The 60,948-nt window shown below is 45.3% G+C and overlaps 5 protein-coding genes across 6 annotated transcripts in view; 4 read left to right on the forward strand and 1 right to left on the reverse strand.

Moving 5' to 3' along the window:
* LOC121870363 (DNA-directed RNA polymerase II subunit RPB9-like) overlaps positions 1 to 505 on the reverse strand; it is an 11,818-nt gene extending 11,313 nt beyond the window's left edge. The window contains exon 1 of the mRNA XM_042372156.1: positions 234 to 505. Within this exon, the coding sequence (XP_042228090.1) occupies positions 234 to 332 (99 nt within the window). The 5' untranslated portion in view covers positions 333 to 505. The remainder of the gene's footprint in view (positions 1 to 233) is intronic.
* A 9,794-nt stretch (positions 506 to 10,299) lies between these two features.
* LOC121870364 lies at positions 10,300 to 27,864 on the forward strand. 2 transcript variants are annotated; one of them, XM_042372157.1, is made up of 2 exons: positions 10,300 to 10,399; positions 19,408 to 27,864. In XM_042372157.1, the coding sequence occupies exon 2, from the start codon at positions 19,430 to 19,432 to the stop codon at positions 26,192 to 26,194; it is 6,765 nt and encodes a 2,254-aa protein (XP_042228091.1). In that variant the 5' UTR covers positions 10,300 to 10,399; positions 19,408 to 19,429; the 3' UTR covers positions 26,195 to 27,864. The 2 variants fall into 2 exon arrangements, with proteins under 2 accessions (XP_042228091.1, XP_042228092.1); XM_042372158.1 differs by lacking the exon at positions 10,300 to 10,399 and adding an exon at positions 10,441 to 10,600.
* A 14,446-nt stretch (positions 27,865 to 42,310) lies between these two features.
* LOC121870319 (basic salivary proline-rich protein 3-like) lies at positions 42,311 to 43,592 on the forward strand. Its single transcript, XM_042372102.1, has 2 exons — positions 42,311 to 42,870; positions 43,286 to 43,592. The coding sequence occupies exons 1-2, from the start codon at positions 42,311 to 42,313 to the stop codon at positions 43,590 to 43,592; spliced, it is 867 nt and encodes a 288-aa protein (XP_042228036.1).
* A 3,408-nt stretch (positions 43,593 to 47,000) lies between these two features.
* Positions 47,001 to 48,219, forward strand: LOC121870320 (MAGE-like protein 2). Its single transcript, XM_042372103.1, has 2 exons — positions 47,001 to 47,243; positions 47,899 to 48,219. The coding sequence occupies exons 1-2, from the start codon at positions 47,001 to 47,003 to the stop codon at positions 48,217 to 48,219; spliced, it is 564 nt and encodes a 187-aa protein (XP_042228037.1).
* A 9,900-nt stretch (positions 48,220 to 58,119) lies between these two features.
* LOC121870321 (tetra-peptide repeat homeobox protein 1-like) lies at positions 58,120 to 59,338 on the forward strand. The gene is made up of 2 exons (XM_042372104.1): positions 58,120 to 58,362; positions 59,018 to 59,338. Exons 1-2 carry the CDS (start codon positions 58,120 to 58,122, stop codon positions 59,336 to 59,338), a joined length of 564 nt encoding a protein of 187 aa, XP_042228038.1.
* The last annotated feature ends 1,610 nt before the right edge of the window (positions 59,339 to 60,948 follow it).

Below are 60,948 nucleotides of genomic sequence, written 5' to 3' on the forward strand. Positions count from 1 at the left end.
GGTGGTACAAAACTGAAATAATACCAAATTGGATTCCCAGAGATACAAAACCTTGGGGGATTGGTAAAAACAGCCCGAGAACTTTACGAGTAGAGGATGGTCGCCAACCACCAGTTATGAGGACGGTATTCAGAATAGCATTGGGTCACAATCCCGTATCAATAACCACAACATTAATGCTACTTCTATTATATATAAGAAGTCTCAACAGTTACGAATGACAAAAAACTTACCCTTTGTATAGAAAATAAAATTCGAGCCAAAGAAACGTGAGATCCAACCAGCAACGTTAACACAGTGCCACAGAACAGCTGGGGGTGGAGTGTGTACATCAAGCTGGTACGAGCACATGATGTGACGCCATCCAGTGTAATGTCTTCAAACGAATTTATTTTGGTGAAGTATCAGTATAGCTATCACTTTTGTTTTCCCTTTAAAAAAATCGTATACCAGAACTTCCGGAAGAATGAATCACAAGTTCTATTTAGAGTAGAACTTCTAGAAGACGTCATGTTTATCAACAAACCTGAAGTTCCGCATTGGAAACAGATATTCAATTAAGATAATTTGGGGAGATAGTTTTTATTATAAATATTCAAAAAGTTGATATGCTGATATCGCATTAAATTAATTTTGAGATTAAGGGCGTCAAAAAATTAAAGTACGCATGCGATCAATGAAAAATCTGTAGCCCAAGATACATTCAGATTCAGATTTGCCCCCGAGGGGGCTAGTTTATTGGGCACCCCCTTACATCCTGTGCAAGGTGAAGCGCAGAAGCGTTTACAGCGCCCAACAGGGAAGTCTGAAAAGTTCATACTTGCCTTTATGACTCGTACATTAAGGGCGTAAAAGCCTGAAGGGTCATAGGTTCTGTCAAGTTACATAAAGTGAGAGAATGATGAGTGTGGGGGGGGAAAGTTCCCGGTACATTTTATTTGTTTATGGCAAAGAGTGGCAGGTCCCTAGTGCCAGGCCTGTGACTAGGAGGAGGGATATCTGGTCTGGGAGGGAAGAGGTGTTGGTAACGGCTGGGGACCTATAGGAGGAGGTCATAGGACAAGTGAGGATGTAGTGAGAGAGGGTGTGAGAGTCAGGTTGGCCACAAAGTTTACAAACAGTGCGGTGAGGCTCAGGGTTGCCAATGTACTCCCATAGGCACCTGTACCCTAGGCGCAGTCTCATGTATATAAGCTGTTGAGATCGAGTCAGGGATTGATATTCTTTGTAGTGGCGGTTGTCGTCACCGGTTACAGCGTCATAGTGGCATAGTGTGACGCTACCCCGTTGTTTCAGGTGTGTCCAATTTTCGTTGAATGCCTCTCGTTGTGTGGCGTGTATGCGAGATTTGAGATGATTCCAAGATACATTCACTTATTACCAAAAAAAAAAAAAAAAAAAGGGTTCAACTCAAGCTGGATGTTGTAGTTGTATTTAATTTTCGTACTACCAGCACTGACTAACGTTCAGTAATTCTAAGTTCAAATGCTTGATTGTGTAGTAAATTCACAATTATATAATGCCGAATATTCCTTTCACTTGCTTTATAGTTTCTCCAACCATATATAATATATTATTGGATAATTGATGACTTGTACACATCTTAGATATAAATATTCATTCAGTAAAATCGTAATGCAAGTTTACAATCTGTTCAGCATACACATAGAAAATCAAGGTATACAGTTCAGCATGTATAATGTGTACAGTACAGAGACCGGGTAGGTATACAATCTCCAATGTATCCTATACATTGTAGATATACAAAAATTGGTAACAATAAGGCAATTTGACCAAGGACAGTGAAGAAAGCTATTAGATGTTTATTTACAGTAGGGTCCTTTGCTTAGGCTTGGTTTGGAATTAACTAGAATTAAAATTATTTTTTGGGGGGTTGAATATAACAAGCATTAAATTGTTCTTAGGCTATCCGAGGCTGATGGATCACTTCAACAGTCCAGTATATCATTCTGTGGTTATTAATATAGAAACTCTCTTTTCTTGCTGTTGCCTTCATCGGCTTCGTATGTTTTAGTATTACCTTTGATTTTTTTGATAACATTACTGGCAATGTATAATGTGGTTAGGTAAATCATTCCAAATTCTATTCTAGTTGTAAAGGTGTTTTTTTTTCGTTTAACCGCGGACACCAGGTACCATAAAATTGTATTTACATCCCCTAGTTCCATGCCGGTTCATATGTCTAATCCTTGGAAAAAAAATTATAAGATACTCTTGGTTATGATACAGCCCATCGAAAATCCTAAAAGCGTTTTTCACTCTCAACTGCTTCACTCTACCTGCCACACTTATCATGTCCAATGTTTGCAGGACTTCGTGACACTACGAATACAACATTTCTAAGGAACCAGTACAATAGGTAATATACAGGACTATGACATAAAAGAGTAAGTATGCTTTGAGGGGACAACAGGAGCCCCACCCCACAAATCTGCTGTAAGTCTTGTATATTGAAAGTGTACGAGGATAATGAAGTTACTGTAGAAGTTTATCAAAGGCCGAAGGCGTTCTGGTAGAAAATTAGTATAGTACAGGTGCAGTTTCTTGATGACCGAAGGCGTTCTGTGGTAGGTAGGTAGGTAGTTAGTAAGTTACTTTTTTAGTTGAAGTTACTTCATGTTCCATTTCCCTCACATACGTCTGGGAGGGAAATTAAAATAAAAAACTTTCAAAGTCAGGTCTTTACTTTTACTTTTATCCTCTTCGCACTCTTGGCAAGTACTGGGCATGCACTGGCTCCTGAATGCCTCTGAATCTGCTCCAGTGTTGGTCAAGTCTGGTCTTGAAAGAGCTCACACTCCGGTACCGTCACAACACTCTTTGGCAGATTGTTCCAAGAGTTCACAATTCTTACTCCGAAAAGGTTTGCCTCGCAGTTTTCTGGACTTGTGGCTTCTTCAACTTTGGGCTGTGACCCCTTGTGGGGCGGACGTCCGCCAGCTCCAGGTATTGACATTCGACTGAGTAGTGCCCTTCGAGATGTTTATACACCTCAATTAAATAACCCTTTCCTGTCTGTAGTATAAACTAGGCAGTTGCAGGCGCTCTAATCTGTCTGGATAACTGAGGTCCTGAAGTGCAGGCACAGTCTGGTCTTTACTGTGGAAGTCTGTGTACAGTTGACAGACACACGTCCTCTCGAACCACTCTTTCTGATATAACTGTTTAACTCAAAATGCTCTTCAAAGGTGAGGTGCTTCCCCATATGGAGTACATTCAACCCGTCTGAATCCCTTAGATGTGTTAGAAACTGTCTGCTGAATGAGATACCCAAAAGAGGGCCAGCAGACTGGTGCCTCCACTTCGACACCTCAGATACCCAGAGAGATTAGAACACCTCCAGTTGCCTAGCTTATACTATAGACGGGCAAGAGGCGATTTGTTGAATGTTCTTAGCCAGGATCGAACACCGGGGGAGGGGGGCAAGTGTCCCCCTAGACACATACAAATGTGCCCTTGTGGCCATGAAACGTGGGTCCGTATACAGGAGTCTGGCATTATTGTTTTACAGTTCACATAATTTAAACATCTTGTTAAAAATAAGGATAGAGCGTTATATAGCTGTTGTCGATACTACACAAAATATTTCCGAAGAGGGAGAATCATGGAACTTGGAGTCAATTTCTATAGCAAAATCACTTTTTCTTGCAATTACGCAGTATGAATTTCTGATGTCATTTACTGTGATTCGCAATGCACTTCGTTACATAAAGCCTCTCAGTGTAAGCCTTCAAGGACACGCTCTTACCATCTGCTCAGCTGTGTCAGAGATAAACTCTGTTATCTGTGCTCTCAACTTTTTAGGTAGTAGGCAGCTATCAAACAGGGAGGTACTGCCGCATGGGATGATATTGAAAGCATAATTTGTTGTCTAATGGTAGACCCTGCTGCTATATGGCATCACAAAAATTGTAACCAAGACCCAGGTTGCTGAACAGACTTTCTGCCTCATTTACACAGAGTTGCGGGGTTTCAATCATTTCTCTGTCTTTGACAACACAACATATATGTCTTTTCTCACTCTTGAATTGTTTTTGTCCATGTCTGTATATATTTTTCCTGCGTTTAGTCGACTGAGGAATCTCACACGTTACCTGGGCTCTACAATGAAACAAGAAAGATTAAATGATCTCGCCTTGTTGAATGCTTCTATAAACATCACTAAGATTATTACTAGCTTTGCTCGAGCTCATCCAAGTCGGACGAAATTGACAAATATTTTTGGTTGATAAAACAGCGTCAACCAATGTATTTCTTCATAATAACTATGTAAAGTAATCTTGAATAAAGGTTATTGCATTGCTTTAACTGTTAAATTTGGTAACTAACTTTGATTCATTGCGTTGAATGTTTTGGTAACGTTGATTTACGGTATTAAGTTTCGGCTACTTTGAGTCATTATGTTACCTGTTTGTGGTTTGGAATATTGTATTGTTGGTCGTATAATAGATAGTGGCAATACACCTTTCATTGAAAATAATTACATTAGGTCTTGTATATATTCCTTAATTATTAGTAAAAGGTCGTCACGATATTTTCTGTATTATCAAAGTATTATCCTATCCTATTAAATATTTATTTTTAATTACACCGAATCAAAGTTTATGTATACCCTATGCACACTTGATGGTCCAACTGTAACCCCCCCCCCCTCTTCCCCCACTAGACTACCCTGTTTGGGTCAGCTAGTTCCAGGTATTATCTGGAAGTTTGGAACTAGGAGATGCCCGCCCCACTAGAGGTCACAGCCTCAGGTTGAAGAAGCTGCGAGTTCAGAAGATTGTCAAGGCAAACTTTTTTGGAGTGCGAGTTGTGAACTTTTGGAATAATCTGCCAAGACCGAGTGTGAGCTCATTCGAAACCAGACTTGTCTTGACCAACACTGGCGCAGGTTTAGACACATTCTGGAGCCAATGCCGGTCCCAGTACTTGTCAACAATGCGTAACAGAGATATTATCGACCAAGCGGCTAACAGGTAGATCAGTGGCGAAGATAAAATAAAAGATAATGTAAAACATGCGCATTGCCTTCCCAAATCGATTCTTCAAAATGGCTGTTTACAAATGACCAGTTTGATCCTAGGGCCATAATCGTAAATTTAGTCTCTGAGGGGGCGGCCTGTGTAACCTGTAGGGGTATCGAAGTATTAATGTTGTCTAGCACTCAGGATGGAAGGAAACTCTAATGTGGTTTTCTTGTATAATATATATAAGTTATATGAAGACAGTCTGGTGCTGGAGGTGCAGAATGAGAGTTGGTTGGTGAGGAAGCTCAGAGGAGGACAGCTGGTGGGTCGCCATGCTCGCTGGCGGGATCGAGGACCGCCAGGCAGGCGAGGAGATGCGAGGGCTGCCAGGCAGCGGCGGAGGAGGAGGTGTTGCTTGTTCAAGAAGAATGGTCAGAATGAATTTCAATGGAGAGACAGAGCTTATATACCCAGCAGCCGCTATGAGTCATGTTGGGAAAACCCGAGAAGTCGCCGGCCTTTTGGCTCAGTTGCTAGGATACGGCGGGCATTGGAATGCTGATACTCTTGGTTGCTAGGGAAGACGGTAGCAGGTGGTGTGCAGCTACGCAGTTTATAGGGGAGACGTCCACTACAAACCTAATACAGTACTGACTGTTCCACTTTGTTTCATCCCTCGTTGTTCCAAGATAATGACGTTGTGCGACGAGAGTGAGATCAGTGTGTGTGTGTGTGTTTTAAACTCACTTTCGATGAAGTTGGTAGAAATGCTCCGCCTGGCAAGAGTTCGGAGAGGAGTGAATGCTCTGTGACATTTTATGACGTTTCTATAGTTTCTATAGAGACCAGAACATAGAATAGGTCACTGTTACATCGAGAAGAAAGTATATTTTCACGTTCCGATGCAGTTAATTAATCTTCAATTCGTTATTGTGGTCGAGGCATAATTTTATTTTTTTACTATAGTATTCTTGAATTTATTCAGTTATGTTACTAATGCCGCACAACTACACTTACATTAATTAAAGAGCGCCATCAAAGGAGAAGGATGGAGGCAAGACGTTGGTGGACAAATGTTGAGACAATAAAACCTAACCCGAACTCTTGTGGAGGGTAAAGGGGCCGAGGATAAGGGTAAAACTCATTCTGGAATCTTTACCCGCGTCAAGGTCATTTGAACTAAGATTAAAAAGAAGTAAACCCCTAAAGTTTATCGATTTCCTTGGTTTATATTCAAGTGACTACTCTTCTAATTGCGCTTATAAAAGCATGTTATACCTCTTGCAGTGCTGCCACATGCATTTTCATCCTGCGCTACTTGTTATTTACATGGCGCTAAACAAGGCTGCGGGTGGTAGATTGTGGTTTTTCCCCGGCTGACGTGTTCCTGCAGGGCCCCGCCCATCTGTCACGTGCTTGTGCTCACTTGTCATAACGATACAGCATAGAGAAGGAGCCTCTTTATAAGCTTTGCGTAAAAAGTAACGCCATATATCCTTCATTATTTATTCTACGATATAGATGATGTTTTATTTTGCTCGTGAGGTCCGCTTTTTTTTTAATTAGTAAATATGCTTAAAGCAATTGCTGAGTATGGACGTTAGTTTAGGGATGTAGGCTGCGCAGTTAGGCAAACTCGTGGCTAAGAACACAAAATCGTGTAAAGATTACCAGAGTGGAAGAAAACTTGAGAGGCGGTGAGTGTAGGGGTAGCAATGTCTGATGGTGAAAGTGAGTGAAACTATAACTAGAGGTGAGTGCACTGGCGCTGGTGGTGGCGAAAGTGTGGTGTGGGTATGGGGTGAAACAGGTTGGTGCGTGGAGAGAGACAGTCCGGAACGTTATGTCTACTTAGCACTTTATTGATACTAAAGTCATCATACCCAAAGGTTACCACTTGGGTACGATGACTTGAATACTCAGTATAAGCAAAATACTGTACCATCACGTTAAAAAGGTTGAGATCACAGATGCTACCCACCATGAGCTTGTCGCTCGGTTTTTAACAATAGGTGTTCGTCGTCATCAATATGCAATTGCACATGGTGAGGGACAAGTAAATTCAACTCGGTGTGGAGGAGAATAAAATTTTAATATTGTAAGGCTTTCATTAGGATTACAGATTACAGATTGCCCACGAGGGGGCTAGTTTATTGGGCACCCTCTTACATCCTGTGCAAGGTGAAGCGCAGAAGCCTTTACAGTGCCCAACTGGGAAGCATGCGGAGTTCATGCTTGCCATTAGGGATAGCGCTGAATGGCCTATTGGCTCCGGTGATAGGCTTTGAGCTTAAATTCCATAAATCAATCAATCAATTAACGTTCATTAGGGAGGAATAATAAATTATTAAGGGCTGTTAGGAATAAATGTAGAAATATAGGCATCACGTTACATCAAGTGTAAATTGTGCTTTGTAACACATACTGTACTCAACAGTTAAAGCTGCTGAACTTAAAGTGCACTCTGAAAAATCAACCCTTTCGAGCGATGCTGAAAGTGGTTGGAGATGGGAAAATCCTCCGGTGGCCGTTTTGACTTATTCAATATGTGAAGAAAATATGAATTAATTTATAAACGGCGAGAACTTGTTTGAGCCAAACTGCGCAACGGAAAACTGAACCACACGTGAAAATGAAAGGGTTAATTAAGAGATACTGCTGCTTAAATTCGTGTACATTATTAAGGCCGTATTTTACAGTATATTGAAGGCCGTATTTTACAGTATATTGAAGGCCGTATTTTACAGTATATTGAAGGATATCCTTGTCAACGAGTCTCCTCAGGAACTTATAAAATTGTATCTCCACACATTGATTGCAATGGATTACCCGTGTTATCAGAACTCAAGTGTGGGCAGACATCAGATAAGTTGATTGTTATGATAACCTGAGATGCACAAGAACACATAAATGTTTTAAGTTTTTGAGGGTGATGGTATATGTGCAAGTGTAAAATGCATTAGACTGTACTGTATGTACAAAGAATTTGGGGATAATTAAATAGGGCATAAATTTACACTACACGTTTAAGTTGAAAATGTGGCAGAGTGCAGTAGACAAACACACATAGAAATAATAGTAAACTTAACAATAAATTTATCATTAAAATTACATTTTAACAACAGCGAGGAAACTTGCAAAAATGGCATTAATTTCTAAGGTGCAGTATGTCTAAAACGTCAGCTCATGAACTTTACATGGAAACAAACAATAAGATAAGGGGTAGATTTACAGGCTCTATAAAATAATTAATCAGCAAGAAGTTATCTCACGCTCATGTGTCTCGTTATCTCACGCTCATGTGTCTCGTTATCTCACGCTCATGTGTCTCGTTATCTTTCAAGAACTTTCGACTAGGCTCGCAGGCGATTGCCTCACGGGCAGATGGTAGGATGTCCGTCAGCTCTCAGTAGATAAAACTCAATCTTGTGACACAAGTGAACTACTCAAGTGCAGTAAAGTACTCATAAAACGAAGGGTTAACATTAGCGACTTTAAATGATTTTGTTCACAGAGATTGTGTTCAGTTTCACCAACTACGTTTAAAAGAGGAACGACGCAAATGGTTAAGTGTATGAGCACTGTTCCTGTAGTCAGATATACCTATATTCATCATTATACCTAGGTTATGGAACAATATCATTTAATGAGAACTTTTTTTGTTTGTTATGACTATAGACAATAATAGAACGAAAGTTACGGAAAGAATTTCACTGCGAGTGCAAAGGTTAAGAAACTAAAATAGATGTAAAGTGTATGTAGAAACTTATGAATGGAAAAAGTAGCTACATCTGTAGTGGTATGCATGACCAACATTCCAGCAACAATAATGTGTAGGTAATGTACCTACGTATACATGCACTGTACGTCAACATTCACAGCCTGCTTATGACAAAATGCATTAAAAAAATGTGTTGAATTGTGATCAATACGTTTTTCTTTTTTCCTTACTAATATCACTCTTTAAATCTCCAAATCTTTTACAATATTTGAACCTTAGTGTCTTTACTGTGGATTATCTGTGATATAAATTATTTTTACCTATGTTAATATATATATATATATATATATATATATATATATATATATATATATATATATATATATAACATATATATATATATATATATATATATACATATATATATATATATATATATATATATATATATATATATATATATATATATATATATATTTCATTATTTCATCAGCCCAATAAAGCACGCGGACTTCTACATATAATTAACACCTCACCCTGCTAGGATTCGTGGGTTCGAGTCTTGGGGGTGAGGTGTTGAGTATATATATATATATATATATATATATATATATATATATATATATATATATATATATATATATATATATATATATATATACAGGGTAACTGTGAATACCTAAGAGAGAACACGCCATAGGTCGGCGTTTACTGTAAGAGGGGAATTGTGGTGTTTAGTCAAACACTTTGTGTATATTTACTGTATATCCTACATGTGGTGGTTTCATAGAGGGCAATCGACTCCTTGCGTTAGCATAGTTTGATTTAATTGTCAGTGGAGGACATGTTGGGCAAACAGGTACAATATTAACACTTACACTGTCTGTGGACAGTTCATAACGATCTATGAGAAATTATTAGATATTTATGTGCCAAACATGTAGCGTAGATTATTTGTTGATCATTACTTTATCTGTTAAGATAGTCAGAATGACAAAAATAAAGATGAATTAAGGTATGATAATTAAAACCACTTACTTGTTCACGAGCTATCACTTAATTAATATTTTTGTTGCATTGGATGCAAATTTTCATAACTCACAATTGCGCCATTACAAGACTGACTTCATATTCCTGAATACGTCATTTGTTTGAGAAATCATACAAGATCACACACTGCAAAGGATGTAATTTTGGTGAAAGTATTTCGATAATTCAGACTTTCCTGAAACTGAACAGATTTTGTAAAAGCACAAGTAGCTGGAACAAATATCAAATCATCTATGGTACTAGATTATACGAAATTAAATTTGCAAAGCCAAGCTATATTTACATTCTTGCAGCACATTGGCACTAAATAGGTAACTTCATCTGTCCCAAACACACCATTCAAAATTCCCGCTGCTCTTTTGCGATTGATAAACACGATATAACCTATCTGTTAGGGAAAATGGTTTTAAAATACTTTTATTTGTAATTTTATAATACGCTGTATACCTATTTTTTATTTGATGGGTAAAAGGATAATTCTGATAATTCGATTTATTATTTGGCCTGTAATTAATCGCTAACTCTTACCATAACAAAAGCCAGGGACGCGCCGAGTGAACGCGCAGAAGGATTGTCTACGTTTTCTTAAGTGACCTACTTCCTAATTAGTACCTTTCAGAAACTTGGATGTAATACCAAAGTAAGGGCGTAATTTAAGTATTGATTACCATATTGATACTATAAGATAGAGCCATACTAGGGCCAGAAGGGGAGGGATGTGTAGGTGGCGCTGGTTCAGTGTTCACAACACGGAGTTGCTTGAGGCCAGTTTGGGAATGCCAAGGTTATATTGGTTAGTTGCGTGAGCGGTTGTGGCACGAGTACCATCACACGTCTTAAGGTGATAATTCATGCTTTGTTTACTATAAACAGTGTGAATAAGTAACCTCGTCGACTCTGTGAAGTGAATTTCTCAGCAGCCAAGTGAAGGAGGCTGAACCAAAATGACATCAACAGGAAAATTTAATCTCATCTGATGTGTGCTGGCCAGAACCCGAGTAACAGTGCAAATACAACTCACTACAGCTGCTTTCATTGAAGAATGAAATATGAACATCTGATGTTGAAAGAAATGTCTTCATGGAAAAATTGGCAGTTAGCCAGAATTAAGTTAAATGAAGGAAATTTGTTGAAAGTGAATTTTTCCATTATAATAGTGATTTTATTGTAAAAATACAACACAATTGTTAGTGTGGCACATTGTGCAAGTCAGTCATTAAAGTTATAAGGTCAATATTTGTGGATATTGGATTAGAAACATATACCCAGAGTTGTGAACTAGTGAAGAATTTTTGGTGCTGAATAATCATAATACAAAGTTTTCTTTTAGAGAACTCTTGCTGTTTGTATATGTGATCAAGCATAATTATTTATATTGTTTAAAGCATATGCAAGGTCATGAACATTATATTATGGAATTAATATGAGTTCAGGCTTAGTGTATTGACATTTGATAATGTGATGTTCTTTTGGAAATTATAATTTCAATGCTGTGCCAGCTCAGGTGTGCTAATTTAATTCATGTTGTGATTTTTCATATAAAAAAAATAAATAATATATATATATATATATATATATATATATATATATATATATATATATAATGGAGGGAAGTAAAAAAACAGAGATGATTTTTTTTTACATAAGGAGGATTTTGTGGTTTGATAACTGACACTTTCTTAACAAAGCTGATGATGATAATCAATATTCTAAATTAACTAATGGACAAATTACTGGGTTAAATTTTGCAGATGATACCCTATGTTGATATGTGTTGGGATATTAGTTCTAGTTTGTCTCTGTGATTTAAAGTTATTTACCAAGAGCTCAAAGAGGATTGAGGGAGGTCATCTTGTGAGACCTAACTCCCAATTTACTACAGTATTGATCCTTAGTACTGTTTTTCTTTTCTTTTTTTTAGTTTCTATTTTCACTAAGTTTTTTAAGCTCATAGCTAACCCCTGTGAAAATTGAGGGCTGACTGTATTGACAGATTTGGTTGCCAAGTAGCTCCTGGATATTAAAACTGGTACAGTATATATATATGTGTTCTTATATTTGCCATAGCTACATGAAATTTTATAATTGAGATAAATATTGTAACCTATTATGAGGGAAAAAATTAAGTTGAGTGGATTAATATTTTATGCACAGTACAGGATCAAGCTTATATTAGATTTGTTTAAGTTTGATTTGCTTATTTTTATAAGTAATTTTTCTTTACGGTGATAATAAATAGGCAGGGGTTATTTGACCGGTATCCAGCCAAATAACTGAGTAGAATCTTAATTAAAACTAAGTACTCCTGGCCACAGAAAATTCTACATACAATTTTATTGATAATTTCAAACTTCGAAAAAAATTGATCAAATGGAAATAATACTGCACATTCAAAATTAAGGATACAAATACCCGGCAAGATAAAATCAGATTAAATTCAAAATCAATTTGTTAAGAAAACCAACACCTCAATATTTATTATTAATGATTCTGTAATGTTTAGGTATCAGGTATTGACCTCCAAAAATGTTGACTTGACCTAACCTAAGCTGCATTATACAACATATGTCCATGAGAGACGTGGTGTATCATGGAGTATCAAAAGATGATACAAGAAGATAGTGCTGTAACATTCAACATTTAAATAATAGCGTAATGACTAGTGTAATGCCCACAGCCAACCTAAGCAGAATCCCACTAAAATCATAGTAAAATTATACACAATTCCTGCGGGTCCCTTTCAGATAGCCGATGGTTATTTGTCCAGGTATACTGGTCAAACAATCACTTCGTAATGAATATTATGTGCACAGCATATAGACATAATATACATTATTCTACCATGACTTCTTAGTTACGGCAGTGAGTACCATAAATGTTAACATCAGTGCTTAATGTGTGTAGGAATGCACTGGAAAGGAGTTCCACCACTTTTATTTTGCATGAGTAAATTATAAATGTAATCACATCAATAAATACTGCCATCACTACTGTGTACTGTACTATATATAATATCTTCACAATGTGCCCCTATAGGCCTTGGCAATAGTATAACTAAGTGCCTTGCCTGTTCTGTAGGCTCAGTTGGCTCGCAACATGTTTCTGTCTCACTAGAGTTCCACCACTTCTTATTTTTCAAATTAGGCACCAGTAAACATTATTATTTGAGAGTACCAGTAGGCTTCCATCTTGGAGGCTGTGGTATCAAACATGGTTTCTTAAAATAGACAAAGTGAACCAACCTTACATTACTTAACTTTATTAAAAATATATTTTGGTTTGTTTTATCAGCTTACTGTACAAATTTTTAATGAGCGAAAAATTAAAATAGTTCCATTGCTGAGCATGCCAAATATGGATCCATAAACTACAAGTACTGTACATAAGAGAAACATATCTTAGAAATTAAATAAAAACAATTAAAAATAAAAGACAATACAGTGGTTACCCTGTTCTTAAAATTACAGTATGTTACCAATTTGTTGAAGTCTTACATTTTAATAATTCATTAATTGCCAAGCATTTTACATTTTTTTTTTTTTTTTACACGGGGATTAGCCCACCCGGGCACAGGTCACTGACCCACATCAGGGCCTGGTAGGCGAAAATGTAATAATAATAATAATTCATATTAAATAAAATTTATAATAAAAATACAAAAATAAAAATTAAACAATAATTTATAGTAAATAAAATTTATAATACAAAATACAAAATTAAAAATAAAATAATAATGATAACAATAATAATAATAACAACACTAATAATAATAATAATAATGATAAAGAACCATAAAGAAATTAAAAAATGAAAAAATCAATAGTGAGAAACAATATATGTACAGTATGTTGTGTCGTCAAAGTAAGAGAAACAATTGAGACCCTGCAATTGTGTGTAAAGGAGGCAGAAAGACAGATCAGCAACCTGGCACTTGGTCACAATTTTCGTGATGCCATATGGCAGCAGGGTCTACCATTAGACAATACATTATGCTTCCAATATCTTCCCAGGCAGTAGTACCTCTCTAGTCCGGCACCGGACCAGTGCCAGACCATGGAAAGTCACCCTCGAAACACCCTACATAAAGCATAAAAACATAAGATAATAAATAAATAAGAAAAAGTAATACGGTTAAAATACTATTTCATTTACCTTTAATGCTACCATAATTCTGCTTCCAAAGTGAAGTGATGGTAGTGTAACTCAAATTACATTTGAGTTACATCAGGGATGTTGGCTATTGGGCAAACTAAAATCGTTCCGGACCACGGAATGCCGGACTAGAGAGGCACAACCTGTAATAGAATACTCATATAGTACACTTATGTCAGAGGAATTATATAGGTATACAATACCTGTATATGGTATAGAGCAGTGACTTCCAAACACAGTCGCAACTCCAAATGGGGGTTAGAAGGTGCATCATAAGGGTCGCATAGGGCTTAGGGTTGCTGAGCTCCGATAAACCTCATGGGGTCACTGGAGTCACCTGGATCTTGTAGCTGTCACATGTGTTTTTTTTTGTTTTTTTTAAGTCCAGGTGTCAAGGACTGAAGGGCATGGCTGACAGTTGCTGTATCTTTAAGTCGGGATCATAAATTATGGTCAAGGGATTAATATAGTTACTCTACTTGTGTCAAGTCAGTTCAGTCTTGACATGATGACACATTTCATAACAGAAGTTCCATACTCCTTCGGTACCTTTGAACTGTTTTTAGCTCAGTTCACTTTATTTCCATGGATGCAAACAAAATTTTGATGAAGATTCCCTGAGTTGTCTACTGAGTCTTTTGATTTTGTTCAGTTTCCATTCAAGACTGATGTAAAATAGTGTTTCTCTTTTATGCTCAAAATCTCAGAATTACAGTCTGACAACAAGGCAAGGGTGAATTTTTATGTACGTATTTAGTAGTTAAAAATCGAACTTTCAAGATTCTGATACAATTTGGAGTCACCTATGTCTGATTTAAAAAAAAAAAAGATTACAGTAATCGTATTTCAATTTCAACTTAGAAAATTTTATGCTATGTTGTTAACCTCATATTCACCCTAGGTATAGAAAATTAATCAAATGATGACGTATACATGTCAGATATGAAACATGACACAGCTGTAGCATACGACATATAACGGAGTTGTAACTTACAAAATTGTGTGTTATGTTGTTTAATCACATAATTATACCCCCAGTTAACAGAAAATTTATTTAATAATAATTCACATATGTCTCATATGAATTATAACTGATGTAACTTGTATTGCAAATTTTCGGATAATTCAATGATGATGCACACATCACATTCGAAATATGACAATGTTGTAACTAAGAAAATTTTATGTTTTGTTGCTTAACCACTTAATTATATTCCCAGTAATAGAGCATTAAATGACGATATAAACATGTCACATTAAATATGACAGAGTTGTAGTCTGTTTCTGCCAGTGTTTGCTTTTAGACTCCTCGGTTATGTAATACAGTAAACCCCCAATATAACGAAGATCGTCTATAACGGACCTCAGCTTCAACAGACACTGACCTGTTCAAACTAGGTTCATATACAGTATTGTGGATTCAGGTTTGTTAAATTAAAAAAAATACGGATTCGGGAGGGAGTAGCTCCACTCTCAAAGTACTAGTTGAGGTTGGGAAGCGATCACTGGTCAGTTCAGCATCTACCTCCCAGTGGACTATTGGAACGAGTTCAGTGAAGATGAATGCGAGGTACAATCTGCCACCCAGTATGTGTGTTGGTTCCCCAGCATTAAGGAATGTGATTTCTGAAACATCTGTCAGCAGTTCCACTAGGTGTTGACCATCCTGGTTCGTTCTTGAAGTCAAATTGAACGTTGGATGGTGAGTATTGAAGACCCTAGCAAGGAGCACAAGTTCTTGTGTTGCTAGAAACAGTAGTTCACCGGCTTCTATTTGTTTGTCCTGTGGTTTATAGTTACTATATACTGTACTACAAGATTGTTGTTGCCAGATGTAGCCGAACAGTTTGCGCCTCTAATCCATCTCCACAATGAACAGGTTCTGCTCTGAACTGGGGATGGTCACTCTGATGAGAATCATGTTGTCCACAGGAAATTGTGTGCTGTTTGGCAGCTGTTCCTAGGGGGGACCAGCAGGGGATCCCTGCTTTTTCGTTTTTTCTACTCTTTTTCAGGGTGTTGTTGCTCTTGTCTGTGCTCATGAGTTTGCTGACGGACTGTGCTTGCTGTTCTGTTCCTCGTAATCTGTTGCAAGGAGGAGGCTTTACTGTTGTGGGTGTTCTCTTGCATGGCGAGTTCTCCTTCCTGTCTGGCATCTAACTCAGGGGGGGTTGTCTGTTCCAGCTTTAGTTGTGGTGTTCCTCCATCTTTCCTGTGAACTGTCTCATATCTGCATTTAGTATGTTTTCGGTGCTGGTATCGTTTTCCTTCGAAATAGTAAAAATGGTCACTCATATTGGTGATCATCTTTCTTATTTGTTCTTCTGTGGATGCAGCTTGTAGGTTTATAGGCTAGGGTGTTTTTGGTCGGGTGGTAGCCTAAGGGGGTTTAGCGACCTGTGGTGTAATGGTCAGCATGCTCGCCTCGCAAGCGAGCGGACCCGGGTTTGATCCCTGGCAGGCTGAAACTATGGGGAAGTTTATTTATGTCATTTGCCTCTTGTCTGCCCAGCAGTAATTGGGAACCTGGATGTTAATGGATTTGCGGATCGTATTCCGGGGTAATGGTTAGCCAGTGCAGTTGGCGAGCTGTCCGGTCTTCTTGGACTTTGTTATCTTTTTGTTGTTTGGCTCTGGTGCAGCGGTTGTGTAGTCCACCGAGTTATCATAATCTCCTGCAGAGACTTTTTTTTTTCCCGATGAATTCAGAGTTGTCCTGTAGCCTGGTGGGAGGACTGCAAGGAATGTGTTCTGAGGTGCATCTGTTGTATTTTGGGGGTAAATTTTTGCCAGTGGATCCTTCAGCCTCTCTCCTCTCTGGGCATGATATGCTCCAAGCTTGATGTTTCATTTGACAGTTTGTACCCTTCGCTTTCGTGTCCGGCTTCCTTGTGTTTTTGCATACAGGGTACACATTTCCATCTTGTGGCCTAGGCTGCAAATACCACATCTCTCAGGCATAGTGGGAGCAGCACCTGAATAGATCTTGACCCTACGTGGTCAGAGATGTAGTGTGTGTAATGATAATAATAATAATAATAATAATAATAATAATAATAAACGGTTTATTAATAGAGTTGCAGCCGGCGGCTGAAAATATACAGACTTACATTTGATTTAGACATAATGATATAATATGCATTGAATACATTTACAGGGCTGTACAGTACATAAATCAGGAGTTGTTTATTATTTTAACAATAGATGGGATGGTGCTGTTCTTATATCTATTGGTGCGGGCTCTTATGGGCTGAATTTTGTTGTAGTGGCGGACTGCGTGAGGTGGGTGGGGGGCTGCCGGTGGCAGGAGGTGGCGATATCGAGGGTGGTGCATTATTTGGCTGCCAAACCTTTCCAGTGCTTGGTGGTGGAGGTGTACGTGCACGTGTGTGCGTGTGCAAAAGACATACAAATAAATAATAATGGGAAAATCCTCTCACAAATAATCAGAAACAGACAACAAATTTTAGAATAAATGTGAGTCTACCCTCAAGTCAACTCCGTGCTTTGTTATTAAAGTTAACTTGAGGATAGACTCACATTTATTCTAAATTTCGTTGTGTTGTTTCTGATTATTTGTGAGAAGATTTTCCGATTATTATTCATTTGTGTGTCTACACACGCGCGCACATTTACAAGACAGGTAAAAGAATTTTCTATCTCTATAATGAATGGCTCCTTGTCCCAGCCACGAAAATGGCAGCAACTTTAAACTACCTTAGACATTCTTGGGTACATCCAGGGTGTCATCCGCGAATACTCGAGGTCCGCAAATTAAAAATCCATGAATTGTCAGGGCATGCTGTACATTCATCGCCAAAATTTTTAATTAAAACCCCCCTTTTTTTATTACAATATTTTTCATTATTCTATATTGTTTAGCATCACTTAATTTTTGTTATAGTATTTACTGTACATTATTTGTTATGTATGGGATAGTAATGTTGTTTAGTATTTGCAGGGTTATGTTGTAACTTAATCTAAACTAAGGAATTAACACTTTTCTAATTTACGAACAAATCGACTTATGATCGGGGTCTAGGAACAATCCCTGTCATAAGTCATGGACTGCCTGTACTACTGTAGTTTGAAATTTTTACTTGTGAAATATGTACAGTACAGTGTGAACCCACAAGATGCTAATTTTTGTGATTACCATGTACTACATACAATATAGCCTCCTTAGCATTCTCATCCAGGATCTCAGTCCCCATCTTGCCTCATATCTCAACCCCACCACAATACAAAGTACAGTTGGGTCTCACATTACGTGGTTAATGTAACCCGGAGGGTACCGCGGAAAGTGAGGAACGCGTAAAGTGAACAACATAACATATGGGATTAATTGAAATGGAGTCCAGGCCGATCCCCAAACTCCACTTTTTGACGACACACAACTATGTTGTAGTAAAAATATTATCTTAACTTTATGATGGCATGCACACACAATTAATAATTAAGAGAAATATCAATAATATTAGGTTTTTTAACACTTACATTAGTAGAAAAGATGGCTGGGCACACGGGGATGGGCGGTTGGTTCCGAGGCAGAGGGCAGATTATTGGCCCTCACCTGTATCACTTGTATCAATTGTATCACTATCCACCACAGAGGCTTGCAGGGCCTCTTTGTCAAACCCCCCAAAGTTCATATAAGTCCATATCCTCACTATAATTATCACTATCACTGACTTGGGCCGGCTGTAGTGGGTGGCGGGTGAAGAACTGGTAATGTTTTGATGACTGGGCGACCTTGTGCGCACCATTTTCGCGCCTCTTACACAACATGGCGGATGGCGGGAGGTTTGGATCCAAAAATGGCGCGGCTTGCCAGCTGCTCTCCGCCTAATGGGGTTCACGACCGCGGAATGTGAGCATGTTAGGTTCTGGCAAGGCACCGCGTTAACGGTGAAACGGTGAATGCGGGACCGCGTAATGTGAGGATTGACTGTACTGTACACATGTCAGCAAGTTTCATTAGCTATTTAAGATTTTTCTTTTTCTTCATTTTAGCAGTACTGTATACTGTACAGTACCTGTATCTTTATTTTTTTTAATTTTGCACGCGGCAGGGGGAAAGATTTAAATTATTGAAAACAAACGAAATTTACCAAATTGCATATAACACTAGTATACCTGAAAAACTTAAGAAAATGTTGCTGCTGCCATTGCTGCTGATTACAGTAGCTAGCAGCTAAATATTTGCCTTGGCATGCTTGGTCTAATAATAACTGATTGAATTAGTGATAGGTTTCCGGTATTTAAATTGTGTTTGGTAATACACAGTTGTGCACCAATTTGGTGTACAACTGTGTATTTTTTGACCTACTTTCTTAATTTTTGGTAGACAGATGAGACTTTGATTTGTTTAGCATTAATTACATTATGGCACTTTTAAGTACATGATAATTATTGCTGCTTTGAGAATCATGTACATTATTTGAGATTTGCTCATAATAACAACTGTACAGTGTATTCATTCATCCTTCCTTCCAGGTGCAGTCGAGTTGTTAAAGCTATGCCAGGACTCCGGTCGCTGGTAGCACGGAGGAGGTCTTCCCTGGCATCTCCACCCTATGTCCCAAACACCAGCAACCAACCACCCGACTTATCTGACCTATGTGATAATACTGGTAAGGGTCAGAAATCAGACATTAAGGATTTACAACCATCGGAACAAGTAAATGAAAATAGTGAAGAAGTGGACCAAGATCAGGAAACTAGTGATATTGTGAACAGCCAGAGTTTAGGTAATGATGATTTTGTAACTCCAGAAGAGGTGAATGAGAATGATAATGAAGTGAATCAGAGTCAGGAATTATGTGATGCTTATCATGTAATAAGTAACAGGACAAAGGAAAGAACTGTGAAGGGGGGAGAGGTGAGCTCCAACCAAGAGCTTACGAATATAGAACCTGATGAAAGTAACAATGCACAGGGTCTAGCAGTTTTGAATGGGGAAACAGCACTTCAGAATGAGGAACCTACTGTTGAAGATCACGTTGAAAGTGACAGTGCACAGAATACAGTAGATGTAAATGATAAAGAAGTGAACCCAAGTCAGGAAGTTACTGATGTAGCAGTAGGTTATGTAGAAAAGGATAGTTCATATGAAATTAAAAATGTAGACAGTGAAAAAAATAACTACCACCAGGAACTAACTAATGCAGAGTGCGTTCAAAATAACAGTTTGCAGGAACTAACGGATGGGAAAAATGAAGCACCAAAAGAGAATGAGGGAACTACTGAAGCAGATCATGCAGAGAAAAACAGTGCACAGGGTATTACCATTGTGAATGAAGAAGTGAACCAAGCTTCTGATTCATGTCATGTTGTTAAGGGGAGTGCACTGGAAGGAAAAGATGTTAACAACAAGGCAGAAATTGAGGTAATTCGGTTTGTAAAAAAAGATGGTGATAATGTAAGTCAGAGTGATAGCCCAGATATTCTGACTGGGAAACAATCAAATCCAAGTGATGGAAATGGGAAATTATTGACTAAAAGCTTTTCCAACACTGATAACAAAGACCAGGCAAAACTTAACAGCAAAATATGTGATAGTGGTAACCAGAGCAGTGATGCTGTACAGTGTAGTGAAAGAATTAACTTTCATACTGTAAGCAAAAAATACAGTGGAAATACAAATAACCGTGTAAATAGGTCAGCAATGGAGATTGAATCGACATTAGCCAGCCGGGGTGTAACTATAGTAAGAAGAATGGTTGATAGTACAGATAATAGTGGTAGAGTGAAAAATGAAATGGTGCAAAATACTAAAAATGATGTTACTAATAATGGTTCTGTAATTACAGCCAACATAGAAATCAGTAAACCTGGTGGTATTAGTAGATTATCAACACAATCATACTCTAGATCATCATCACTTAATGCTAATTCTAAAGGACTTGCATCTGTCAGTATCCAGAGTGGATCATCAGTCCGTCACTTCTCAGGAGGACAAATCAGTCGTACAGTGTCAAAAGATATGTGTAAAGCTAATAATGTAAGAGGGACATTTGTCAAAGCTGGCCCAAAAGCCATTCCAATTATTTCAAACCGTAAGGGATCTACTCAGTTAAATCCAAGGGGCATGCCCATAAATCCAAATTCCAAAGTTACCCCTCTGCACCCAGCATGGAGAGAAATGCCCAATCACTCTAATATGAGAGGCCCTACAGTTGCAAATATTAGAGGACTAAAAGTTGATATAACTCAAAAAGGACTAGTTGCACACAAAGGATTTGCTGCACACCTAAGACCAAGAGGACCAGTAGTCCAGAATTCTCTCAGAGGAACTGCTTTGCAACCAAACCTCAGAGGACCTGCAATGCCCACGGATCACAGAGGATTACCAAGATATATGAACACCAAAGGACCACTGAGATATACAAGCCCAAGGGGACCTACTACAAAATCTACCATAACTGGAGTATCTCCTCAGTCAAAGTCAGCTGTACTTTCTTCTTATGTAAGACCAGTTACTCCTCAACTATCAAGGTCTGCAGGAAATCAGTCACAGCCACGATCTATAGGACTCCCTCATCACTCAAAATCTGCTGAAGTATCTCTATTGTCGAGGCCAGCAGAAGTCTCTCCTCAGGCGAGGCCTACTGAAATGTCCCCACGTTCTCATTCTACACAGATGTCTCCACAGTCAAGGCCTGCTGTAATGTCTCCACTTTCACATGCCGCAAAATTATCACCATATTCACAATCAACCAAGATGTCCCCGCAGTCAAATTCTGCTGAAGTCTCTCCACAGTCCAGGCCTAGTGATTTATTGTCGAAGTCTCGATCAGCTGAAGTTGACCTGTCTGCACAATCCAGATCAAGTGACATGTCTCCACAGTCTAGGACTACTGAAACAGTCTTATCTCCACAGTCCAGATCAGCTGAAGTATCACCACAATCCAGGTCTGCTCAAATTTCACCACAGGCTTTATCTACTGGAATCCATCCACATTCAAGGTATACAGGGATGTCTCCCCAGTCTAGGATTACTGAACTGTCTTCACAGTCCAGATCTATGGGACTGCTTCCCCAATCTGGTTCTGCTGAAGTGTCTCCACAGTTACGGTCTACAGGCCTTTCTCCTCAATCAGCCTCAACTTCCGCTACTGCTGCTGGACGTCATGCCCAGATGAGTATGATGGGGGTACCACCACAGACTAGTACTATAGGAACCATTTCACACTCAAACAATGAAAGACTTCCACCACACTCCACTTCAGGAGGACATTTGTCACAGGCCAACACTATGGGAATACCTTCACAGATACTGCCTTCTGGTCTCCCACATATGGTTAATTCTGAAAGATTTTCTGGAAGTGCCAGTTCTAGTGGGTTCCCAGGATTTTCTGGACGTTCTGAAGCATTCTCTCCATACAACAATCCAGGGGAGTTCTCTACACCTTCTAATACTAACGAGTTCTCTGCACAACTGAACTCGGGAGGGTTCAATATGCATTCCAACTCGGGGGGGTTTCCCACACAGACCAACCTTGTAGGATATCCAACTCAGACCAATTCATGTGGATTCCCTCAGCCTGCCAATTCTGGAGATTATTCTTCACATAATCCAGGAGGACTTGTCGGACAAACAGATTCTGAGGGGTTCCGTGCACACTCAAGTTGTGGTGGCTTTCCTACTCCAATAAACCCTGCTGGGGGATATACCCCACATTCAAGTGCTGAACCTTTCAATGTTCCAACAAACTCTGGTGAATTTCATGAAAATCCCAGTGAAATGATGATGTACCCAGGATCAAGAGACTTCTCAATGCATACAAACTCCAGAGAATTTCCAAGTTACAGTAATTCTGATCAATTGTCAAATCATCCACTTTCTCAAGAGATGTCTGCTCATGCAGGTCACATTATAGGAGAGCAGTATACTCAGTCTAATTATGGAGATTCACTTGTTCACACAGGTTATAGAGAAGCATCTCTACATTCAAGGACCAATCCTGGAGAAGTGCCACTGCTTCCGGATTTCAGAGAGTCATCATTACAACATAATTATAGAGATTCTTCAGTGCCCCACAATTATGGCAATTTTAGAGACCCGAGTTCACAGAATAATTCACGAACTTCACAGTCACACAGCAGTTATAGGGACATGCCATTGCATCCTAACATGAGTGAACTCCAAGGTCATGCAAATACTAGAGCACAAACTCCACATGTCAACTTCAAGGAGCAGCCTGCTTCAACAGGATACAGAGGACAAGATATTCTTGGCAACTACATGGACCCCCCAGCCATTCCCAACTTCAGAGAAACAATGGCCCTTAGTGACTGTAGAGAACAGTCTATTCCAAACTTTAGAGAAAATGTTAGTCATACCAGCCCCAGAGAACAAGTTCTGCCAAATTTTAGGGAGGATGTAAGTCACACTAGTCCTCGAGAGCACGTTCTACCAGGTTTTGGAGAGAATATAAGTCATACCAGCCCATCTTTTGGAGAATCTGTAAATCATGCTAGTCCTACAGAGCAAGTTCTTCCAAGTCTTAGAGAGCCTATTAACCATAACAGCCCCAGGGACCAAATTATCCCTTTTGGGGAACCTGTAAATCATACCAGCCCTAGAAATCAAGTTATTTCAGGCTTTAGAGAACCTGTAAGCCATGCCAGCCCGAGAGAGCAAGTTCTACCCAGTTTTCAAGAAACTGTGAGCCATACCAGCCCTAGAGAGCAAGTTCTTCCTTCTTTTGGAGATAGTGTAAGTCATAATAGCCCAAGAGAAATTCTTCCCAGTTTCCAAGAAACTTTGAGTGACACAAGTCCCAAACAGCCATTTCTGCCAGGATTCAGAGAACCCATTGATTACACTGGTTTCAGAGAACCCATGGATCCTAACAATTCCAATCCGAGGGAACTGCTTGATTATGCAGCAAGTTGTAGACAACCATCAAATTCAGTTCAAAGTAATAAAATAGGAGCAGATGATAGTTACAGAGATGCACAGTCAATGTCAGATTTCAGAGTAAACTCTCAGCATATAACTCTGGAGGAGCCACGTGTTGATATGAAATTCAAGGAAGCAAGCCTTGGTAGCAGCTATACAGAATCAACAGCACTTCCTAGTTTTACAGAATCATTTGAACATTCTAGTCCCAGTGAGTTACTCAGGAAAAAAGAGAACAACAATGCAGGACTCCCGGTTTTCAGAGATGCGTCTCATTACACAACCCCAAGAAGTATTCCTGATTGTGGCAGTTTTAAAGAAACTGCTGTATCACCAAGTTCAAGATCACCTGGATATGCAAATGCAAGGAATTGCTATGGTTCTCACCACACTGGAGATCTACCTTCTTACTTGGATAGACAAGAATCTTCTATGTATCCCTGTGCAAATGATTCCAGTGATTCTCTTTTAAGAGAGTCCACTGCTTATTGTAGCAAAAGAGAATTGTCTGTTCATTCCAGTTCTGTTTATTCTTCAGCACACACTGATGTAAGAGTTGCTGGTGTTCATGTAAGATCTAGAATTTCTGGTGTTCATGTTGGTGCTAGAGATAGTTCTCATCCTGAAAAGTCTCATGTTCAAAGTACTCAAGGTTATGGTGTTCATTCTGGCATAGGAAATTCACTCGATTATTCAGGTACAATAGATTCACTTGTCCATCCTGATGGGAGAGACACCTATATTGACCCAAAGATGACAGAGACCTCTGTTCATCATGTCACTATTCAGTCACACTACAGAAATTTGCCTCTGGGTTCTTCCACTGTTGATCCTGCAAATCCTCTAAATTCTGTAGAAGGAAAATTGTTTAATAATGAGTCATCATTAATGGATGTAACACCAAATGAGTTTGATGTAAGTGCTTTTCATTCAAGTCCAACAACATCACACCACATAAATGAACATCCAGTACCTTCAAAATGTGTCAAAGCACCTGTAGATATAAGCCCTAGTGGTTCTCCAAGCTGTTCTGATTCTGTTGGGTCTCCAGAGAAGTTTTCTTCAGTAGTTTCCTCCTCTAAACATGAGTCTGGAGCCTCTCCGAGTTCTCAAGATAGAATAGTTATAAAAATGAAATTGCTCCATAGTGATTTGGGAAGTGAAAGTGAAAGACACTGCAGAGCAGAAAATGCAAGTGTTACTGAATTAGGGTGTGATAGTAGAAACTCGGTGAAATATCCTTTGTCAAAGTACACTCGATGGACCATTGACAGTATAATAAATGGAAGAGAAGACATAAACTGTGAGGAGGGACTAGATAAACTAGATATTGAAGAAGGAGAATTAGGTTTTCAAGAAGACTGTAAATCTACCTTATCAGACAGTCCTAAAAGAACAAGTAAGCGAAGAAGCCCTATATTGTGTAGTGAGTCAAAAGACACCAAACTAGATACAAATAAAAATTTGATGAAGAAAACACTTAGAATCACAATTGCAAATCCATTACGAACCAGAGTTTCACCAGAAGATGATTGTACAGATGCAAAGGTGAAAGAAAGCAAGTGTGATAGCATGAGATTGGGTTCTGAAACAATTCAGGATGAGGGAAATGGTGATGTGCAGTCAGTGACCATTAGCAGTGTTCATAGAAGTAGTATAGAAAATGATACTGAAAACCAAACTCATCTGTGCACAGCTAAAAAATTGAGGGTTAGACACTTGAAATCTACATCCCCAGCACCAAGTATTGAAAGTTGTGCCAGCTCAGCTAGTGCCTCACGTGCGTCCAGTCGGAGATGTAGCCGCAGTAGTGACGCTTCTGTATCATCTGTAACAAGTGTATTTAATGAAGGCAATGATTATCCAGTCGTTCCTGACATAAAGAAGTGTAGTATTGTCATCAAGCGTATATATACAACAGATAATTATAGCTGTTACAGTAGCAGCTTGTGTGATAAAAAATCTGTTCTGAACAAGCAGGATGCACGTCCAGCAAGACCAAAGCGCAAGGCAGCTGTTGAAGCCAGTGAACGATGTCATAAATCTTTGAGATCACTTGATACAACTGATATAAAAAAAAAAAATCCTCACAATGGTGCATTTAATAAAGGAAATAAATTTGTGTCGGTGAACTTGACAACCAGCAAGAACCTGCATAGTAATATACCTCGGTGCTCGGTTCTTTTATATGATATATTTATGAATTGCCGCATAAACAAAATGATGTGCCCTGGTTGTTCACGGCACTATGATAGCTCTGACAGTGTACAAGTTAACATCAATAAAGCTACAATTTCACTGCTATGTTCAGCATGTCAGTGGTTGGTGGTCAAGACTGTTCACCCACGTGAAGTTGACTCCATGGCACCTAGCTGAGACAGGCTAAACCAGTTTTGTTTTTATTTTTGATTTCCAAATTTTATTAGGCACACAACCTATGATCCTTGAAAAGATGAGAGCTCATACATGTAGAATTAATGTTACTTGAGTGGCTGTTGTAGTTTGAACAAGTGTTTCATTAAGTACAAGTATGCATTGTTTTATATGCATCTCCCCAAATAATGTGTAACTTAAAAACTATACTGTCACGACAGTAAACCCTAGTCAGTCACACCAGTACAGTATTGAACCTTGCTAAATATGCCAATTTGTGGTGTGACCTTAGGATGTAAATTAGGATTAAAGAATTTGATAGCTGTGAGATTTTAAGATTTGAAGGTGCTTATTACTACCTATACTGTGTATGGATTTATTATTTCTAAATAATTGGTTGAATATATGTACTGAAAGCACTCAATGCACAAGCTCACTGACCTTGAATTTATCCTGTTTAAGGAAACTTGGCTCAGACTTTTTATGCTCCTAGGATGTGCGATTATAATGCTGTTAAACACAGTGGAACATTGCATGGGGTTATTGTTTGATGTAACAAGAATTTGTAATGTGCCTGAATGATGTTATGTAACAGAACTTTGGAAGAGATAATGTTATCATTTAATTTTATAGAAAGCATTCAATTGTCATCTTTTTTTTTTATATAACAAGTGTGTTAATTTGAAACTGTATATTATGCTCTGACATATTACCAACAAAAATGAGCTGAGTTAGATTTTAAACTTCATTGCTGTGTCATTAGTGTACAGTGAGAAAAATAGATTTGGAAGCTGTGGATACAATATTACACTTGTATTCACCTTCTGAACTTGATAATGAGCAGTTTACAGATGCTGTAAATTAGTCCCATTTAAATTACAAAAAGTAACATTATACAGTACTACTGTATAATGAAGATTTGTTTAAGTATCCTGTACTGTACATAGTTGTACTGACAGGAACTTAAACAGTTTTTACAACATTGAAATTAATTGAAACCCTTTCATTTTAAATTCTTTTATATTGGTGTATTAGATGAGAAAAATTAATATAAAGTGGCATTTTGGCCATGGCATTATTAATAAACTGGTCTTTAAAAAGAATGTTTCATTGGTCAGGTTGTGAGTATTAAGCTGTGTATACCTGGTAAGCTTATTCTGTAAGGTAGAATTTGTATGCTTTTACTGCTTTCACTGTTTTGAAGTTTAAAGTTCTTGTTTTTTTTGTTTTTTTTCATAAACTAATTGCAGATGGGATTATCAGATGTTATATTATGATGTTTTTGGAATTTGGTATTCTTTATTTTCACATTGAAAGGAAATTACAGGAAAAGTATGCTCAAAAAATGATTTTCAGAAATATCTCAGCAAATGTTTGGAATACCACAAAGTAAGGTTGTCTGAATATGTGTACAGTATGTACTGTATTTGCAAATGAAAATTTGCTATATAATGTAGATTACACAAAGGCTTAAAATGTAAACTCAAGAAATTCTCCCAGTAAAGCTGACATCTCAGGGAAAGAACCACCCTGTAGTACATGTATAATGTGAGGAGCATTAGCAAGAAACAAGAATGTATGCATGTGTAGAATGTATGAAAACAAAATATGCAGACAAGAGGTAAACAATCCCAAGTGAAAAAAAAAAGTGATACTAGAGTTTTTTGTTTTTTCCTAATTTCCACTGACTATGGAAGTGTAGCCTTGTGTGTATGTATAGTAAAAAAATTCTCATACAGTACAGTACACTGAAGTGAGGTGGTACCTTATGAAGATATTAATTGCTAAAAAAAACACATATATATATACAAGTGTGTGTGTGTGTGTGTATATATATATATATATATATATATATATATATATATATATATATATATATATATATATATATATATATATATATATATATATATATATATATATATACTGTATATATATATATATATATATATATCCGTAAATTGGAACCAACCACTAGTGATACATTATTTTTCTATCATAATGCTTGCATACAGTACAGTATAAATTGATAAAAGTAATAGATTCGTTATCTTGCTTTATGCTTTCATAAATTTGATAATGATACCTACTACAGGTATTTGCCAATATCTAGTGTTCCATATCCCAGCAGTTAGTAGAGGAGCTTAAAAGCAAAATCTACTTCATTCATAGGTTCTCTATGTAGCTATCTGGATTCATTCATATTAACACCTCTCATGTACTGTTCTTCATTGTATTCTTTCTTCTTCTGAATATCTCTAGTCTCCATATCATCAATTCTCCTTCGTTTTCTTCCCCCACCTTGTGTACTTTTGTAAATTCTCCAGATAATTCATATCTCCAGCATTCCCCTTCATTTTTCAGCACACTGGACTTTTTATTGTAACTCTTCTTACTTATTAATTTTCATATTCATTCTTCTTACATTGATCCTTTTCTGTTACTCACAGCAAAGTAGAATTCTAAAATTATCAGAGAAATATGACTACGTTCTATGATCCCTTTTGCCTTGCCAATTTGACTTTCTGCCTTGACCTTGATCTAGTGCAGCTTTAGCCAGAATGTAACCAAGTCATCCCAGGCTGTAACTCTGAATCTGAGAAGTTTCATTGTACAGTATTTTAATGTTTATTATTTTTCTAGATAATTCCCTACCTAGAGATTGGTCCAGTGGTAAAACTTCCTCCTTTTGTATCACGGTTAATATTGTATGTCTTTACAAATACAGTACTGTACATTAATAATTACAGTACGTATTTCTAATTAATTGTTTCTAAAGCTAAAACTTTAATTTCCAATGCTTCATGTGTTGACCCACAGTGTGAGTACACAGTAGAGTTACAGAGGTATTTGATTTTCAATGCTTATGTTTCTAAGTTCATAAATTTCTTTGAAGTAATGGTCCATATTATTTAGTAATGAAGTATGAATGGTTATGAAGTGGGTACTTATTGAAATGTTTGTGATTGCTCAGAGAAATGGATAAAAAGTGCATAATGTTCACAGTTGAGGCCACATATTGATACTGAGGATTTGAACTATTTTAAATACTGTACTGCAACATTAAACATTGCAAATATTTTTTGGTGGTTAAGAGAAGTTTGAAAAATTAGCCAAGGTTTGTTTAGTTTGCTCCACCTGAGGAAGGTTACAATTCAAAAGAAATAAAATTAATTTCAATATTAATTGTTCAGTACTGAGTGAAGATTGGATACTCTCCAAAAGTTATACCTGTAGCCTTATCAAAGAATCACCAAAATGAGAAGGTAGTAGAACTGGTGCAAGTTTATGGCTGTAATAGAGAATATCCCTCATCGTTCTTCCTCATGTTGCTTCACATATACTTTGCTATGAAATATTTGATATTCACATTAATGTCTTTTTCTTAAATTTTTTATTTCATTATTGGTCCCCCCCCCTGTACTACATATTTATGGTGTTTGTTGTGATGCAGGGTATGTATGTATGTATGTATGTATGTATGTATAGATAAGGGGTCCCTGGGTTACGAATGGGTTCCGTTCCTGAGGACGTGCATACTGTTCTTACAGAAAATTATTTAAAATCCCACTATAGCATAGCTTAAGTCCTTATATACATCTAAAATAATTTAATTTAAGAGAAAAGAAGAAATAGAATGACAAAACACAGTAAACGAAAGTAAAAATTAAGTCATCGTGTAAATAAAATAGAGTACGTACCTGTACTGTACAGTGAGTTCTGCTATAAAGCGTGTTTTGATAACGCGAATTTGCTCTAACGCGATTTATGAATTCGGAACAATATTTGTATAACGCGAACGCTTGTTTGCTATAACGCGATTTTTGCTTACTATTTCTCCAATTTTGTGGTATTAACTGTCAATATGGTAAAGAAGAATATCTCCAAAAAGCGTTCTGATGATAAAATTCCCGGTGATTATCGTAAAAGAAAGGATATAACACTTGAAGAGAAGCTTGATGTTATCAACCTCAAAATCACCCTTCTCCCCCATCAAGTTACATTCATATTTTTTCAAGGTAAAGTGTTACATTTACTGTATGATTTCAGTATTAGATATGAATGTAACATTTATTTAGACTGTGCTATCCTTTGTGTTAGGCTAACTTCTAAATTTTTTCGATTTCGAGTAATCTGCACCTAACCCTATTTTCTCCATAAGCCCTGTTATTTCTATTACGCGATTTTCTATAACACGATATTTTACAAGAACACAATTATCGCGTTATAGCAGAACTACCTGTAAATTTAAAGTTTACCCCCATTCGTATCAGCGGGCGTTCATTTGTTGGGGACCCTCTGTATGTATGTAGTATGTATATAAAGCTTCAAAGATTACCTGAAATTCTATTATTATGACTTATGGTGTATAATATAGAGGATTATTTATGTGCCATTGATTAGGGCTTTTGTGGATGATAGGTACTGATGTCAGGATGTCTTTATGTGGCTCTAGATCATTGCACTTGCTTATTTACATAATGATAATTCCTTCTCGGATATGGCAGTCTCTGTTTCATTTATGAAAATCTACTTTGTATATTACAGACATTTATATAAGAAAATTTGGTGACTTTGGTTAATTATGTTTTATGGCCACCATATGTATTCATGTTGAGCATCAAGTCAATTATCTGAAGATATTTTTTATTCATTCCATCTTGAATGTTATACTACAGTACTAAAATGCATTACTGTTTGGCAGTGCACACACATACACATTTATTTATTGTTCTTACTTTGTTTCTTTTTGTATCAGCAGTCTTGGTTGCATTAGAAAGACAATATTTGCTTACAAGTACAGGGGAAGAGAAAAGAACTTGTCATTAGTTATTACAGTATATTAGGTCGTGAGTGTATTATATATCAGTGCATCTTGTTGAGTAAAGGCAGCAGTGAATATCTTGTCAGCCACTCACAATGAATTGCCAAGTACAAAGAAGCTATAGTTGTTTTATATTGTAAAGCTGGCTTGCCAAAATGTGGTTATAAAGTTCAAATGTTTCTAAGATAAAAAGTTTCTAGGTTGTCCCTGAATCTGTAGGTAATTCCAAATGACATTTTTAATAATCTCAGTTGCCTTACTGATCGGTAAAAATACTCAGCCAGGAATGATTTTAGCTTCTCAATAGACTAACACTACACAAATTAAAAATAATGGGGATGTTATCAACAAGTGCTGTATGTTACACTTTTGATATAAAGTGGTTAATACTTGTTTTGTTTTCATTCACTGAAAATTGTCCACCTTTTATCTCAGACTAATTAATTGCCTTGAACTTAGAAATATTACTCAACGAATGAAATTTAGCAAGTTCCATGGCATTGTTTAGTACATTGTGCATCAATACAAATTAACTTTTAATTAGTATGCTGGTTTAGATAATGTATTTGAAGATTAGATTATAGTGTGTTATAGTTTGATTGAAATTATTGTTGTGTAATGTAAAGCAACAGTATCTGAAGAAGGACTATGCATGGGTTATGAAATATAACTGTGTAAACGTGCTTTTTTAAAGCAAAGTTAAAGATTGTTTATATTTTTATTGGCTGTTTAAATTGATAAAGAATCTTATGTACTGACAGGTGAAAAGCTCTTTTTTGGCTTACAAGTCATTTGATACGTAATATTGTATTAAAATTTCACATTAGAACACCCTGGCAGATCTTGCCCTTCCTTGGGACCTAAATATGCTCCACAAGGCTGGTACACTGTCCTCTCAGATCAGGATAAATTACTGCATAAGCAGCTACTTGCCCAGTTGAACTGGGTTTACAAGGTTATCTTGCCCCTGATCCAGTGATTGTTTTCAAAGCTCACAAGCAATCAGGTACTATACACAGGAATGGGCAAACTTGGTAACTAACACTCTTTGATTCAACTCTTCAGTTATAAACTTACAGTTACAAACTTTAATCCCCATATTTTATTCGGCTTCGGCTTGCTGCCAACTTGTATTGACTAAAGTACTGTACTCCTTGTAGGCTTTGATTTTAAATATTGGTAATGAGCAGTGCACCCCTGGAAGAATTATAAACTTCAATGTGAGTTTTATGCATTTATATGGCTGCTTTACAATTGTTCCTTTTTCTTTTGTTTTTCAAGAATAACTTGGTCTAAATCTTTCTCGTGGGGGTGGGGGGTCTCTTGAATCCAGATTAAACAATGATTATACTTCGGTCAGAGGTTGCATATTTGTCTTGTCTCTTTCTTTTGATTTTGACTCTCTTTCATGTGACCTAACCCAGTTCTTAGCACTTTCATCTGTAGGATTTCTTATACTGTATAGAGGTGTATTCTTCTTTATTTATGTTTAGTTAACTGTGGTCTTTAAGGAAGAAGGTTACCTTGTCGGTTTTCAGAGTACAGTATCACCACCACTTCATCGTTGTCATCATCTCCCTCATTCATATACTGTATAAGAATTTCTTTGTTCAATGTTCAAACTTAAAATGTTACTTTTAGTCATTAATTCCTGGTGCAGATTTCCTGTGCTATGCACTAGTCTCTTACTTAATATGGAGTATTGTTTTATGATCTCTAGCATTTTGCACTTCAATTCATAAATTATTTCAAACACAATTAAGTTCCCTGTATCAGTATTTTTTTTTTTTTTACTCGGGTTCCTTTTTCAATCAGTTTATGTCAGTAATTTACTATTGAAACATTAGCCGTATGGGCAAATGATGCTGGTTTCACTCCAAATTATTTGGTCTGCAATTTGGCATGATGGGATACTCATGGCCTTCAGAGAGCTCACAAATCAATATTCACTTAAAGATATTTTTATCTTAACTTTTCCTTCCAGTCTCAATGCCTTAAAGAGAACTCATGGATCTGTATCCCTTGCTCAGAGAGATTTTTACAAGTACACCCTGTACAGTATCTTCGTTTATTACCACTACCACTCATCAGAAATTCTGCTTAGAATCATGTTTCCTTTTTTTTGGTAAATTACCTGTATGGCACTGGGAGGTACTTCTGGTAACTTTCATTTTGAGGTACGTAGGTGCTTCAGTTGGTGCTATTAACACAAGCCCTCCTCCACCCCCTTTTAGGTGGCTTTAGAATCTCAAAAACCACTTGCTGAATGAGCCATAGGTCATAAAATAAGTGATTTATGTATTAAATCCCATTTAAGGCATAGTGAAAGAGATGGAGTCTTTCCCTTCTCCACTGATAGGTTTCCTTATTGGCACAAAAACGTGAAGACAAAAGTTTATTACTAAGGGGATCAAGTCCAAAGAACCAACAAGAAGATTCATCCCAGTGTACATAATGACTCACTGGCTCTTAAAGGAACCATTGGATTAATGTTGTGGCTCCACCTCATTAACCCTAGTTTCACTTTGTACCTGTCCTGTAAATAGTTGTTTATGCTGCAATTCGAAGTGAGCTAAAAGGACAAGGTATCTGCCTCTGGCATTTAGATAGCAACCTGTGTAAGGCAGGATCCTGGGAGTATTCTTGTGAAGAAGTCTTGCCATTCACATGTCTTTTTTCTTTATCTATAAAATATGATTTCATACCTTAATTTTTTTGTTTTACATGTTTATTTATTTACTACTATACTTGGGGGGTAGAAATGTTGTGAGGATAGATTGAGCTCATGGAATTTGTAAAAATTAAAATTACAGTCAAGTCCAAAATTCCTATGAAAAATGAGAAATTCTTATGTAAGGTAATAATTCAGAGGATTACAGAGCAGTACAGTATACTCAATTTCTTCTGTAAATGGAAAAGACTTGCCAACATTCTTATGAGGAAGCTAATAATATTCACTTTACTAAGTACTGAACAGTATATTGTTCAGTTTGAAAGCTGCTATTTTCAATTTCTCTTGATGATTTTCTTTTAAAATCTTTATCTCCTTTGTTTTAAATGACGTAATATTTTTTTTTTGTAGTTTCTTATTATTCCAGGGTCTTCAAATATCCCCATGTCTTGTTAATTTAGATTTTTTGCATAAAGTATTTGTATAACCTAAAATTTTGATAAATGTAACTAACTTGTGACATGATTATTTATCATATCTCCATAGACAGCAACAGAATTTAAATATTCCTGTACTGTATTGATACTTCATAGTTCAGTATTGTATAATTTGCTTCGGCACAATGGTTGCCTGTCTTCATTGTACTGATGAACTAATATGGAGGGCTTTCATGATAGGGTATCAGCTCAAAAAGAATACAGAGGGTCCCTGGGTTACGAACGGGTTCCATTCCTGAGGACATTCTTAAGTCGGATTTGCATGCAAGTCGGAACACATGCTATGTGCATACCGTACTTACAGAACAATGTTTAAAATCCCACTATATCATAGCCTAAGTCCTTATATACATCTAAAATCACTTTATTTAAGAGAAAAATAGAAATAGAATGACAAAATACAATAAATGAAAATCAAAAATAAGTTGTCAGGTAATTAAAATACTGTACAGGTGCTCCTCTACTTAAGAACATTCAACTTACAAACTTTCGGAGATACAAACATCATCACTGAGGGGGGTTACCTGCCAGAACAGGTGTTTAATGTGGATGAGACTGGATTATTTTGAAAAAAATTCCAGATAGAACAAACATTACCTAAGAGGAGAAGAGTGAGCCAGGTTTGAAGGCTGTATTAAAGGGTATATCTGTACTAAATATCCATAATCTTTACATTTTTATAATATATTTGGTATCGACAGGAGTAAAGTTGGACTTACAAACAAGCCTGAGGAATGCAACTCGTTCGTAAGTAGAGGAGCACCTGTACTGTAAATTTAATGTTTAACCCCTTTGTATTGGCTGGTATTCATAAGTCAGACATTCGTAAGTCGGGGACCTCCTGTACCAGTGAAAGCCTGACTATAATAGAACACTCCTTGATGCCTAGTACAGTAGTCTAATCATGGTAAAAAAAATTATATAAAATATGTTTAATTTTGTTTCTTCAGTGTATACAGTAGTATATCATACTGCACATTACATGTATATACTGAATTTTATTTGTAATATTGACACTTGTTTTTAACTTTGTCATGTTGGAAGTGGTAAAGGAATGGATGACATACAGAATACCAGATTATAACCCTAGTCACCTTATCTGTGGGAAGACACACACACACACACATAAACAGATTGAACATTTAGTGTTTCTGTACAATATTGGGAGTTTTAAAGTGTTTAATATTCAGTATTTATTGTGAGGAAAATTTCTTTCTACTTTGTGCAGTATATGGTCATATACCCACCTGGCAGACCCTCCAAAGAAAGTCTAACCTATTCCATTGAGATACAAGGAATACCATGTGATTATTTCTTCCTCAAAATGTGCAGCTACTTGCTACTACAGTACAGTCCGAGTTCTCTGTTGTGAAGTTCCTAAAATGCCATAAATATGTGGTGAGCAATTATGAGCCTTAAAAATTATCTCACTAAGGATTGCTTCTTTTCTGTCTTTTCAATAGGAAAAGAAGCCTTATTGAAAATTTTAGATGCTGGTCATAATCGCTACATTGCTACTTTTGTGACAAGGTTCACATTTTTGTTTACTCATCAATCAATCAATATATATATTTATTGTTTTGTCTCATTTTGTGATATTTGTCAATGTATAAAGTGTTTAGGGTTAAGGAAAGCAATATGAAATTTAAGGTTATTGTACATTTACTCTAAATATTAACTTTTAGAGATTAAGGTATGTTCACGAAGGTCGCACACAATAACAATTTGTATATATTGTACTTTGTAAGACTGCTAGTCCCAGAGCAGAAAGTTTTATTTCAATAAATAAGCTAATACAAAGCAGTACTTTAGATCAGTCCTGTCATGTAATGGTGTTTTTATTCAGCTCAATATTAGATGAAGGAAATGTATATCTGTGAATTGTGTATTGTTTTCAGCATTCAATCTCTTAAAGCTAATGGAAAAACTAGAGCCATGCAGTTCTAGTTATAATGCTTGCCCTTTAGTTGTTTGATCTCACCCTTATATATGGCAGCACTCCCCACTACTGCCTAGCTTAACCCACATGAATATTCCCCAGCCCAAGTTACTATACTTCAGCTGATTAATTGCCTTCTCACACTAGTTATGTTATGTCAATGCACTTTTTGGACTGTATTTTGAGGCTAAAACATAAGAATATAGTGACTGAGGGTCCAAGGCAAACCTCATTCAAACAATTTCTTGAAAGGGATAGAAGATGTAAACCCAGATGAATTTTTAGAGATGCCATATGTGACTAACACAAAGATACAGCTTCACACATACAGTATACTGTGTATATATATATATATATATATATATATATATATATATATATATATATATATATATATATATATATATATATATATATATATATATATATATATATATATATATATATATATATATATATATATATATATATATATATATATATATATATATATATATATATATATATATATATATAGTGTATATATACATATATATATATATATATATATATAGTGTATATATACATATATATATATAGCAGCATTTGATGGGGAGGATATAAACCAACAGTCAGGGACTTCTGGAAGAATTTCAACATCATGAATGCCTTGGAAAACATAGCCGAGTCATGTGATGAACTGAAAACATCATTCATGAATGGTGTGTGGAAGAACATATGGCCAGAGTGTATCCCCAAGTCTCCCTCCAAGTAACTCTGATTGCACCACACCACCTCACCTCGTGCAGCACTCAACATGTTTCTGGCGAGTTAAATTCAAGTGTTGTGTGTTACATCAGAAGTTAATCAATGTATGTGTTTAAAAATGTTTATTTTCATTCACATGTGTGCTTGTATTACGTATTTTCAGCGAAAATATTTCCTTGGGAATGCATCTTCACTTATATAATGGTAGTCAATTGGAAAATTGGTCCAACGTTACAGAATTCCTCAATACAGAAGCATTTTCAAGGATGCATCCCTCCTGTAACCTGGGGGATGCCTGTATATATTACATATACTCTATCCTTGAAGAGTTTTCAATCCTGAGCACATACCCATATCCCTCCTCCATACCCTCCATACCTACACCCCTCCTCCATACCCTCCATACCCACACGCCTCCTCCATACCCACACCCCTCCTCCATACCCTCCATATCCACACCCCTCCATACCCACCCCTCCTCCATACCCACCCCCTCCTCCATACCCACACCCCTCCTCCATACCCACACCCTCCCTCCATACCCTCCATACCCCACACCCTCCTCCCATACCCTCCATACCCACCCCTCCTCCACCCCCCCTCCATACCCCACCCCTCCATACCTCCCATACCCCACCCCTCTCCTACCCTCCATACCCCACCCCTCCATACCTCCCATACCCACACCCTCCTCCCACCCCACATCCCTCATCCAGGCCCTCCGTACCCCACACCCCTCCATACCTCCCATACCCACACCCCCTCCTCCCTTCCCATACCCATCCCTCATCCAGGTCCTCCATACCCCACACCCTCCTCCATGCCCTCCATACCCACGTCCCTCATCCAGGCCCTCCATACCCCACCCCTCATCCACCCTCCATACTCACACCCCACCTCTACCCCTTCCATACCCAACCCTTTCCATGCCCTCCATACCCCACCCCTCCTCCACGCCATCTATACCCACATCCCTCATCCAGGCCCTCCATACCCCCCTCCTTGCCCTCCCATACCCCACCCCTCCTCCCGCCATCTATACCCACATCCCTCATCCCAGGCCCTCCATGTCCTCCACCCACACCCCTCCTCCACACTTCCATGCCCACCTCCACCCCTTCATACCCACACCCTACCTCCATTCCCTCCATACCCACACCCCTCCTCCACGGCCTCCATACCCACGCCCTCCTTACCCACGCCCTCCTTACCCACACCACTCCTCCACGCCCTCCATATCCACACCCGTCCTCCACGCCCTGCATACCCACACCCCTCCATACCCATACCCCTCCTCCACGCCCTCCATACCCACAGCCCTCCTCCACGCCCTCCATAACCACACCTCTCTTTCCCGCCCTTCTTACCCCTGTCACCACCGACAGGGCCCCCGGGGGGCGCAGCTGTCCCTGGGACGGTCCCTGAGGGTATCAAAGCCCCTGAGAGGACCCCTGGGGGCTCCACCGCTCTTGCCAGGGCACCTAGGGGCACCACCGCCCCTGCCATAGCTCCATTTGGCACCACTGCGCCTGGCAGGGCTCCTCGAGGCCCCACCATCCATGGGAGGGCACTGGGGGCGCCGCTGTCTCTGGCAGGTCCCCTGGGGGTCAAATGTACCTAGTAGGGCCCCTGGGAGGACCCTGGAGATGCTACCACCCCTGGGGGGGTCCTAAAGGCACCGCTCTCCCATGTAGGAAGCCTCGGGGCGCCTCGCTCCCTGGCAGGGGCCCCTGGGGTCGCCAACGCCCCTAGCAGGGCCTCTGTTGACGCAACCACCCTTGAGAGGGCCTCTGGAGGGTGCCAGCGCCCATGGAAGGTCCACTGGGAGCAGCGCTGTACCTCGGAGGGCCTCTGGGAGCGCCACGGCCCCTGGCAGGTCCCCTGAAGGCGCCGCCTTCCCCGGAAAAGCCCCTAGAGGCGCTACCACCTATGGGAGGTCCCCTGGGTTCGCTGCTGCACTTGGAAGGGCCGCGGAAAGTTCCACTGCTCTTCGGAGGGCCCCTGGGGCCTCGAGAGCCTTGGGAAGGCCCCTGGGATGGCTCCTGGGGGCACCACACCTGGTAGGGCAAATGGCAGAGCCCCAGGAGGCACTGTCATTGTAAGACCCGTGGGGGCAGTTTTTTTTTTGCACTTTAGAACAAAGGGAGGAGATATGACGTTAAATAAATACACTACCCATCGCATTTCCAGTATATTAGCACCATGAACAATGTAAAGGAGAATAAATATCCAACAGGAAAACATAAGTTGGGGTGTTGTGCTGACTGACTGCTCTGTACTCCTATTGGCTGTTATTTGGTGGATTTACATTTTAGTCCACCAGTCACAGTTAAGTAATGAATTGCGGGACATATGCAATATGTACGACACCACGACCAAGCAAGCTATAAGGTTAATGGGTGGGGGCGCCGTCGCCACTGGCAATGCCCCGGGGGTCATCACTGCCCCTGGCAGGGCCCTTGGTGGTGCAGCTGTACCCCGGCAATACCCCTGTTGGCACCAGCGCGCCTATGGGGGCGCCACCGCCCCTCAGAGGGCCCAAGGGCACCATCGACCCTGGCAGAGCCCCTGGAGGCAACAACGCCCCTAGAAGGTCCCTTAGGGGCGCCGGTGTCCCTGGAAGGGGCCATGGGGGCGCCACCGCCCCTGGCAGGGTCCCTGGGGACGCCACCGCCTCTGGGAGGTCCCTTGGGGGCGCTGCTATGTCCGAGAGGGTCCATAGAGACGATACCACCCCTAGGAGGGCCCCTGAGGGGCCACCGCGATTGGGAGATCCCGCGGGGGCACCACCACCCCTCAGAGGGCCCCTAGGGTGCCACGTCTCCTGGGAGGGCCACTGGGTGCGCTGCAACCTTTGGGAAAGCCCCTGGAGGCGTGACCGCCCTTGAGAGGGCACCTGCGGACTCCATCCACCCTGGCAGGGCCCCTGGGGGCACCAACACCCCTGGAAGGTCCCTAGGAGGCGCTCCTATCCCTGAGAGGGACCATGAGGGCGCCACCGCCCCTGGAAAGGCCCCTGGGGACGCCATCGTCTCTGGGAGGACCCATGGGGGCGATGCTATCCACTGGAGAATACATAAAGGCGTGACACTGCCATTGGGTGAGCTTTTGAGGGCGCCTCCGCCCCTGAGAGGGCCACTGGAAGCGCCACCGCCTCTGAGAGGGCACCTGAGGGCTTCACTGCTCCTGGAAGGGCTCCTGGGGGTTGCCGCTGTCCCTGGGAGGGTCCTTAGGGTGCCACTGCCCAGGGCTGGCCCCTGGGGGCGCCGCGGTCATTAGGAGGGCCCCTGGAAACTCCACCGCCTCTGGGAGGGCCCCTCAGAGCCCCTGGAGGCGCCACACCTGATAGGGCAAATGGCAGAGCCAAAGGGGGAACTGTCCCATATTTAGAACATGGGAGATATGACGTTAAATAAATACACTGCTCATTGGATTTCCAGTATATTAGCACCAATAACAATGTAAAGGAGAATAAATATCCAACAGCAAAACATAAGTTGGGGTGTTGTGTTGACTGACTGCTCTGTTCTCCTATTAGCTGTTATTTGGTGGATTTACATTTAAGTCCACAAATCATCGTTAAGTAAGGAATTGCTGGACATATGAAATATGTACGACACCACGACCAAGCAAGCTATAAGATTCCTGGGAGGGGGCGCCTCTGGTAGGGCCACGGGCGTCTTCCACCGCCCCTGGGAGGGCCCCTGGGGGTGCCATTGCCCCTGTCAGGGTCCCTGTTGGCGCCACTGCACCTCAGAGGGCCTCTGAGGGCAGCACTGCCCCTGGCACGGCCCTTGGTGATGTCACTGCCCCTGGCAAGGCCACTGTGGATGCCACCGCATCTGGGAGGTGCCCTGGGGGCGACGCTGTCCACGAGAGAGTCTCTAGAGGCGTCATCCACCCTGGGAGGGACCCTGGAGGCACGACTACTCTTGGGAGGGCCCGTGGATTGCCCCTGTGGACGCCACTGCCCCTACGAGTGTTTTAGGGGGCGCCACCGCCCCTAAGAGGGCCCCTGGGGAACCCAATGCCCCTGATAGGGCCCCTGAGACACTGCTGTCCCTTAGAGGGTACCTAGGGTGCAACTGCCCCTGGGCGGCCCCCTCCACCGCCCTTGAGAGGGCTCCTAGAAGTTTCACCCCCCCACCCCCTGCTGGCCCCGACACCCCTGAGTGGGCCCCTGCGAGCGCGGACACCCCTGGCAGGGCTCCTGGGGGCGTTTAACCTGGTAGGGCAAATAGCAGGGCCCCAGAAGACACTGTCCCTGTAAGACCCGTGGGGGCAATTTTTTTTACACTATTAGAACAATGGGAGGAGATATGACGTTAAATAAATACACTGCCCATCGCATTTCCAGTATATTAGCACCAATAACAATGTAAAGGAGAATAAATATCCAACAGCAAAATATAAGTTGGGGTGTTGTGCTGACTGACTGCTCTGTTCTCCTATTGGCTGTTATTTGGTGGATTTACATTTTAGTCCACCAATCATAGTTAAGTAAGGAATTGCTGGACATATGCAATATGTATGACAACACGACCAACCAAGCTTTAAGACTCCTGAGAGGGGGCGCCTCTGGTAGGGCCACTGGCGGCGCCACCGCCCCTGGGAGGGCCCCTGGTGGAGCCACTGCCCCTGGCAGGGCTTCTGGTGGCACCGTTGTCCCTGTGAGGGTCCCTGTTGGCGCCACTGCACCTCAGAGAGTCTCTGAGGGCAGCAGCGCCCCTGGCAGGGCCCTTGGTGATGTCACTGCCCCTGGCAAGGCCACTGTGGATGCCACCGCATCCGTGAGGTGCCCTGGGGGCGACGCTGTCCACGAGAGAGTCTCTAGAGACGCCATCCCCCCTGGGAGGGCCTCTGGAGGCATGACAACTGTTGGGAGGGCCCCTGGATTGCCCCTGAGGAAGCCACTGCCCCTAGGAGGGTTTTGGGGGGCGCCAACGCCCCTGAGAGGGCCCCTGGGACACTGCTCTCCCTTGGAGGGTACCTAGGGTGCAACTGCGCCTGGGCGGCCCCCTCCACCGCCCTTCAGAGGGCCCCTAGAAGTTTCACCCCCACCCCCTGCTGGCCCCGACACCCCTGAGTGGGCCCCTGGGAGCGCGGACACCCCTGGCAGGGCTCCTGGGGGCGTTTAACCTGGTAGGGCAAATAGCAGGGCCCCAGAAGACACTGTCCCTGTAAGACCCGTGGGGGCAGTTTTTTTTACACTATTAGAACAATGGGAGGAGATATGACGTTAAATAAATACACTGCCCATCGCATTTCCAGTATATTAGCACCATGAACAATGTAAAGGAGAATAAATATCCAACAGCAAAACATAAGTTGGGGTGTTGTGCTGACTGACTGCTCTGTTCTCCTATTGGCTGTTATTTGGTGGAATTCCATTTAAGTCCACCAATCATAGTTAAGTAAGGAACTGCTGGACATATGCAATATGTACGACACCACGACCAAACAAGCTATTGAGCTCCTGGGAGGGGGCGCCATTTGTAGGGCCACTGGGGACGCCACCGCCGCTGGGAGAGCCCCATGGGCCGCCACTGTCCTTGGTAGGGCCCCTGATGGTGCCGCTGTCCCTGTCAGGGCCCCTGTTGGCACCACTGTACCTGAGAGGGCTCCTGAGAGAGCCACCACCCCTGAGAGCTTTCCTGGGGGCACCAAAGCCCCTGGAAGCTCCCCTGGGAACACTGCAGTCACTGGGAGGCCCTGTGGACGCATCACCGCCCATGGCAGGACCCCTGGAGATACCACTGGCTCTTGGAGGTCCCCTGGAGGCGCCACCGCCCCTGTCAGGGCCCTTGGAGGCACCTCTGTCATAGGCAGGGTACCTAGGGTGCCAATGCCCTTGGGCAGGCCATTGGGGGCGCCACCATCCTTGGGAGGGCCCCTGGAAGTTCCGCCGTCACTGGGAGGGCTGCTGGAGTCCCCGACACCCCTTGGAGGGTCCGTGGAAGCCACGATGCATCTGGGAGGGCCCCTGGGGCACTGCACCTGGTAAGGCATATGGCAGGGCCCCAGGGGGCACTGTCCCTATAGGGCCCCTGGGGGTAGTTGTTTCTACACTATTTAGAACAATGGGAGATATGACGTTAAATAAATACACTGCCCATCGCATTTCCAGTATATTAGCACCAAGAACAATGTAAAGGAGAACAAATATCCAACAGCAAAACATAAGTTGGGGTGTTGTGCTGACTGACTGCTCTGTTCTCCTATTGGCTGTTATTTGGTGGATTTATATTTTAGTCCACCAATCATAGTTAAGTAAGGAATTGCTGGATATATGCAATATGTACGACACCACGACCAAGCAAGCTATAAGACTCCTGGGAGGGGGCGCCTCTGGTAGGGCCACTGGTGACAAAACCGCCCCTAGGAGGGCCCCTGGGTGAGCCATTGCCCCTGGCAGGGATTCTGGTGGCACCGTTGTTCCTGTGAGGGTCCCTGTTGGCGCCACTGCACCTCAGAAGGCCTCTGGGGGCAGCACCGTCTCTGACAGGGCCCTTGGTGATGTCACTGCCCCTGGCAAGACCACTGTGGATGCCACCGCATCTGGGAGGTGCCCTGGGGGCGACGCTGTCCACGAGAGAGTCCCTAGAGACGCCATCCCCCCTGGGAGGGCCCCTGGAGGCATGACTACTCTTGGGAGGGCCCCTGGATTGCCACTGTGGACGTCACTGCCCCTACGAGGGTTATGGGGGGCGCCACCGCTTTAAGAGGGCCCCTGGGGAATCCAATGTCCCTGGTAGGGCCCCTGGGACACTGCTGTTCCTTGGAGGGTACCTAAGGCGCAACTGCCCCTAGGCAGCCCCCTCCACCACCCTTGGGAGGGCTCCTGGAAGTTTCACCTTCCCCCCCGCCCCCCCCACTTGCTGGCCCCGACACCCCTGAGTGGGCCCCTGAGAGCGCCGACTCCCCTGGCAGGGCTCCTGGGGGCGTTTAACCCGGTAGGGCAAATAGCAGGAACCCAGGAGACACTGTCCCTGTAAGACCCGTGGGGGCAGTTTTTTTTTGCACTATTTAGAACAATGGGAGGCGATATGACGTTAAATAAACACACCGCCCATCGCATTTCCAGTATATTAGCACCATGAACAATGTAAAGGAGAATAAATATCCAACAGCAAAACATAAGTTGGGGTGTTGTGCTGACTGACTGCTCTGTTCTCCTATTGGCTGTTATTTGGTGGATTTCTATTTAAGTCCACCAATCATAGTTAAGTAAGGAATTGCCGGACATATGCAATATGTACGACACCACGACCAAGCAAGCTATTGAGCTCCTGGGAGGGGGCGCCATTTGTCGGGCCACTGGGGACGCCACCGCCGATGGGAGAGCCCCGTGGGCCGCCACTGTCGTTGGTAGGGACCCTGATGGCGCCGCTGCCCCTGTCAGGGCCCCTGTTGGCACCACTGTACCTGAGAGGGCCCCTGGAGGAGCCACCACCCCTGAGAGCTTTCCTGGGGGCACCAAAGCCCCTGGAAGCTCCGCTGGGGACACTGCAGTCACTGGGAGGCCCTCTGGACGCTCCACCGCCCATGGCAGGGCCCATGGGGATACCACTGGCTCTTGGAGGTCCCCTTAAGGCGTCACCACCCCTGTCAGGGCCTTTGGAGGTACTTCTGTCATAGGCAGGGTACCTAGGGTGCCAATGCCCCTGGGAAGGCCATTGGGGGCGCCACCATCCTTGAGAGGGCCCTTGGAAGTTCCGCCGTCACTGGGAGGGCTGCTGCGGTCCCCGACACCCCTGGGAGGGTCCGTGGAAGCCCCGATGCATCTGGGAGGGCCCCTGGGGCACTACACCTGGTAAGGCATATGGCAGGGCCCCAGGGGGCACTGTCCCTGGGGGTAGTTGTTTCTGCACTATTTAGAACAATTGGAGTATGACGATGAAAAAATAAATACACTGCCCATCGCATTTCCAGTATATTAGCACCAATAACAATGTAAAGGAGAATAAATATCCAACAGCAAAACATAAGTTGGGGTGTTGTGCTGACTGACTGCTCTGTTCTCCTATTGGCTGTTATTTGGTGGATTTACATTTTAGTCCACCAATCATAGTTAAGTAAGGAATTGCTGGACATATGCAATATGTACGACACCACGACCAACCAAGCTTTAAGACTCCTGAGAGGGGGCGCCTCTGGTAGGGCCACTGGCGGCGCCACCGCCCCTGGGAGGGCCCGTGGTGGAGCCACTGTCCCTGGCAGGGCTTCTGGTGGCACCATTGTCCCTGTGAGGGTCCCTGTTGGCGCCACTGCATCTCAGAAGGCCTCTGGGGGCAGCACCGTCTCTGACAGGGCCCTTGTTGATGTCACTGCCCCTGGCAAAACCACTGTGGATGCCACCGCATCTAGGAGGTGCCCTAGGGGCGACGCTGTCCACGAGAGTGTCCCTAGAGACGCCATCCCCCCTGGGAGGGCCCCTGGATCATGACTACTCTTGGGAGGGCCCCTGGATTGCCCCTGTGGACGCCACTGCCCCTACGAGGGTTTTGGGGGGCGCCACCGCTTTAAGAGGGCCCCTGGGGAATCCAATGTCCCTGGTAGGGCCCCTGGGACACTGCTGTTCCTTGGAGGGTACCTAAGGCGCAACTGCCCCTGGGCAGCCCCCTCCACCACCCTTGGGAGGGCTCCTGGAAGTTTCAACTTCCCCCCCCGCCCCCCCCCACTTGCTGGCCCCGACACCCCTGAGTGGGCCCCTGAGAGCGCCGACTCCCCTGGCAGGGCTCCTGGGGGCGTTTAACCCGGTAGGGCAAATAGCAGGAACCCAGGAGACACTGTCCCTGTAAGACCCGTGGGGGCAGTTTTTTTTTGCACTATTTAGAACAATGGGAGGCGATATGACGTTAAATAAACACACCGCCCATCGCATTTCCAGTATATTAGCACCATGAACAATGTAAAGGAGAATAAATATCCAACAGCAAAACATAAGTTGGGGTGTTGTGCTGACTGACTGCTCTGTTCTCCTATTGGCTGATATTTGGTGGATTTACATTTTAGTCCACCAATCATAGTTAAGTAAGGAATTGCTGGACATATGCAATATGTATGACAACACGACCAACCAAGCTTTAAGACTCCTGAGAGGGGGCGCCTCTGGTAGGGCCACTGGCGGCGCCACCGCCCCTGGGAGGGCCCGTGGTGGAGCCACTGTCCCTGGCAGGGCTTCTGGTGGCACCGTTGTCCCTGCGAGGGTCCCTGTTGGCGCCACTGCACCTCAGAGAGTCTCTGAGGGCAGCAGCGCCCCTGGCAGGGCCCTTGGTGATATCACTGCCCCTGGCAAGGCCACTGTGGATGCCACCGCATCTGTGAGGTGCCCTGGGGGCGACGCTGTCCACGAGAGAGTCTCTAGAGACGCCATCCCCCCTGGGAGGGCCTCTGGAGGCATGACAACTGTTGGGAGGGCCCCTGGATTGCCCCTGAGGAAGCCACTGCCCCTAGGAGGGTTTTGGGGGGCGCCAACGCCCCTGAGAGGGCCCCTGGGGAACCCAATGTCCCTGGTAGGGCCCCTGGGACACTGCTGTCCCTTGGAGGGTACCTAGGGTGCAACTGTCCCTGGGCGGTCCCCTCCACCGCCCTTGACAGGGCTCCTAGAAGTTTCACCCCCACCCCCTGCTGGCCCCGACACCCCTGAGTGGGCCCCTGGGAGCGCGGACACCCCTGGCAGGGCTCCTGGGGGCGTTTAACCTGGTAGGGCAAATAGCAGGGCCCCAGAAGACACTGTCCCTGTAAGACCCGTGGGGGCAGTTTTTTTTACACTATTAGAACAATGAGAGGAGATATAACGTTAAATAAATACACTGCCCATCGCATTTCCAGTATATTAGCACCATGAACAATGTAAAGGAGAATAAATATCCAACAGCAAAACATAAGTTGGGGTGTTGTGCTGACTGACTGCTCTGTTCTCCTATTGGCTGTTATTTGGTGGATTTACATTTTAGTCCACCAATCATAGTTAAGTAAGGAACTGCTGGACATATGCAATATGTACGACACCACGACCAAGCAAGCTATTGAGCTCCTGGGAGGGGGCGCCATTTGTCGGGCCACTGGGGACGCCACCGCCGATGGGAGAGCCCCATGGGCCGCCACTGTCCTTGGTAGGGACCCTGATGGCGCCGCTGCCCCTGTCAGGGCCCCTGTTGGCACCACTGTACCTGAGAGGGCCCCTGGAGGAGCCACCACCCCTGAGAGCTTTCCTGGGGGCACCAAAGCCCCTGGAAGCTCCGCTGGGGACACTGCAGTCACTGGGAGGCCCTCTGGACGCGCCACCGCCCATGGCAGGGCCCCTGGGGATACCACTGGCTCTTGGAGGTCCCCTTAAGGCGTCACCACCCCTGTCAGGGCCTTTGGAGGTACTTCTGTCATAGGCAGGGTACCTAGGGTGCCAATGCCCCTGGGCAGGCCATTGGGGGCGCCACCATCCTTGAGGGGGCCCTTGGAAGTTCCGCCGTCACTGGGAGGGCTGCTGCGGTCCCCGACACCCCTGGGAGGGTCCGTGGAAGCCCCGATGCATCTGGGAGGGCCCCTGGGGCACTACACCTGGTAAGGCATATGGCAGGGCCCCAGGGGGCACTGTCCCTGGGGGTAGTTGTTTCTGCACTATTTACAACAATTGGAGTATGACGATAAAAAAATAAATACACTGCCCATCGCATTTCCAGTATATTAGCACCAATAACAATGTAAAGGAGAATAAATATCCAACAGCAAAACATAAGTTGGGGTGTTGTGCTGACTGACTGCTCTGTTCTCCTATTGGCTGTTATTTGGTGGATTTACATTTTAGTCCACCAATCATAGTTAAGTAAGGAATTGCTGGACATATGCAATATGTATGACAACACGACCAACCAAGCTTTAAGACTCCTGAGAGGGGGCGCCTCTGGTAGGGCCACTGGCGGCGCCACCGCCCCTGGGAGGGCCCGTGGTGGAGCCACTGCCCCTGGCAGGGCTTCTGGTGGCACCGTTGTCCCTGCGAGGGTCCCTGTTGGCGCCACTGCACCTCAGAGAGTCTCTGAGGGCAGCAGCGCCCCTGGCAGGGCCCTTGGTGATATCACTGCCCCTGGCAAGGCCACTGTGGATGCAACCGCATCTGTGAGGTGCCCTGGGGGCGACGCTGTCCACGAGAGAGTCTCTAGAGACGCCATCCCCCCTGGGAGGGCCTCTGGAGGCATGACTACTGTTGGGAGGGCCCCTGGATTGCCCCTGAGGAAGCCACTGCCCCTAGGAGGGTTTTGGGGGGCGCCAACGCCCCTGAGAGGGCCCCTGGGGAACCCAATGTCCCTGGTAGGGCCCCTGGGACACTGCTGTCCCTTGGAGGGTACCTAGGGTGCAACTGTTCCTGGGCGGTCCCCTCCACCGCCCTTGACAGGGCTCCTAGAAGTTTCACCCCCACCCCCTGCTGGCCCCGACACCCCTGAGTGGGCCCCTGGGAGCGGGGACACCCCTGGCAGGGCTCCTGGGGGCGTTTAACCTGGTAGGGCAAATAGCAGGGCCCCAGAAGACACTGTCCCTGTAAGACCCATGGGGGCAGTTTTTTTTACACTATTAGAACAATGGGAGGAGATATAACGTTAAATAAATACACTGCCCATCGCATTTCCAGTATATTAGCACCATGAACAATGTAAAGGAGAATAAATATCCAACAGCAAAACATAAGTTGGGGTGTTGTGCTGACTGACTGCTCTGTTCTCCTATTGGCTGTTATTTGGTGGAATTCCATTTAAGTCCACCAATCATAGTTAAGTAAGGAACTGCTGGACATATGCAATATGTACGATACCACGACCAAACAAGCTATTGAGCTCCTGGGAGGGGGCGCCATTTGTAGGGCCACTGGGGACGCCACCGCCGCTGGGAGAGCCCCATGGGCCGCCACTCTCCTTGGGAGGGCCCCTGGAAGTTCCGCCGTCACTGGGAGGGCTGCTGGAGTCCCCGACACCCCTTGGAGGGTGGGTGGAAGCCACGATGCATCTGGGAGGGCCCCTGGGGCACTGCACCTGGTAAGGCATATGGCAGGGCCCCAGGGGGCACTGTCCCTATAGGGCCCCTGGGGGTAGTTGTTTCTACACTATTTAGAACAATGGGAGATATGACGTTAAATAAATACACTGCCCATCGCCTTTCCAGTATATTAGCACCAAGAACAATGTAAAGGAGAACAAACATCCAACAGCAAAACATAAGTTGGGGTGTTGTGCTGACTGACTGCTCTGTTCTCCTATTGGCTGTTATTTGGTGGATTTACATTTTAGTCCACCAATCATAGTTAAGTAATGAATTGCTGGATATATGCAATATGTACGACACCACGACCAAGCAAGCTATAAGACTCCTGGGAGGGGGCGCCTCTGGTAGGGCCACTGGTGACAAAACCGCCCCTGGGAGGGCCCCTGGGGGAGCCATTGCCCCTGGCAGGGATTCTGGTGGCACCATTGTCCCTGTGAGGGTCCCTGTTGGCGCCGCTGCATCTCAGAAGGCCTCTGGGGGCAGCACCGTCTCTGACAGGGCCCTTGTTGATGTCACTGCCCCTGGCAAAACCACTGTGGATGCCACCGCATCTAGGAGGTGCCCTAGGGGCGACGCTGTCCACGAGAGTGTCCCTAGAGACGCCATCCCCCCTGGGAGGGCCCCTGGATCATGACTACTCTTGGGAGGGCCCCTGGATTGCCCCTGTGGACGCCACTGCCCCTACGAGGGTTTTGGGGGGCGCCACCGCTTTAAGAGGGCCCCCCCCCTGGTAGGGCCCCTGGGACACTGCTGGGAGGGTACCCCAACTGCCCCTGGGCACACCACCTTGGGAGGGCTCCTGGAAGTGCCCCCCCCACTTGGGCCCCGACACCCCTGAGTGGGCCCCTGAGAGCGCCGACTCCCCTGGCAGGGCTCCTGGGGGCGTTTAACCCGGTAGGGCAAATAGCAGGAACCCAGGAGACACTGTCCCTGTAAGACCCGTGGGGGCAGTTTTTTTTTGCACTATTTAGAACAATGGGAGGCGATATGACGTTAAATAAACACACCGCCCATCGCATTTCCAGTATATTAGCACCATGAACAATGTAAAGGAGAATAAATATCCAACAGCAAAACATAAGTTGGGGTGTTGTGCTGACTGACTGCTCTGTTCTCCTATTGGCTGTTATTTGGTGGATTTCCATTTAAGTTCACCAATCATAGTTAAGTAAGGAACTGCCGGACATATGCAATATGTACGACACCACGACCAAGCAAGCTATTGAGCTCCTGGGAGGGGGCGCCATTTGTAGGGCCACTGGGGACGCCACCGCCGCTGGGAGAGCCCCATGGGCCGCCACTGTCCTTGGTAGGAACCCTGATGGTGCCGCTGTCCCTGTCAGGGCCCCTGTTGGCACCACTGTACCTGAGAGGGCCCCTGGAGGAGCCACCACCCCTGAGAGCTTTCCTGGGGGCACCAAAGCCCCTGGAAGCTCCGCTGGGGACACTGCAGTCACTGGGAGGCCCTCTGGACGCGCCACCGCCCATGGCAGGGCCCCTGGGGATACCACTGGCTCTTGGAGGTCCCCTTAAGGCGTCACCACCCCTGTCAGGGCCTTTGGAGGTACTTCTGTCATAGGCAGGGTACCTAGGGTGCCAATGCCCCTGGGCAGGCCATTGGGGGCGCCACCATCCTTGAGAGGGCCCTTGGAAGTTCCGCCGTCACTGGGAGGGCTGCTGTGGTCCCCGACACCCCTGGGAGGGTCCGTGGAAGCCCCGATGCATCTGGGAGGGCCCCTGGGGCACTACACCTGGTAAGGCATATGGCAGGGCCCCAGGGGGCACTGTCCCTGGGGGTAGTTGTTTCTGCACTATTTACAACAATTGGAGTATGACGATAAAAAAATAAATACACTGCCCATCGCATTTCCAGTATATTAGCACCAATAACAATGTAAAGGAGAATAAATATCCAACAGCAAAACATAAGTTGGGGTGTTGTGCTGACTGACTGCTCTGTTCTCCTATTGGCTGTTATTTGGTGGATTTACATTTTAGTCCACCAATCATAGTTAAGTAAGGAATTGCTGGACATATGCAATATGTATGACAACACGACCAACCAAGCTTTAAGACTCCTGAGAGGGGGCGCCTCTGGTAGGGCCACTGGCGGCGCCACCGCCCCTGGGAGGGCCCTGGTGGAGCCACTGCCCCTGGCAGGGCTTCTGGTGGCACCGTTGTCCCTGTGAGGGTCCCTGTTGGCGCCACTGCACCTCAGAGAGTCTCTGAGGGCAGCAGCGCCCCTGGCAGGGCCCTTGGTGATGTCACTGCCCCTGGCAAGGCCACTGTGGATGCCACCGCATCTGTGAGGTGCCCTGGGGCGACGCTGTCCACGAGAGAGTCTCTAGAGACGCCATCCCCCCTGGGAGGGCCTCTGGAGGAATGACTACTGTTGGGAGGGCCCCTGGATTGCCCCTGAGAAAGCCACTGCCCCTAGGAGGGTTTTGGGGGGCGCCAACGCCCCTGAGAGGGCCCCTGGGGAACCCAATGTCCCTGGTAGGGCCCCTGGGACACTACTGTCCCTTGGAGGGTACCTAGGGTGCAACTGCCCCTGGGCGGTCCCCTCCACCGCCCTTGACAGGGCTCTTAGAAGTTTCACCCCCACCCCCTGCTGGCCCCGACACCCCTGAGTGGGCCCCTGGGAGCGCGGACACCCCTGGCAGGGCTCCTGGGGGCGTTTAACCTGGTAGGGCAAATAGCAGGGCCCCAGAAGACACTGTCCCTGTAAGACCCGTGGGGGCAGTTTTTTTTACACTATTAGAACAATGGGAGGAGATATAACGTTAAATAAATACACTGCCCATCGCATTTCCAGTATATTAGCACCATGAACAATGTAAAGGAGAATAAATATCCAACAGCAAAACATAAGTTGGGGTGTTGTGCTGACTGACTGCTCTGTTCTCCTATTGGCTGTTTTTGGTGGAATTCCATTTAAGTCCACCAATCATAGTTAAGTAAGGAATTGCCGGACATATGCAATATGTACGACACCACGACCAAACAAGCTATAAGACTCCTGGGAGGGGGCGCCTCTGGTAGGGCCACTGGTGACAAAACCGCCCCTAGGAGGGCCCCTGGGGGAGCCATTGCCCCTGGCAGGGATTCTGGTGGTACCGTTGTCCCTGTGAGGGTCCCTGTTGCCGCCACTGCACCTCAGAAGGCCTCTGGGGGCAGCACCGTCTCTGACAGGGCCCTTGGTGATGTCACTGCCCTTGGCAAGACCACTGTGGATGCCACCGCATCTGGGAGGTACCCTGGGGGCGACGCTGTCCACGAGAGAGTCCCTAGAGACGCCATCCCCCCTTGGAGGGCCCCTCGAGGCATGACTACTCTTGGGAGGGCCCCTGGATTGCCCCTGTGGACGCCACTGCCCCTACGAGGGTTTTGGGGGGCGCCACCGCTTTAAGAGGGCCCTGCGGAATCCAATGTCCTTGGTAGGGCCCCTGGGACACTGCTGTTCCTTGGAGGGTACCTAAGGCGCAACTGCCCCTGGGCAGCCCCCTCCACCACCCTTGGGAGGGCTCCTGGAAGTTTCACCTTCCCCCCCCCCCACTTGCTGGCCCCGACACCCCTGAGTGGGCCCCTGAGAGCGCCGACTCCCCTGGCAGGGCTCCTGGGGGCGTTTAACCCGGTAGGGCAAATAGCAGGAACCCAGGAGACACTGTCCCTGTAAGACCCGTGGGGGAGTTTTTTCTTGCACTATTTAGAACAATGAGAGGAGATATGACGTTAAATAAACACACCGCCTATCGCATTTCCAGTATATTAGCACCATGAACAATATAAAGGAGAATAAATATCCAACAGCAAAACATAAGTTGGGGTGTTGTGCTGACTGACTGCTCTGTTCTCCTGACATTACAGATTGCGGATTTACATTTAGTCCTCACCAAATCAGGAAGAAGTGGGTGAAATTGCTTGACAAGTAACAAGGTGGCGACAACACGACCAAACTGCTTTAAGGACTCCTTGAGAGGGGCGCCCTGGTAGGGCCACTGGCGGCGTGCCACTGCCTTGGGAGGCCCGGGTGGTGGTCACTGTCCCTGGCAGGGCTTCTTGGTGGCACCCGTTGTCCCTGCATCTTGCTGAAAGCACTGCACCTCAGAGAGTCTCTGAGGGGCAGTGGCAGCATGGCAGGGCCCTGGGTGATATCACTGCCCGCAAGGCCACTGTGGATGCCACCGCATCTTAGGTGCCCTGGGTAAGCGACGCCGGTTCACGAGAGTTCTGAGACGCCAGTCCCCTGGTGCCCTGGAGGTGGCTTTAACTGGGTTGGGAGGGCCCCTGGATTGCCCCTGAGGAAGCCACTGCCCCTAGGAGGGTTTTGGGGGGCGCCAACGCCCCTGAGAGGGCCCCTGGGGAACCCAATGTCCCTGGTAGGGCCCCTGGGACACTGCTGTCCCTTGGAGGGTACCTAGGGTGCAACTGTCCCTGGGCGGTCCCCTCCACCGCCCTTGACAGGGCTCCTAGAAGTTTCACCCCCACCCCCTGCTGGCCCCGACACCCCTGAGTGGGCCCCTGGGAGCGCGGACACCCCTGGCAGGGCTCCTGGGGGCGTTTAACCTGGTAGGGCAAATAGCAGGGCCCCAGAAGACACTGTCCCTGTAAGACCCGTGGGGGCAGTTTTTTTTACACTATTAGAACAATGAGAGGAGATATAACGTTAAATAAATACACTGCCCATCGCATTTCCAGTATATTAGCACCATGAACAATGTAAAGGAGAATAAATATCCAACAGCAAAACATAAGTTGGGGTGTTGTGCTGACTGACTGCTCTGTTCTCCTATTGGCTGTTATTTGGTGGATTTCTATTTAAGTCCACCAATCATAGTTAAGTAAGGAATTGCCGGACATATGCAATATGTACGACACCACGACCAAGCAAGCTATTGAGCTCCTGGGAGGGGGCGCCATTTGTAGGGCCACTGGGGACGCCACCGCCGCTGGGAGAGCCCCATGGGCCGCCACTGTCCTTGGTAGGGCCCCTAATGGGCCGCAGCCCTGTCAGGGCCCCTGTTGGCACCACTGTACCTGAGAGGGCCCTGGAGAGCCACCACCCCTGAGAGCTTTCCTGGGGGCACCAAAGCCCCTGGAAGCTCCCCTGGGAACACTGCAGTCACTGGGAGGCCCTGTGGACGCTCACCGCCCATGGCAGGACCCCTGGGATACCACTGGCTCTTGGAGGTCCCCTTAGGCGCCACCGCCCCTGTCAGGGCCTTGGAGGCACTCTGTCATAGGCAGGGTACCTAGGTTGCCAATGCCCTTGGGAGGCCATTGGGGGCGCCACCATCCTTGGGAGGGCCCCTGGAAGTTCCGCCGTCACTGGGAGGGCTGCTACCCCGACACCCCTGGAGGGTCCGTGGAAGCCCGATGCATCTGGGAGGGCCCCTGGGGCACTGCACCTGGTAAGGCATATGGCAGGGCCCCAGGGGGCACTGTCCCTGGGGGTAGTTGTTTCTGCACTATTTAGAACAATGGGAGTATGACGTTAAATAAATACACTGCCCATCGCATTTCCAGTATATTAGCACCAAGAACAATGTAAAGGAGAACAAATATCCAACAGCAAAACATAAGTTGGGGTGTTGTGCTGACTGACTGCTCTGTTCTCCTATTGGCTGTTATTTGGTGGATTTACATTTTAGTCCACCAATCATAGTTAAGTAAGGAATTGCTGGATATATGCAATATGTACGACACCACGACCAACCAAGCTATAAGACTCCTGGGAGGGGGCGCCTCTGGTAGGGCCACTGGTGACAAAACCGCCCGCCCCTGGGAGGGCCCCTGGGGGAGCCATTGCCCCTGGCAGGGATTCTGGTGGCACCATTGTCCCTGTGAGGGTCCCTGTTGGCGCCACTGCATCTCAGAAGGCCTCTGGGGGCAGCACCGTCTCTGACAGGGCCCTTGTTGATGTCACTGCCCCTGGCAAAACCACTGTGGATGCCACCGCATCTAGGAGGTGCCCTAGGGGCGACGCTGTCCACGAGAGTGTCCCTAGAGACGCCATCCCCCCTGGGAGGGCCCCTGGATCATGACTACTCTTGGGAGGGCCCCTGGATTGCCCCTGTGGACGCCACTGCCCCTACGAGGGTTTTGGGGGGCGCCACCGCTTTAAGAGGGCCCCTGGGGAATCCAATGTCCCTGGTAGGGCCCCTGGGACACTGCTGTTCCTTGGAGGGTACCTAAGGCGCAACTGCCCCTGGGCAGCCCCCTCCACCACCCTTGGGAGGGCTCCTGGAAGTTTCAACTTCCCCCCCCGCCCCCCCCCACTTGCTGGCCCCGACACCCCTGAGTGGGCCCCTGAGAGCGCCGACTCCCCTGGCAGGGCTCCTGGGGGCGTTTAACCCGGTAGGGCAAATAGCAGGAACCCAGGAGACACTGTCCCTGTAAGACCCGTGGGGGCAGTTTTTTTTTGCACTATTTAGAACAATGGGAGGCGATATGACGTTAAATAAACACACCGCCCATCGCATTTCCAGTATATTAGCACCATGAACAATGTAAAGGAGAATAAATATCCAACAGCAAAACATAAGTTGGGGTGTTGTGCTGACTGACTGCTCTGTTCTCCTATTGGCTGATATTTGGTGGATTTACATTTTAGTCCACCAATCATAGTTAAGTAAGGAATTGCTGGACATATGCAATATGTATGACAACACGACCAACCAAGCTTTAAGACTCCTGAGAGGGGGCGCCTCTGGTAGGGCCACTGGCGGCGCCACCGCCCCTGGGAGGGCCCGTGGTGGAGCCACTGTCCCTGGCAGGGCTTCTGGTGGCACCGTTGTCCCTGCGAGGGTCCCTGTTGGCGCCACTGCACCTCAGAGAGTCTCTGAGGGCAGCAGCGCCCCTGGCAGGGCCCTTGGTGATATCACTGCCCCTGGCAAGGCCACTGTGGATGCAACCGCATCTGTGAGGTGCCCTGGGGGCGACGCTGTCCACGAGAGAGTCTCTAGAGACGCCATCCCCCCTGGGAGGGCCTCTGGAGGCATGACTACTGTTGGGAGGGCCCCTGGATTGCCCCTGAGGAAGCCACTGCCCCTAGGAGGGTTTTGGGGGGCGCCAACGCCCCTGAGAGGGCCCCTGGGGAACCCAATGTCCCTGGTAGGGCCCCTGGGACACTGCTGTCCCTTGGAGGGTACCTAGGGTGCAACTGTTCCTGGGCGGTCCCCTCCACCGCCCTTGACAGGGCTCCTAGAAGTTTCACCCCCACCCCCTGCTGGCCCCGACACCCCTGAGTGGGCCCCTGGGAGCGGGGACACCCCTGGCAGGGCTCCTGGGGGCGTTTAACCTGGTAGGGCAAATAGCAGGGCCCCAGAAGACACTGTCCCTGTAAGACCCATGGGGGCAGTTTTTTTTACACTATTAGAACAATGGGAGGAGATATAACGTTAAATAAATACACTGCCCATCGCATTTCCAGTATATTAGCACCATGAACAATGTAAAGGAGAATAAATATCCAACAGCAAAACATAAGTTGGGGTGTTGTGCTGACTGACTGCTCTGTTCTCCTATTGGCTGTTATTTGGTGGAATTCCATTTAAGTCCACCAATCATAGTTAAGTAAGGAACTGCTGGACATATGCAATATGTACGATACCACGACCAAACAAGCTATTGAGCTCCTGGGAGGGGGCGCCATTTGTAGGGCCACTGGGGACGCCACCGCCGCTGGGAGAGCCCCATGGGCCGCCACTCTCCTTGGGAGGGCCCCTGGAAGTTCCGCCGTCACTGGGAGGGCTGCTGGAGTCCCCGACACCCCTTGGAGGGTGGGTGGAAGCCACGATGCATCTGGGAGGGCCCCTGGGGCACTGCACCTGGTAAGGCATATGGCAGGGCCCCAGGGGGCACTGTCCCTATAGGGCCCCTGGGGGTAGTTGTTTCTACACTATTTAGAACAATGGGAGATATGACGTTAAATAAATACACTGCCCATCGCCTTTCCAGTATATTAGCACCAAGAACAATGTAAAGGAGAACAAACATCCAACAGCAAAACATAAGTTGGGGTGTTGTGCTGACTGACTGCTCTGTTCTCCTATTGGCTGTTATTTGGTGGATTTACATTTTAGTCCACCAATCATAGTTAAGTAATGAATTGCTGGATATATGCAATATGTACGACACCACGACCAAGCAAGCTATAAGACTCCTGGGAGGGGGCGCCTCTGGTAGGGCCACTGGTGACAAAACCGCCCCTGGGAGGGCCCCTGGGGGAGCCATTGCCCCTGGCAGGGATTCTGGTGGCACCATTGTCCCTGTGAGGGTCCCTGTTGGCGCCGCTGCATCTCAGAAGGCCTCTGGGGGCAGCACCGTCTCTGACAGGGCCCTTGTTGATGTCACTGCCCCTGGCAAAACCACTGTGGATGCCACCGCATCTAGGAGGTGCCCTAGGGGCGACGCTGTCCACGAGAGTGTCCCTAGAGACGCCATCCCCCCTGGGAGGGCCCCTGGATCATGACTACTCTTGGGAGGGCCCCTGGATTGCCCCTGTGGACGCCACTGCCCCTACGAGGGTTTTGGGGGGCGCCACCGCTTTAAGAGGGCCCCTGGGGAATCCAATGTCCCTGGTAGGGCCCCTGGGACACTGCTGTTCCTTGGAGGGTACCTAAGGCGCAACTGCCCCTGGGCAGCCCCCTCCACCACCCTTGGGAGGGCTCCTGGAAGTTTCAACTTCCCCCCCCGCCCCCCCCCACTTGCTGGCCCCGACACCCCTGAGTGGGCCCCTGAGAGCGCCGACTCCCCTGGCAGGGCTCCTAGGGGCGTTTAACCCGGTAGGGCAAATAGCAGGAACCCAGGAGACACTGTCCCTGTAAGACCCGTGGGGGCAGTTTTTTTTTGCACTATTTAGAACAATGGGAGGCGATATGACGTTAAATAAACACACCACCGCCCATCGCATTTCCAGTATATTAGCACCATGAACAATGTAAAGGAGAATAAATATCCAACAGCAAAACATAAGTTGGGGTGTTGTGCTGACTGACTGCTCTGTTCTCCTATTGGCTGTTATTTGGTGGATTTCCATTTAAGTTCACCAATCATAGTTAAGTAAGGAACTGCCGGACATATGCAATATGTACGACACCACGACCAAGCAAGCTATTGAGCTCCTGGGAGGGGGCGCCATTTGTAGGGCCACTGGGGACGCCACCGCCGCTGGGAGAGCCCCATGGGCCGCCACTGTCCTTGGTAGGAACCCTGATGGTGCCGCTGTCCCTGTCAGGGCCCCTGTTGGCACCACTGTACCTGAGAGGGCCCCTGGAGGAGCCACCACCCCTGAGAGCTTTCCTGGGGGCACCAAAGCCCCTGGAAGCTCCGCTGGGGACACTGCAGTCACTGGGAGGCCCTCTGGACGCGCCACCGCCCATGGCAGGGCCCCTGGGGATACCACTGGCTCTTGGAGGTCCCCTTAAGGCGTCACCACCCCTGTCAGGGCCTTTGGAGGTACTTCTGTCATAGGCAGGGTACCTAGGGTGCCAATGCCCCTGGGCAGGCCATTGGGGGCGCCACCATCCTTGAGAGGGCCCTTGGAAGTTCCGCCGTCACTGGGAGGGCTGCTGTGGTCCCCGACACCCCTGGGAGGGTCCGTGGAAGCCCCGATGCATCTGGGAGGGCCCCTGGGGCACTACACCTGGTAAGGCATATGGCAGGGCCCCAGGGGGCACTGTCCCTGGGGGTAGTTGTTTCTGCACTATTTACAACAATTGGAGTATGACGATAAAAAAATAAATACACTGCCCATCGCATTTCCAGTATATTAGCACCAATAACAATGTAAAGGAGAATAAATATCCAACAGCAAAACATAAGTTGGGGTGTTGTGCTGACTGACTGCTCTGTTCTCCTATTGGCTGTTATTTGGTGGATTTACATTTTAGTCCACCAATCATAGTTAAGTAAGGAATTGCTGGACATATGCAATATGTATGACAACACGACCAACCAAGCTTTAAGACTCCTGAGAGGGGGCGCCTCTGGTAGGGCCACTGGCGGCGCCACCGCCCCTGGGAGGGCCCGTGGTGGAGCCACTGCCCCTGGCAGGGCTTCTGGTGGCACCGTTGTCCCTGCGAGGGTCCCTGTTGGCGCCACTGCACCTCAGAGAGTCTCTGAGGGCAGCAGCGCCCCTGGCAGGGCCCTTGGTGATATCACTGCCCCTGGCAAGGCCACTGTCGATGCCACCGCATCTGTGAGGTGCCCTGGGGGCGAGGCTGTCCACGAGAGAGTCTCTAGAGACGCCATCCCCCCTGGGAGGGCCTCTGGAGGCATGACTACTGTTGGGAGGGCCCCTGGATTGCCCCTGAGGAAGCCACTGCCCCTAGGAGGGTTTTTGGGGGCGCCAACGCCCCTGAGAGGGCCCCTGGGGAACCCAATGTCCCTGGTAGGGCCCCTGGGACACTGCTGTCCCTTGGAGGGTACCTAGGGTGCAACTGTCCCTGGGCGGTCCCCTCCACCGCCCTTGACAGGGCTCCTAGAAGTTTCACCCCCACCCCCTGCTGGCCCCGACACCCCTGAGTGGGCCCCTGGGAGCGCGGACACTCCTGGCAGGGCTCCTGGGGGCGTTTAACCTGGTAGGGCAAATAGCAGGGCCCCAGAAGACACTGTCCCTGTAAGACCCATGGGGGCAGTTTTTTTTACACTATTAGAACAATGGGAGGAGATATAACGTTAAATAAATACACTGCCCATCGCATTTCCAGTATATTAGCACCAAGAACAATGTAAAGGAGAACAAACATCCAACAGCAAAACATAAGTTGGGGTGTTGTACTGACTGACTGCTCTGTTCTCCTATTGGCTGTTATTTGGTGGATTTACATTTTAGTCCACCAATCATAGTTAAGTAAGGAATTGCTGGATATATGCAATATGTACGACACCACGACCAAGCAAGCTATAAGACTCCTGGGAGGGGGCGCCTCTGGTAGGGCCACTGGTGACAAAACCGCCCCTGGGAGGGCCCCTGGGGGAGCCATTGCCCCTGGCAGGGATTCTGGTGGCACCATTGTCCCTGTGAGGGTCCCTGTTGGCGCCACTGCATCTCAGAAGGCCTCAAGGGGCAGCACCGTCTCTGACAGGGCCCTTGTTGATGTCACTGCCCCTGGCAAAACCACTGTGGATGCCACCGCATCTAGGAGGTGCCCTAGGGGCGACGCTGTCCACGAGAGTGTCCCTAGAGACGCCATCCCCCCTGGGAGGGCCCCTGGATCATGACTACTCTTGGGAGGGCCCCTGGATTGCCCCTGTGGACGCCACTGCCCCTACGAGGGTTTTGGGGGGCGCCACCGCTTTAAGAGGGCCCCTGGGGAATCCAATGTCCCTGGTAGGGCCCCTGGGACACTGCTGTTCCTTGGAGGGTACCTAAGGCGCAACTGCCCCTGGGCAGCCCCCTCCACCACCCTTGGGAGGGCTCCTGGAAGTTTCAACTTCCCCCCCGCCCCCCCCACTTGCTGGCCCCGACACCCCTGAGTGGGCCCCTGAGAGCGCCGACTCCCCTGGCAGGGCTCCTAGGGGCGTTTAACCCGGTAGGGCAAATAGCAGGAACCCAGGAGACACTGTCCCTGTAAGACCCGTGGGGGCAGTTTTTTTTTGCACTATTTAGAACAATGGGAGGCGATATGACGTTAAATAAACACACCGCCCATCGCATTTCCAGTATATTAGCACCATGAACAATGTAAAGGAGAAGAAATATCCAACAGCAAAACATAAGTTGGGGTGTTGTGCTGACTGACTGCTCTGTTCTCCTATTGGCTGATAGTTGGTGGATTTACATTTTAGTCCACCAATCATAGTTAAGTAAGGAATTGCTGGACATATGCAATATGTATGACAACACGACCAACCAAGCTTTAAGACTCCTGAGAGGGGGCGCCTCTGGTAGGGCCACTGGCGGCGCCACCGCCCCTGGGAGGGCCCGTGGTGGAGCCACTGTCCCTAGCAGGGCTTCTGGTGGCACCGTTGTCCCTGCGAGGGTCCCTGTTGGCGCCACTGCACCTCAGAGAGTCTCTGAGGGCAGCAGCGCCCCTGGCA

The sequence above is a fragment of the Homarus americanus genome, unplaced genomic scaffold (assembly GCF_018991925.1).
Source record: "Homarus americanus isolate GMGI-L3 unplaced genomic scaffold, GMGI_Hamer_2.0 scaffold40856, whole genome shotgun sequence".
Lineage (NCBI taxonomy): Eukaryota > Metazoa > Arthropoda > Malacostraca > Decapoda > Nephropidae > Homarus > Homarus americanus.

Bases quoted from the DNA above. Each gene is read 5' to 3' on its own strand.
- LOC121870320 (XM_042372103.1), top strand. From the start codon at position 47,001: ATGGCGCCGCTGCCCCTGTCAGGGCCCCTGTTGGCACCACTGTACCTG. The intron at 47,244-47,898 runs GTACTTCTGTCA...ACTGCACCTCAG, and splicing joins CCCTGTCAGGGCCTTTGGAG to AGAGTCTCTGAGGGCAGCAG.
- LOC121870319 (XM_042372102.1), top strand. From the start codon at position 42,311: ATGTACGACACCACGACCAAACAAGCTATTGAGCTCCTGGGAGGGGGC. The intron at 42,871-43,285 runs GTAAGGCATATG...TGCCCCTGGCAG, and splicing joins CCCCTGGGGCACTGCACCTG to GGATTCTGGTGGCACCGTTG.
- LOC121870321 (XM_042372104.1), top strand. From the start codon at position 58,120: ATGGTGCCGCTGTCCCTGTCAGGGCCCCTGTTGGCACCACTGTACCTG. The intron at 58,363-59,017 runs GTACTTCTGTCA...ACTGCACCTCAG, and splicing joins CCCTGTCAGGGCCTTTGGAG to AGAGTCTCTGAGGGCAGCAG.
- LOC121870364 (XM_042372157.1), top strand. From the start codon at position 19,430: ATGCCAGGACTCCGGTCGCTGGTAGCACGGAGGAGGTCTTCCCTGGCA.